Consider the following 72,089-nt stretch of genomic DNA (forward strand, 5'->3'; position numbering starts at 1 on the left):
TTCTCTAAATTATTTACAGAAATGAATTGAGGAAAATTACCCTTGAAATAAAAGTCGTGTTTTTAGAGATGCAAAGACATGATTCTTTATTTCAGAACACAGAACGTTGCATTTGAAGTTGTGTTTGATTATTAGGATGTTTATAAGCAGCAATTAGCAGAACCATGTTTAAAAAAGGGCAAAAACATTAGAGGTCATCATTAAGGCTGTTAAGTTGTCCCAATTTTAAAATAATGCACTTTTAAAACATTTATTCATGACCTCAACTGCTTTGGGACGGATTGCTTCTTAAGTCAGAGGGCAGTAAACATTTGAAAGGTTGCAGTTTATTACACTAGTGCTTCACGCACAAGAAGCAAAATGTCTCAAGAGAAGTTATAATGAAAAAGTGTTTTTTCTGGGGCCACATATGAAAAGGATACTGGGTTCTTGGCTGCAGGAGTCCTGAGAGACAATGTTTTATAGCATGGCGTTGAGCCCCGGGAAGGGTTTGGTCATAAAACCCTTCTTTGTGGAGACTCTCCAGGGGCTAGAGTTCTGAAGACACATGCTTTGGAAGTGTTCTGCTCAGATACTATAGGCTTCTAATGGCAGATGAAACCTGGCGTGAGGATATTATATTAGCATTCTGGGGCTGCCATAACAGAGCCCTACAAACTGAATATCTTTAACAACACAATTTAACAATTGTAGAGGACAGAAGTTTGAGATGGAGGTGTCAGCAGAGTCATGCTCCCTCTGAAGGCACCAGGGAAGGATCAGTTTCAGGCCTTCCTCCTAACTTTGAGAAGTTCCTTGGCTTACGGCCACGTAACTCCAGACTTTCTGAGGAGTTCTCCCTGTGTGCGTGCCTCTGTCCAAACTTCTCCCTTTTTATAAAAACACCACACTCAAGTATGACCTCAACTAATTACATCTGCAACAATCCTGTTTCCAAATAAGGTCACAGTCTGAGGCCCTGGGGGCTCCGACTTTAACATATGAATTTGGAGGGACATCATTCAACTTGTAATAGATGAGGTAAGGTCATGAAGGACTGTAAGGAAGACACAGCCGCTCTAAGCCTCAGAACGACAACACATGACGTGTGACAAAAGTCGGAAGGTGTGTCACAACTAACCTGTTCCTAAGAGTAGCTCGCAGGCCTGAGTTTGTATATAAGTGTTACCAGGGGCAAGAAGACTGGGATGAGGAAGTACATGCTTAGGTCAGCTTTGGTCAGCACTGGTGGCCATGAGTTCAGTGTTAATGAATCAATAATATATATTAAATTAGGTATCAGAACAGAAATACACATAAAACAGGGTTATGTATTGATGGGTTGGTGAAAATTTTGTGACCAGAATCCTCCAGGACCCTAAACCTGTACTTCCCCCAGGAACAATAGTTCATTGTTTGCTGATTTAGTGTTCACAGTGGCTTTACATAAAGAACTATCATGAGAATCAACTAATGCTTTAAATCCACTTTCACTCTCCACATTTCGCTCATCACTAGCAGTCCTACAGTTCGATCGTGCTTCAGTTTTCCACTTTCAAATTTTGAAATGGGAAAGCAATCACCATCACACAAAAGAAACTTTAGCGGTGGTGCTTTACGGAAACCCTAATATATTCTAGTCAACTGCACGTCAGACATTCCTGATGTGTATTTTTTCTGTCTCTATGTAACACTAGTACTTCCTTTTCCTGACTGACCTCAGAATTCTCTTGGTATATATTTTAACATTGGAAATACTCAGTTTAGCTCTTTTTTATGTACATTGACTTGTGCTGTGGTCCAATAATTTAAGAGACTCTACATCCCTAGAGATCTACTGTATGTTCCATGTCAATTTTACACCCTCAGGATTGCCTGACTCAGATCTCTGTATACAATACATGCTCACCAGAAATTTGTTGAAGGAAATAAATTATTCTCTACTCTCTAAAGAGAAATATCAAACAATCATAAGTAGCAAAGTTATCTGGAATTCTAAACAGAAAAAAATAAGACTGAATCTGCTCCCCAAGCCATCTCTGACTGTAATACAGGAGTAAAAGACACACCAATGTGATTGCTTTCTACCACTGAAACTTTTATCAGCCCTTGGCTTCTGCACCCGTCTGCTCTCTTCCCAGACCTTCTGATAACTTTTTCTAGGCTTCCTTGCCTCTTTCCTCCCCATAGACATTAGCAACCTCCAAGGGACTATGCTCGGTCTCATTTACTTTTTCTAAATTATCTCCCTGGACAACGTTCACACATTTCAGTGGACACTATAGAGTAGATTATAATTGAGTAGATATCCCCACTCTGGTTTCTTTTCTAAGCCCAGAGATCAATGTACAACTTTTGCTCAATTCATAGTTAAACCTGTTACCATCCCTAAACACAATACTTTCCTCGGTAATCCATATTTTAGAGAGAAGCATGATTATCTAACCCACTCAATTTTGTTTCATTTCTTTCCTTCATCCCCCAGATCCATGTCTTGCCTTGTCTTGATAACTCCATCTCTCCACACGTTTCCCCTTCCCTTCCCCTTTGTGGTTATTAATGCTGATCAAGTTCAGACCCTTTGTGTCTTTGTCTGGTCCATTATGACAGTCTCCTTCAATCACTGGATTTTCTGCCTCATTCTCTTGCCTTCTCAAATGACTTTCGAATTACAACTCTGTTGAATGTTCCCTCATGTGCTCCTTCAAATCTACTCTTTGCCCTTTCCCACACTGGTCTGTTTGTCCTGAAAGCTGGACTACGTGGAAGACATCAACAATACTACTTGTTCTATAGCTTCTAGTTGAACATGATCACTGGGAAATGTGGTCCCACTCAGGCTAGGCAGAGAGGGCATCGGACCAATGATACCAGCTGATGTTTTTGATTCTATCAGGTAATCTCTCCCCATTTTCTCATTTAGAGGTGGGGATGGTGAAACCCTGCCACTGCCTCCAATTTCAAGTCCTAAAGGCTGTATTTCTTTCAATTTCTACATGTTTTGTCAATATTTTTTGCAGAACCCCTTTATTAAACTTTTCTCAAATTACCTTATTTGAATGTGCTTCTGTTTTCTAATAATGCATTCACCAAAATTATTTACCAAAAGCAAAGCAAATCATGTTACTCCCCTTTCCTAGAATCTTAAAAATTTATTCATTGTCTAAGTTCCAAACTCTGTTGCTGGTATTCAATTGCTCACAATGTTGCTACCTTTTCTTGTCCATTATAACCACACCACTCCCTGCCACTGAGGGCTTACTGACTTTACCTAGTCTCCCCCAAAACCAAATATTGTTATGCTGTATGTCAGAAGTCCCTCTAGTCCTTCGCTTTTTGGTGAGATGTTATTTACTTTCCAATTCCCAGTTTAAAATACTGTCTTTCAAATGATGTCTTCTTAATTGAAATCATCCCTTGTTTTTTCATTCTTCTAAATTGAAGTTTTAATTATATTTTGTCTTAAACCAATATATCATTGATATTTAAGGTATCCATGTATAAATAAACTTATATTTTTGTGTGTTCATGAGAAAATGTTGCTATTTTTCTTTTCTTTCTGTCTACCTTTTCTCTTTCTTTTTTGACATGTGTGTGAATTGCATCAAAGAATAACCAAAGTTTCCAACAGTAAGAATGTTGTGTGCAACACACAATTACAAAAGTCACACTGTCTCCGATCAAACAACAACTTCTATGCTATCACGTATTATCGAAAAACAATATTGAGAGACAAATATGGATGACAGAACTAAAATAAAGGCAGAAAAATGTCTGAGACAAACATAAATTTTGGAATGACATCTCACTTTCAGTAGAGAACACTGAGGATATGGGCAAAGATCACAGATTAAAACAAGGCAGAATGTTCTTCTATGCTCTGATTCATAACCTTCTGAACTTAGAAAGGAAGTTGAGAAATTCCCCCAAGAGAACCAAGGAACTTATCCCTTGGTTATTTTGTGCTGAGAATGTTAAGTAAATATTACTCAAAGCTTTCCCCATTACTAACATGCAAATTTTTTCTCTCTGGGTCAAATTTGAGTTATAATTATCAATAATTACCAAAGATATTAGCTCTTGAGGATATAGTTTCTATATGAAGCACAAGTTAAACCCAGGTTAAGTTGAGCAAGTGCAATAAAGTTCAATACACTGTAATTATTTATTATCCATATTTACTATGCTTACATTTCTTGGATGCAAATGGTAAAATTTGAGAACTCTTCTATACCAAATAACAAAGCAAAGATTTAAGAGGCAATTGCTAGTGTGAAGATAGATATACCAGACTTGAAAATAAATAAATAAAAAATAAAAGGAAAGAGAAGAAAAACAACCCACAACCCGCCAAACAGGTATTTGGGCTATAAGATGAAAAATAATTGGACATTTCAGAACTGTAAGATCATTCACAAACTTTTCACTTTTTGTCAGACAGTTATGCCTCCATGCATCATGTTGAAAAACAGCACTATTTCAAGTCAGCCCCAAGAAACAGCACATGTAGCCACACACATCCGGTGCTTCGGTGGATAACCTGGCTCTTCAACCACACCCACATACAGAAGAAATCCTCAATGTGACATGAAGGACAGCGAAACAAAAGTGTTAGCAAAGTATTGTGAGCATCAAGGCTCATCTAGAATTTCCCTTGAATCAGGCCTTTTAAAATGGGGACTATGTATCCAAGACTCTGTGGGAAGAGTGAGCACATCAAGGCCAGACCAAAGCACAGTGGAAGAAAACACAGGCAAAATGGGTCTCCCTCATCCTACCAATCCAGGCCGTTGCCATCTCTAATTTAGTGGAACTCTTTCTTGCCTTTCTGTGCATTTCTCTTCCCACAATTTCCACAGTTTCCACAACCCACAGACCTTCCTTCTTCCCCACCCAAGCCACTGCTGACAGAACACATGATTAGATTTAAAGCAAACTCAGATGCTGAAATTAGAGGTGGCCTGTCCCAGAAGGGAACCCATTTACTACCATTGTCTGATAAACTTTTGAACTAGAGGGGAATGCTGCTTTAGAGAACAGCAAGCAGATTAACACCATGCTGGGGAATGTAGGTCATCTCTTTGTATGTAGAGGTAATTCAATTCATTGTCATTTGGTACTCATAATCACTTCTGAGTTGAATTTAAAGCACATTACTCAGAAGCCTGGATTATATTTTCTCCTTGTAAATACATAAAGCTTCACCTAAGAAGAGAATCATTTGTTTGTAGAAAGAAATAAGTGTATTTTAGTTGGAAAGTATAATAAAATTTATTTTGTAAACAGTTTTCAAATTGTTGCATTCAGTGTCAAATATTTTTCCTGAAAGCTATTTTTATGTTGCATTTTTAAATCCATACCTGATGGATTTCAATCCCCCTCGTGGTTTCTCTAGAGTGACTGACTCACTACGCAGTTAAGAGCAAGGATTTCTACACAGGCTTACAACTTTCATCAGAAAAGAAGTCACTTCCATGTTTAAGTTGAAAGGACATAACACAAACTGGTTACTTATTTTTCCCCTAATCCACAAAAGTGGCTTTGTTTTATCAGAAAGGAATTCTGCATTCAAGTTTGTGGTCAATTATCCTTGTTTCCCTTAAAATACCATTACTTAGAATTGTGGTTATAAACAAACTAAAACACATCCTTTTCTTCCCCAAAGTTACAACATAAAAATACTATAGCATCTTTAGAAGAAAATGCACTTTCTGTGAGCAGTAACTTGTGTTCATTGCCAAAACAAAATTAAACGTTTGATATATGGTATTAAAAATAGATAAAAATATCCTACATTTGCTATATTATTATTGAGAAAATTAAAATGGCCAGTTTGAATTTCTTCTACTAGCTTTAGCTCCATTATCTACAATGAGAAATTCTCACAGAGTATTTCCTGTTTTAGTCTAAATCAAGTACTATATTTTTCACATTGCTTGAACACAAGAAAGGAGGAAAACTCACCACCATCTAAAGTTAAGTTTACCCCACAGTCCCTTGGGAAATGAACTCCCCCGGGTCTAACTGCATTAAAAATATCAATTGTAGGCCTAGGATGTGTGGACATAGCACATCTTAAGTAAATTTAACCAAGTTTACTGTTCCAAAAAGCACAAAACAAAGATATTACTTTCAGGGCGGAGGACAGAGACACAAGTAACACTGCCTGAAACAGAAATATAAATTTCTGAAACTCCCAATTCACACCAGGATCATACAAAAGGGAACAAGTTTCAAAAAGAAGTCTTTTCTCTATCTGAAAGTGTAGCTTCATAAACAGATTTATCTTTTTTAAATACGGTGGTAAAATAATTCACCACATAGGCAATTGCAAACATTCAGGGTGACCACTTCTGATCTTAGTGAACTTCATAATATCAGAATTTTGCAATAAAGTTGGAACTGCAGGACACAATACAATACCACACCTTAGATATGAACACAGTTTTCATCCATGACACTCCACCCAGTCTAGCCTGGTCTTTGTTCCATGGCAGTAATTTCTGGTATAAACTGTCTAAATGTCATGCTAATCAGACAGAAAAAATGAGCAAGAAAAACACCAATGCCAAGTTGTTATGGTGAGAAGAAAGGAAGGTAAAGAGAGAAGGAAAACTCCTTGCTCCCTATTTACTTGGTGCTCACACACTGAACACGTGCTGCTCATTAATTTATCTTAAGGAATTCTTCTCACTTGCTTTATGCCAGTACTGTTCTGGGAACTGAAGAAAGAACAGCATGTAAACGAAAGACCCTGTTCACATGGAACTGAGATTCTCCTCTGATTGCCTCTGTGTTATCTCAAGGTTATGGGATGTGGAGGAAATGGATGGGAAAGCTGTCAAAGTCACAGGGAGTGAACATAGGGTGGATGGGAATATGTTCTGGTACAAATTTGAGTCTTTCCCAGGGGGCCCACTTGTTAGTTTGTGCTAAAGGCTTTATATACTTCAGAACAGAATTGACCCAAGATCCATAAAACATCATGGAGGAGGGGAGAGTTTAGCAAATCACTTGAGGCACAGAGAATATCATATTTCTTTCTGTAGGATGATACTATTCTTAAAATTATTTTTAGCTAATTATGATCTTCCTGAGGAATCCCTAGAGTCTCTCCTGACTATACTCAGAGGTCAAAAAACAATGTGAGTAACTGAAGCTGGTGGGGGTAAAAGACAACAAGAAGTGAACGGTGGGTAGGTCTCTCCAAAATCCCTTCGCACTTATTTTCAAGAACACTATGCAGGCTAAATTTTTCCCAAGCACTACCAAATTCAAACCTCTACCATAGTACTATAAAAATCTATACTTTTAAAACTATAAATCAGTAATAATCATCATTGTCATTGGCTATAAAGGTATTTTTACTGTATACTTCTTCTTTTTACTACCCAGAATCCAGTCATTCTTCCTGTCCTAATCATAACTCATTTTTCCTAAACGGGTAGCAACCAATCCACCTCTATTTTCTGATCACATGCATTGAAAGGATCTTCACACCGGGAAGAGATGGAGCATTTGGGCATACGCCACAGCATTGTAATTCCCCAGGAAAGTTGATGATTGGTTTTGTAATAAACACATAAACCAAGCAAATCTAATGAATCTAAGATGAAACAAATTCTTCCTGTTATTTGGGGCAAACAGTTTTTGCTTTTCCACAATTGATGTCAAAATGACACATTCTAAGGCTGAAGCTGTTCCCATCAACTTTGGGCCATGAAGTCTGTTTAAAGGAACAGTGTCAGAGTTTATTGATCTGGATGCCATGGTAACCTAACATGTCTGTGGCACCATGTACTACACACTAAAGGGACAGTCTAGATCAGTGACTCTTAAATTTTTCTACCTACAGAGAAGAATAAATGCTTAACCTCAGAAGGCAGAGCAGTATAACCCCAAATAGCTCATATCCGCAAAAATTTTTTTCAACTTGTCCAGTTTATTGCAAATGTAGGCACTTTCCAATTTTTATAATGTCTATTTTAATATAAAAATTATCTGCAAGTAAAAACTGATATTCTAGGAAGGCGAGTGATGGACATATTTTATTTTCCAGCTATATCAAACCCCTAGCACCTTGCTCTTGCCCTGGGATATTAAGAGACATGAGTCAAGACTGTTCATGGACAAATGCCCACCATTTAATATCTACTAATTTGCATTTCTGAATACTTGATTTTAAAGATGTTCACTTAAGGTTTTAAAAACAAAGAAGTAATTTTACTGAGCTTTCATATAATTCAAACTAATATAATATCACCCAGTAAAAGGGTCCCTTGAGAACACTACTGGGTTTCCTTCTTCTTCTTTCTACTTCTTCACACCACTGCCATTCACACACACTACCACTTACTTTCCTCTCTCTGTTTGGTCATTAAAATCATGAGATGAATTTACAGATTGCCACCTACGCAACATAAAAAAGCAAACTTACCTGTCCTCATCCAAGACAAATAAACATATTGAGTGTTTTTAAGGAGAATGTCTTAGGCCTTTACAAGTTAATACTGTTTTATCAACCTCATTCCAAGTAAGAGTTTTAAAAGTGGGAGGGGGTATAAAACAAGTTCTTAACTCCCCCAGGGTTTTTTTTTTTTTTTTTTTTTTTTGGGGGGGGGGTGGGATGCTGGGGATCCCAGGGCCTTGTGCTTGCAAGGCAAACACTCAATACTGAACTATCTCCCCAGCCTCTCCCCCAGGGTTTTATTTCAAAGTCTCCACCTCTGAGGATGCAGTGTGTCCTGCTGTTTCAGACAAAGTGTCATGCAAAAACCTGAGGACATTCTGCTAACTTGAGGAGTAATTGTGGAAACAACATGTTACAGAGGTACTGAAAACTAATCCTGGATTTTCCAGTGTAATTTACATTTGCTGAACAGTCAGCTCTCCCCAGACAGAAGTCAGAATGTTTATAACGTTCAGCCTTGCTGTTTGTAAATGGAACACTGAGCTCAGAATTCATAATCACTAATTAAGCTCCTGTTTTTTACCCAACATTGGGGGAAAAAATCCTAGTGGGTTCTCTCATACTGAACCATAAACACATGTTATGTTGTGTGTAATAAATTCCCTAACATTGCACTTCTTTTGAAGGGAAGGATGAGGGACATAACAGAATATTTTGAGCTAAAATCTAAAAGACTGTCTAGTTGGCACATCAAGTAAAAACTGAGAAGAAATCCACACGATTACAATACCATATGTATCCCCCATGTTAGCATGACAGTGTGATAAGCTAGAAGCTAGAAGTACTTTGGAGGTTACCTGATCGAATTCCTTTTTACAAAAAAAAAAAAAAAAAAAAAAAAAAAGAAAAAGAAAATGGAAACCAGCCAAGCAAAGTTACTTTTTCAAATGACAATTCTTCTGATTTCTAGAGCAGCATTACTTTACTGCATAAAATGCATAGAACATACACTGAAGTCAACTCATCAGTGTTACATAACACTCAGAATATGTCACATCATTTTGCACACAGAAGAGTTCTTTTTCTTGCTATCTTCGCCACTGTTATCCAAGGTGTTTGGCCCTTAACATTCATCCAGAACTTTGCTTGTTGGAATTCCCTTACCCACCTTCTTTTGCCCATGAATGAATGCCTTTGGCTAAGCCAGAAAGCTCTGAAAATAAGTAAGTCTGACTTTGCTGAGTCAGGAAGAGAGAGATCAGTTATGAGTTAGGAGGAATAGCAGTGAGTCAGAGTATGATAGCTATCAGGTGCCATCCATGGCCAGTAAATAAAAGCAGGCTTGGTCAAGCTATCAGACACAGAGATCTGACTCTCAGGAACTGACAATCATGAAACATTGTTCCAGATTGCCTGGAGTATGTGGTTTCCGTGAAGTGGCTCACTGCGGGGATTTGCATGCCCTGGAGGTGCCAATGACCTGCTAGAGCAAATGCCTTGCTTAGCTCCACCCATCCTGTTTCTCACAGAAGAAGCTCCTACCGGTCCCCCTTTGAACTGTATTGCTATAAATAAAGAAAACGTGGGCTCCTCCATTTTGTTAGAGCCAGACCCTTATGAATGGCTCAACCCATCAAGCCCCTATTCTAAAGATAATTCTGTCTCCGTTTTTCTTGATGATAAATAAATTTCTTAGCAATTAGTTCACAGCCAGCCCATCCCTCCCATAGGAACCCTTTTCCTGGCCCCTTCGGGACATGTGGCAATAAATAACCATATTCCCTGGTTTCTATGTTTGACACTGTGGCATCTTAAGGCCTTGCAGACCTGGGAGGAACCACTCCTCTGGGGGCTAGACAATTTGCATAGATAGTAAAGGACTGGCCTGCAAATATAGCTCTCATGTGAAAACCAACTTGTCCAAAACTCACTCTCAGACCACCTCCTATATCCCAGCTACTAGCCATCTGCCCTAGTCAGCTCAGAGACTGGTACCAGACAGGGAAGTGTTGCCGCCCACGGCAACAATTGCGCGGGTATTTATCAAAGGTGGACTGGAAACTCAGCTACTTCGATTTCTGAGCTGTTTCCTTGCTTGCTTGTTTATAGAGGATAGAGGAAATGAGGCTTACTTGCTTTGAGAGGAGAGAGAGAGAGGCTTTGCATAAAAGAGAAAGAGAGACTGCTTAAGAGAGAGAGACTACACTTTCAGAGACCTGTATCTTCTTAGTTCTGCTGCTTCTTCTTTAAAGTGCGTCCTGCATCCTGTGAACTAAGGGTGCGTCTATCTGAGGTGCTTCTTAGTGATGCCTCCCGCGTACTGCGATCTGCCTATCTATGATCTAGAGGTGTGTTCTCAATTCTCCGCTCTGTGATCTGCCTTCCCCCCACTGCCTGCTGCTTCTCTCTGCGAGCTGCTTCTATTTGCTTGCTGCCTTTTCTTCTTCCTTTCTGCTAGTAGCTTCTCTCCACTTCTTTCTGCTAGCTGCTGCTCTCTGCCTTCTACCTACTGCCCGCTTATATTCCCTCCAGGAGGTGGAGGGTAGGTCCACGCCTCTTATGCAAAGATTAGGCAAGAAGCTAGATGTCCGAGCAGGCACGATCAGGAGTGCTCGAGAACACATGTGCATGCATTGTGTGTGTGGTCGATAAATCACCTGGGTGTGCTTATGTCAATTAACCTCCTCGCTGCCGACAACCTCTGGCTGACTGCCAGGCGCCATCCTGGTGCCATCTGCAGGCACAGCCCCCAACAGGGAAGGACAAACCCAACATCTCAGGGCCTGCTGAAATTACTCACACCACCCAATCTTAAGCAAGTGTGCCCTGCTTGACTACCACTGCCTGCAGAAACTACAATAAAAGCCATTGCCAACATTTCCCCCTCGTTATTTCTTCTTCCTACCCAGCCCCAGTGCTTCCCTGTGTGGGGAATGATCCCCATTCTTGGGAACTCTGAATAACAAACTGTCCTTTCAATAATAATCATCTCCGGATCTGTTGACTTCATCATACCTGAGTAAATAATAAACCTACATTTTAAAATGCAGAAGTCAGAATTCAAGAAAACAAAGATTGCCAAAATAAGAGATGGATTTCAAGTAAGTCAGAAAAAGCAAGAGATAGGTCACCAGTAGGAATAATGTGGCAAACGTCTGGCTCAGGAAACCTGAGAACCCAGAATTCTGATAGTGGTATGCCTTCGGGGCCCTCCTGCTAATATGAGAGGATTGTCTTAAAGTGGCACATGAACAATTTCCTTCTGAACACACTGCTTAATAAATGGCATGTGAGAACTTCAACATTCCTAGACACAGACTCACTGTGTAGCATTCCGATGACCAGCGGCCTAGTCCTAGTCTGTAGTAGAATGTTAAAATAGCCTCTTAGTCATCCCCTGCTTTTTCTTTTTCCCTTTTTAAATCACTTTTCCAGCCTAAGTCACAGCTTGCATATTCATAAAAATATTCCGTAGTTCCTCATATTAAACATTGAATCCTCATCATTACTGGAACTCTCCAAAGTGTCTCCAGCCTAATCTTTACTTCTACTTTTCCAGTTTATTCTCTATGATCTGGCTAAATTAAAGTACCCACTGTTGCCTGTGTGTTTTTTCTCCTGCACTGAAGTACCATAAAGTGTGTGTTACACATACTTGATGTTAGTTAGGGCCACAAACATACATGGCTATGAAGTCTTAGCTCCCAAAAAGAATGGTGTGATCTTGGAACTCTGTATTCTTCCTTCTTCTCACAATGAAGTAGAATCAATAAAACACGTATGAAAGGATCACAAACAGGATAAATGAGATAATATGTACAAAGATCTCAATACAATTGTGGGTTGAATTAGCATTAGTTAATAGCTATTAGATCATTTCGTTAAAAGAGTGGGCTAGAATTTTTGAAATATGTCATGTGCTCTGTATTATTTGGGACTCATGGAACTCTGATATATAATTACTGCCATTTTTCAAATGAAAATAAAAACTTAGACTCAAGAGAAGTGACTTACAAGATCATAGAATCAGGTAAGAATTACAAAAGTCCTTGGCTCTGTCTTGCCTCCACTCTTCTGCACAGTATATGATCCCTTTTTTAATGAAAGAACAGTTACTCATTTACCTTTTATTCTTACAGTACCTAAGAATCAAATGGGAACTTTTAAAAAGTAACTTTTTGCATATTTGTATATATGTATATTAATTTTTATATAAACTATGTCATTGAAATATGACAACAGATCTGCAAGTTACATATTATTCTACCCATTTTCAGGTGAGGAGATGAAGAATCACAGAGACTGAGTTGCTTATATCAGATAGGTGGTGGTTGGCAGCACTATACACATCCATTCAAAACGAAGGCTGAAGTTACAACTTGAAATAGGCATGTTTTTCATTTCCATTGAATCCAATTTTAATTGACATCTGAAAAACATCTACTTCACTCTGTTATAAAGTGCAAAATAATGATATTTTCTGGAAAAACTCTGTGTGTGTGTGTGTGTGTGTGTGTGGTGTCTGTGTATATTTCAGCTAAAATAGAAATCTGTTTAAGCTGAGTACATGGTACTCCAGCAGTATAAAGATCTTTCCAGACTCTTGGCACCTAGTTTTGACCTGTTGGAAAGTTATGAGTAAGGGGATATTAGGAGATGTTATGGAAATAACTTATAAAATATACCTTACTGCAGGTGAAGATCATTTCTTCTCCCTTTCTTGACCCTTGCATAGAACACAGATATGATGACTAGAAGTACAATATAAAGCAGTAAAATAAAAATTATTCCCTAGGAATGGCATTGTAGAAATTTCAAAGCACCCTGAGTCCCAGACTACTACTGAGTGACCATATAAATCCTGAATATTCTAAATGCTAACTTTTACAGGAGAAAATAATGTCTATGTAAACTACCGTTATTTTGGTTCTGTACTACATATAGACAAATTATAATTATTATTATTTCTTAATTATTTCCTGATGAGTAAAGGAAGAAGGAAAGAAGGAAGAGAGAGAGGAATGAGGGAGGGAAAAGGGGAGGTAGAGAAAATGAAGAAAGAATTGAAATAAATTTTGAGGGACATATGGGTGAAGTATCAATTATGGAATCTCAGAGTTGAGAAGGATATTAATGGTAAACCCATCCATCCACAGAGGCAGTCCTCAGATCTTCTCTTCAAAATTAGCAAAATCAAGCCACAGGAAAACTATAAACAGATGTACTGATTTAGAAGTCTCTAAAATAAAGTGTGAAGTTTAATAATTGTCAGAGCCAGATCAATGTAGCTACATTCTCATTCTTTGGGTTGAATATGGGCAGGGCAGTGACATCTGTCTAAAATGTGCTAGGTCTATATGAAATGATACAGAAGGGACAGAACTGCTGAAGTCATTGTGGAGACCCAAAGGAGGATATTGATCGAAAGAGCTAACTCGGAATACTTTGCCGCAACTTTTAGAGCCTTCAAGAAGTGTTTCCGTTTTTTTTGTTTTTGTTTTTTGTTTGTTTTTCCCACATAGCCCTGACTGCAACATCTTCGGTGACTTGCTTCATGGGAAACAGGACCAAATCACATGTGGCTCATTATGGTTTTTAAAATACGTGTGTTATAAGAATTGCATTCACATGGTCACACAGACAACTCGAGAGTGAAGTCATTGCTGCTGTATGGAGCAAAGCTGTGGTTTATTCGCATGTTGGTGCCAAATGTTCAAAAGGAAAACAAGAAAATCAAAGATGCTGACATACTGATAATGCCTTGGGTAGTGAGAGGGTCAACACTGTGATCCTCAGCAACGTTATACAGCATCTGTCCAGAATTTTTATTATGAGAATGAGCAATACCCAGGAATTAGGAAGAGCTTCCAGGAACAATAAGATACATTACTTCCATCTGTTCCTTAAGGGGTGGAGTTGAGTATGAGGAAAATAAGCTTACCCTTGAGCAATCAGAGTCTTCCCAGTTCACTGCTGAATTAACATTTCTCCTCACCTGGACAACCTAAGCAAGGTCTGTTCTCCATCTTCCTGAAAATAGCTCTAAAAGCTGATCAGGAATGACCAGCTTTGGAGCTGGGGTTGTGGCTCAGTGCTAGAGCACTTGCCTGGCATGTGTGAGGCATAGGGTTTGATTCTTAGCACCACGTATAAATAAATTAATTAATTAAATAAAGGTCAACTAAAAAAAATTTGACAACTAAAAAAAATTAAAAAAAAAAAAAAAAGAATGACCAGCTTAAAATATTCTCCAAAACCTGTTGAGAATCCAGGACTCTTCATCTAACATAATTACTTTCACAAGCATTTGACATTTCTTTTTTCTTTTTTTCCTAAGGTATGATTATGATGCTCCACTGAGGTTGAAATAGACTGTTGCAAGTTGTATCATTGCAAGCAGAATCAGGACTAATTAGAAGTGTTTATATGATTTGTGTTCTTCATTGGTTATATACTTAGAAACAATGACGTTACTAAACACCCAAGCAATTAATATCAATCCTTCTTAACCTCCTCCAAATAATAGAAGAATAAGGAACACTTCCAGATTTTTTTAAAAAGCTCTCAACAAAATAGGTATAAATGAACATTTTCTCAACACAATAAAGTCCATACATGAAAAGCTAACATCATCATCATGGGGAGAAAACAAAAGTTCTTCCTCTAAGGTCTAATAAAGATAAGAATATTTACTCTCACCACTTTTCTACAACACAAGACTAGAAGTTCTAGCAGAGGAATTAGTCAAGAGGGAAAAAAAATCAGTCATCCAGATAAGAAAGGACCAAGCCAAATTGTCCCTATATGCAGATGATATGATCTTTTCTTTTGGGAGGGGAGAGGGTCCCAGGAATTGAATTCAGGGGCACTCAACCATTGAGCCACATCCCAGTCCTATTTTGTATTTTATTTAGAGACAGGGTCTCACTGAGTTGCTTAGCACCTCACTTTTGCTAAGGCTGGCTTTGAACTCAAAATCCTCCTGCCTCAGCCTTCCAAGCTGCTAGGATTACAGGCATGCACCATGGTGCCCAGCTGATACGATCTTATATATAGAAAATTCTAAAGATCCTACCAAAAGGTCTTGGAACTAACAAATAAATTTATTTGATTGCAGAACATAAAACCAACACACAAAAATTTGTAGCACTTCTGTATGTTAATAATAAATAATCCTAAAAATAAACAAAATCTCATTGACAATAGGAATGAAAAAATATTATGTCTAGGAAAATATTTAACCAGTTGTGAAGGATTTGCAAATAAAAATCATTAGTAATATGACTGCATGACCAATGTGATCCTACAATATGTATAATCAGAAAAATGTGAGCTTATACTCCATTTATGTATGATCTATTAAAATGTATAAATGTATTCTACTGTCATACAACTAATGAGAACAAAAAAAAATTTTTAAAGTTCTAAAAATCATTAATAAAAAATATTTAAAAGATACAGACAAATGGAAAGATACCCTGTGCTCATGGATTGGAAGAATTATCATTGATATAATGTCTATGTTACTGAAGTAATCTATAAATTCGATGAAATTTCTATCAAAATCCCAATGACATTATTCACAGAAATAGAAAAAAAAATCCTAAAATTTACTTGGAACCATAAAAGACTGCAAATAGTAAAAGCAATCTGGGAAAATGGATGTCCATAGATAAAAAAATGAAATTAAATACTGAAAATGAAATACAAGAACCAACTCAAAATTGATTAAAGACCTGAAGTCATAAAAAATAACAGCAGATACTCCTTCAGCTTCTCTAACCCCTGCACTGGTTTAACTCTGTGATGAAGGTCCCTGGTTTCTCCAAAGCACCTTTATCATCAAGATCAAAGGCATGAAATAACTGATTTAAGTTCAACCTAGTTGTTGCGGTCAGCTTTTTGGCTGCTGTGACCAGAAAACCTAACAAAGAGGAGGAAAAGCTTATTTCAGGGCTCAAGATTTCAGATGTCTCAGTCCATAGAACACAAACTCCGTTCCTTGGGGCTCAAGGTGAGGCAGAACATTGTGGCACAAGGGTATGGCAGAGAAAAAAGAATCATGGCATGGCAACAGGAAGCAGAAATAGAGACTCCACTTGCCAGATACAAAATATATACCGCAAAGGCACTCCCCCAGGGACCCACCTCCTCCATCCATACCTTACCCACTTTGGGTTACTACTCAGTTAATCTCTATCAGGGGATTAATTCATTGTTTGGGTTAAAGATCTCATAACCCAATCGTTCATCTCTAAACCTTCTTACACTCTCTTACACATGAGTTTTTGGGGGACACTTAATGTCCAAACCATGATTTATAGTATTTTCTCTAGCCAGGGTATTTCTGGAAGCATAAATATTTTTAATTTTTATTATGTCCAATTTATTATCATTTTTTCTTCTATGGTTTGCCTTTGTTGCCTCCTCTAAAACCTCTGTGCATAAGTAAAGTCAGGAAGATTTTCTCTTTTCTGCTTTCCCAGAAGATTTATCTCTCACATTTTTCAATACATTCCAAATTGAGTTAATTTTTGTTTACACTATAAGAGTGTACATTTATTTTATGCATAAAGATTTCCATTCATCCCAGAACTATGCTGAAAAATTTATTCTTTTCTCCATTGAATTGCCTTGACACATTTGTTCAAACCTGTTCTGGCTCTCTCTCACTTTATATCAATCTTTGCTTCTCAAATATCTGCCCTTTGGACATTAAGCTCCAGTATCAGATGAAACAGCAGCATTGTATACAGATATTTAAGTCGCTTCCAAAATTGCATAAGGTCATTATCCTTAATACAGATCAGTGGATTAAAGAGAGAACTATTTCTTAGTAGTCCTGCTTCTTAGAACTCTAATAAACTAAATTACTTTCCAAATCTTATTATGATGATCTGAGATTTTTTCAATGCAAAGTTTTTGGGTTCATTATTATTCAGTCATCAGAGACTTGATATTTGCATCAGTTATTAATATTCTTTAGCTATTAACAAAGTATAACTCTAAATTCAATTGGTTTCAATGTTCACATCAAAGTCCTTTAATTCTGTATTTTTCAATTCTTTTTTAAATATTTTTTAAATTGTAGATGGACACAAAACCTTTATTTTATTTTTTTACCTGTTGCTAAGGCTCAAACCCAGTACCTCACACATGTGAAGCAAATACTCTACCACTGAGCCACAACCACAGCCCATGTATTTCTCAATTCTTGAAATGTTAAATTTATTCATCTTTGATGAATAATATATGTTGATGATAAGCTGTTTTGTGTCATCCATGTCTGATAATATCTTTCTGCTGAATTTATGTATAAATGAAAACTTAGCTATTAAATCCTTGGCTCAAGGAAAATGTTTGCTTCCATGGAGAAACTTAAGCAAGGTATGTATTTTCCTCTCTTTCTCCTCAACTCTAGTGACACTCCACTTTCATGACTTCAGTCTAGCTAATATGAGAAAAGTTTATAACCTGACATAAACATCACTTTAATCCTAAAGTAATTTTTCTCAAAAATTTTCCATTTAATACCAAGTATTTGAATGAACACAGTGTTAATCAATATTATCTGTGCGTTTTATGGAAACAACAATTTAAATGTGGGACAATAGTTCATGATTTTAACTCTGTTAATAAACAGCTGCCTACATCTGCCTGAATCTTTGTGTTATTTGTAAATAAATAGTGAAATGATGCCAAAGGAACAAAATGTATAAAGTATCTATTCATCTTCTTCCAGTGTTTTAAATTGCTTTGTCTTCTTATAATTGAGTTGGAAGAGTTTTTATATACTTCAGATTGAAGTCCTTTATTACATATATGATTTGTACACTGATAGAAGAGTATGTATGTAATATCCTGCTGAATTAAAAATAAAATTACTTTTGGGGCTGCAATATATTAAATGAATTTCTTTTTATCACTTCTCTTTCCTATATAGCCTTCCTCTATATGAATAAAATTCTATTACTAAAATTTGACTGTCATATTTTTTTCATAAATTATTATACATGTGTTAGCTATGAGGCATAATCAACAGTTAAGTGAGTACTTGTGAACACATCACCCAACTCAAGATCTGGTACATTGTATCTGCTTGGGTACTTGTTCTTGTTTCCTCCTCCTGCCACCATCCCTTCTCTTATTCTGAATTTCATGTTTTCTATACCACTTTTTTTCTTTTTTATTAGCTTTAGCACAATAATTTTATATACAATATAACACATCAGATTGATCTAAGTTTTAACAAAAACTTCCATGATAAGGAACACTTCCATCATGCTTGGAGGGTCTCCCTTGCACTTTAGTCAATGTCTTCCCCTGACTCACAGGCACCTAGCAAATATTGATCTAATTTTCTGTCATATTGTTTAACCTTTTCTCAAACTACAATAGATAAGCGTTTAAATCTGATTTCTTTCACTCGATAAAGATCTTAAGATTCACCCATGTCATTCTATACCTTCTTATGACTGAGTAGTATTCCCTTATATGGGTTTATCATAATTTATCAATTCATAGGTTGATGGAGATTTGGTTTGGGGGGGAGCTATTATGAATAAAGTTGTTAAGAGGATTGAATGCTACTCTTTGTGCTGGATGTTTTCATTTCTTTTATGTACATGCCTAGAAGTAAATTACTGGGCAATATATAAATGCATATTTAAATTTATAATAAATTGTCAAACTCTTTTCCAAATATACTATGACGGTTTATCTGATTTTTTTTTAAAACACGTAATTTCATTAAATGTTTAAATCCCAAGGCAATATTCTTAGTTTTGCATATTTTAGAGCTTTATATAATTTTATCAATGTAATGCATAGAATTCTTTCTAACTTTTCTTCAGTTTTTGAGTTACAAAGACTATTTTGCTTTACGTATTCATTAGTACTATCACTTTCATTACTGTACTTTTGATTGTGTAAATGCACCATGATTGGTTTTTCCCTTCTCTATTTGCCTAGTCCATGGTTTTTAATTGTATTTGTCAGTTATTCTAAATGTTTGTGAAATTTTTATCAATATTCAGAGTTAATATATTGAAATTTTCCATCTAAGATTTTTTGCTTTTTCTTTTCACGTTTAATTTTTACATTTGAGGATATTTTTATAAAAGCATATAATTAAAATTATTTCAGATTTTTTCCTCACATTAATGTAATTATTCAGGCTTGTTTTAGTTAGTATTTCCCTGGAAAATCTTTTTCCATTTTTACATCAGACTTTCAATTAAAACTTTTATTTTAGCCATGTTTCTCAATAAAAGAATATGACAATGATTTGCACTTCACCTTATCTGATAGTTAACATCTTTTAACTTCTGCATTTAGACCACTTAGATATATTGTGATTAAATAAGTTCCACTATATTCTTTTTTGGTTTCTATTGTTTTCCTTTTTTAATTTCCTTTCTTCTCTGTCTTTACTGTTATAGAGTTAACACAGGTTTTTTTTTTTGTTTGTTTGTTTGTTTTCTTCTGATTTTATTTTGCCTTGAAATCATGTAATTTATTCTTCTTCTTTGTTTCTAAATTGTAACTCTTAAAAATTTTACCATGCACATTTACTATGCAATGATCTCTGAAGTTAACATCTTAACCCAACTCATGACAAACGTGAGCACCTTTGAACATTATTAGCTTTTGTTAAAGGAGGGATAACAAGATCAAATATGGACAGAAACAAAGTTCTAAAACACTCCCTCAAGGCACAACACAACTTATTCTCTGTGGAATATTTGCATATCTCCCCCAAGAACTGATCTCCTCTGTCCCCATTATATTTAACGCATATACGGTTTCATTGTGTGTCTTTCGAGTCATATCTGACATAGGACTTAGCATATAGAAACTTATATTTAGTCTAATGAATTAATTTTTAGGATACATAATTTTATTATCCTTTGTATTTATGACTTTTCATTTTCTCATATTTAATTATGATAACCAACTTTATTAAATGTTACTCAGTATGACTGCCAATAAAAGAGAAATTCTTGAGATGTTGCAAAGGACAATTTTTGTATGTTCTCACTCCCTCTCTCTTTCCCTTTCTGGTATTAACTAGTCTTCTGATCTTTGTCCCTAATTAATTCACTCGAATAGCCTTTGTACAATGAGTTCATCTTGAGAAAAGCAGGACTATTCTATCAAAGTAATCTGCATCATAAGAACTTCCATGTGCTCCAGAAGCAAAGGAGGGAAGATGGCCTAAGTAGGACTGAGCCAGATGAGCTGTGATAATTCTCATGTTTATTCAGATTATTTTGAAAGAAAAATGACAAATATCATATAATTTCTTAAGCATCTCAAACTGTTTTCTCAAAATGTTATTTAAATTTGGAAGTTTCCTGCTGTTTCCATGTTCAAAGACTTTCCTAGCTTCCTTAGGACAGGAATCATGAGCTACAGAATTCTGCCAACCAGGCAGCCACCAGAGCAAATAGTGGTCCCTGATAAATCTGTGATGGTTGTATCTATGAGCAAATGAGCACACACCTTGGTGAAGAAATAAAGTTACAAAAGAATAACTGAATGCAATGGTCTGTCATTTTCAGTTAGGCTTTCTGGTAATTTTCTCACTATTATTAGTTTTAAATTTTATTATTTACATTTATCTAAAATTACATAAAATATCATTTTGAACATCTCTTTCTTGCTTGGCTGTCAGTATTGAATTCAAACTTATAGAATTGGTCCACAAAAGCATAAGCCAACAAGTATTATTTTTTAGATGCTAGAAATGGAATGGATTACACAACCATATTTTGAAGAAAAATCCAGCAGGAATGGAGAAAGAAGAATAACTAGAAACAAAGAAACAGGGTTAGAAATGACCATAAGATCATCTGATCTATAAACTCAAGCCCAGGTAAAATTACACACAGCTCATTTCACACTGTCTAGAATGTATTTTGCTTTCAGGTGAACAAAAGAAACTCCACATCATCTTTCCTAACAAATCATAGCTTTAACAAAAATATCACTAGTTATGGCTTCCCAGTATTCAATCAAAACTCCTCGTTATGATAAAAGCTAAACTTAACCAATGTGATGAACAGTTCTTCATATTAATTATTTTATTTAGTTCTCATCAACCTATGACCTAAAAAGAGAAAACTAAGGTTTTGAGGGGGTTAAGAAATTGCCAAAACTAGGATTTGACCCTAGGAAATTTAGGGTTTACCAGTATTATGCTCTTTGTTTCTCTGTGCTGCAATATAAATAATTTTCTTCACAGGAAATTGTTAATCTATTTAAATGGCAACATACTTCTACTTCCACATGCCCTTAATTCAATAAACATTCATATATTTTAATTTTATTTTTATAGCTGATTCCTATTTCCAAAAGGGAATAAAAAAGGGATAAATTTTAGTCCCTACCTCCTCCTTTCTCTAATACCAGCCCTCCCTTCATGAAGAGGTAGAATATCTCTCTATTCATGTAAAAAAACATGTCTGAAATTAATATATCAAAATACCATCTCTGTCATCTCCACAGCTAAAATGAATCTCTAGTTTACACACTCTAGCTTCTTCATAGCAACTCCCATTTCAAATTGCCTTACTCAATTTCTGGAAATAGCTGACCCAAATATCTCATCATTGTAATGGCATGTATTTCTCTAAAATATTTTAGTATCCAAGTTTGATTCCTACACAAACCCAGATATCCATTAAGCCACAAAATTGGAATAAGCCACACTTGACCTCATACTATGTCTTTGGCTTTCACATAAGTTGTCTCCAATTGTTATAAAAATATTATCAAGTACATTGCTCATTTAGTCCCTTATGAAAACATCTACACGATAAATTTCTTTCTAATCTCAGGGCCAGATTAAAAACATAAATACACTTGACAAACTTCTAAACTTCCCATTATGGGATATTGAGAGATTTATAACACTCCAGTTACTAGAATAAATCATTTATTTAGTTCTCATCATTCTATGACCTAAGAAGAGAAAACTAAGGCATTTTGGATCTAAAGAATTGGCAGATCTAGTATTTGACCCTAGGAAATTTAGAGTTTACCTCTATTATTCACCTCTTTGTTTCTCTGTGGTGTAATATGAATAATTTTGAGTTCAGTTTCTTTAGCTCTCCTACCATTTTTACTTTATTTTAAATAATTTTATATTTGTTAAATAATTTTCATGCCACTCACTTGACAAACAGTCCCTGCAATCCCTTTCTGATGAGCACTAAATTGACTACTTGTGATCATGGATCTTGAGCAGCTGTTTAGCATCTCCGGATCATCTTGCTGTACCCATGCCAGCCTTGCTCAATAGCTTACATTACTCATCTGTTGTAGAAAGCGCAGCTAAATTACTAAGGCAAAAGATTTGTCCCCTGATGTCCTTTGCAAATCCAGTCACTTACTGGTCCTTTGCCTGTAGATAATGGCCCCATTTCTTCTTTCCTTTTGCATGAAAAACCCTTGGAGAATTGTCTGTCACCAATTCCTCACCAGTCATTCTCTTAGTCCCACTTGTGCTTACTGCTCCACTATGATTACTCTTTTCAAGGTGCCAGCAACTTCCCAGACATTAAAGATAAAGGTCAGTCCTCAAGCTTCACCTTTCTTCAGAAGCAGTCAGTATGGATCCTTGACCCCCTTCCTAAGGACACTGTCCTCCTCTGCCTCTCATGAATACCTGACCTACCCACTCAGTGCTCCTTCTGTCTCCTTGGTTAGCTCCTCTTCTTCCATGAGTAATGGCAGATTCTCCCAGCAATTAATTCTTAGGCTCTCTTCCATCTTCACTTCCTCTTTTGGTGATTGTGTTCAGGTTATAACCCTTAGTCATTTCTGTGTCCTCTCTCTTACTTTACATTCAATCTCTTAAATACTGTTGGCTCTAACTTCAAAATACATCTGGATTCATCACCTCTCACACCCACAGACTCCACCTGCATTTAAGCCACCATCATATCTTACTTGGAGTAGCACAATAGCTCCTGACTGGTCTGCTCTGCTCTTTTTCTACTACAGAATATCCACAACAAAGCAACCGGATGGATTCCTTTAACAGAGAAGTAAAATGATGTTACACTTCTGAAAAACTTCCAGAGGCTCCCAGTTCTACTAGAGAAATAGCCCAGTTACTTACAACGGTATACCATTACCTCTCTGATCTCAAGATCCTGCTTACTTCACATTGGACTCTGCTATTTCTCTAGCACTCCATGTATGTGTCTACTTCAGGGCCTTTGCACAGGTTCTTCTCTTTGCTGGAAACAGAGTAATCCCTGTTACCTTCAAGTTCTTTCCCAATCCCTCCTTTGTGATACAGGTCATTCTTACCACTCAATTTAAAATGATAAGGTGCTCCCTTACTCCTACCTCTCTGCATTTTCCTTTCTTCCTTCTCTGATCTACTTTAATTTTTTTTTCATGTAATTTAACACATTCTCGTTCACTATATAATGGGCTTAATGTGTTTATTGTCTGGTGCCCAACTGGCTGGCATATACTAAGAATTTAATAAATATCTATTCAATGAACATGGAAAGACTGTATCAATCAGTGTCCTCAGAGATGACTGAATTCATTCTAGTTAATTTGAGTATAACAATTAACGTCCCTTTATTTTTGTCAAAACTGAGCAAACATTGATAATAGAAGATTACATTAATAATTGCTAGTGCCACATGATAAGATTTTCCAGTTAAAAGAGCAGCTCCTGCAATGACCTGCCTTGTGATCAGAATGCAACCAAATGAGGAAGCTGCTGCCACTATCCCAACCCAAGGAAAACGAAATCCTTTTGCAGCCTTGCCAAACTCTTACCAAACTCTTCACTTATGACTCATCCTGAATGTGTCCATGAGGCCAAAACCTAGGTCATGAGCAGTCTCAGCTGAAGGGCAATCTGATAGATGTAGTCTGCATCTTTCTTGATGGACATGTTCCAAAGTCAACCACATTCTCAAATATACATTTACAATTTAAAATATCAACCCTTTCTATCATATTGGTTAAAATGTTTTGGGTTTGTTCTTTGTACTTTTGACCTGTTATTTCTAAGATTTAAATTATTTATATAATCATATCTGATATTCTACTTTGTACTGCTTTATACATCAATTTTTTTTATATCCAGCACATTTTATTACTATAATTTCTCTTAGAGATGCCACTTTAAAATATTTCAACCTATTTAGATTGCATTTGGGGATCTGGTAATACTTTAACCTTATATAACTCCAGTTCTATTCTCATTCTGTCTACTATGTCTATTGGGGCAATATGGCTGCTTTCATAGGTCTAGAATTTTGTGTATCAATTTATTAATTTAGTTTAAAATATTATGTGTCTTAGTTGCAGTGCTAGGTGATAAGGATGAGAAAATAAAATATTCTATTACTATATTTTAGTAATGCTTAAGCAAACAAAGTAACTTTGGAAGGTGAAACAAAGTTTCAGAGGAAGTAAATAGGCTGCAATGATATTTCAGGGGAAAAGTCTTTGAAATTGTGACATTTATGCTCATGACCACAAAATAAGAAGATAGGCATGATGAAGCAGCCAGGCAGAGGACAGCCTGTTCTACACACCCTTGGAGGGCAAGGCTGGACAGAAGTTCCTTGTGACAAGATCACCAGGAAGGAAACAGATAGCCTTAGAGATCAGACCAGGAAGATGAACAGTAGCCAAACCCAACATAGAAATTTTGCATCTTATTCTACCTGCAATAACAAGACACTTAAAGTTATCCTTTGGCTATTATTCAGAAATTTGATTCTAAGTGGGCAAGGTGGAAAGTAGAGAATCTGGCTAGAAACTGTGGCATTATTTATTACATACACTTTAATGGTTTAGAGAGGCCATGAAACTAATTCTAGTCACAAGGTTATGAGAAGATACAGCCTTTGTGAATCCCAGGATGAAGTATTTATTTGCCATTGTGAGACGATTCTTTTTCTCCCTTCTACCACAACAACTGACAATGCTTAAAAGGATGACAACCCCATGTTCCCATGACCTGAAGTCAAGAGTATGTCTCAGTCTATTCATGATGGAAAAGAAGCATGTTCCCCCAAAATCTTTATTGTCATAGTCCACCAAGCCATTGGGGCATGGTTATAACATAACCTAAGGCTTCTTGGAAGATACAGAATCCATTCCACTATCTGGTTGAGAGATCATTGCCCCTGGAACAAGACGTTGGCAGTGAAGTCAAAAGAACTTGACAGAATCAGCATAGAAAACATGATAGAGTATCACATGCTTCTGACTGTCAGGTGACACTTAAGATTTAAATGTGATACTATTGAGAACATAAAAAGAGAAACAAGTTCAGTCATTCACAACAACATGAATGAACAGGGAAAATACTGTGTTAAATAAAAGAAGCCAGACACCTAACACAAATACCACATGATTCACTCATGTGGAATCTAAAAAAGCTGAACCCATAAAATTAGAGAGTAGAATGTGGATGCTGGTAAGAGGCCGGGGTAGTTATGGGGAGAAGTCAGTGGAAGTGGACGTTGGTCACGGCACGTGTAGGCAGGAGAATTGATCTACTGTACCATAGTGACTATAGTTAATGACCCTTGCTAAGAGAGGAGATGTTAAGAATTCTCACCACGAAAACAATAACTATCTAAGGAAAAAGGTTTTAGTCAGCTTTTTCACTATGACTAAAAGACCTGACAAGAACAATTTTAGAGGAGCAAAAGTTTATTTGAAGGCTCAGGTTTCGGAGGTCTCAGTCCATAGAAGGCCAACTCCTTTCCTCAGCTCCTTTCTTCAGGGTTGGAGGTGAGGCAGAACATCATGTAGGAAACGTGTGTAGAGGGAAGTGGTTAACACAATGATCAGGAGGCAGAGAGAGACAGAGACTCCACATGCCTTATACAAAAATATGCCCCCAAAGCTCACCCCTAATGACCCAACTCTTCCAGCCACACCCTACCACCTACAATTACCACTAGTTAATCCCTATCAAGGGATTAATTCATTGATTGGGTTAAGGCTCTCATAACCCAATCATTTCTCCTCTAAACCTTCCTGCATTGTCTCACACGTGAGCTTTTGGGGGACACCTCAAATCATAATAAAATACAAATTTGTTAATTAGCTAGATTGAATTATTCCACAATATATATATAAGCATCAAAGCATTATGTTCAACATGATAAATCCATACAATTTTATATGTCAATTTTAAAAATAAATACATTTGAACAAAAATTTAAAGGTGGGAAGTGAGAAAATAAGAAAAATGTCCAAAGCAAAAATCTCAAGCCTTGGAATTAAATAAATGTAAACATTTACTGAGACAGGAAAGACTAGATTTAGGCCAGGTATAAGGGTGAGTGAACTCAGTCAAAGATTCTATTTGGAACAAGATTCTATTTTGAATCTTGAAACTCCCACATGGACCTGTTAAAAAATCACCTGAATTTATCAATTTGAACTTCAAAATCAGAAGTGTTAGTTGCATTTATAAAATTTGGAAGATGTCAAAATATAGTGATAATCAAAGTTAGAGGAATGAATAAGACCCCCAAAAGAGGCTAGGAAGACACCCAGAGACAAACCCCTGGGAACCCCAGCATGTAGCATTTGGTAGAAGAGGAGATTCTGGCAAAAGAGATTATGAAGGAAATGCTCACAACTAGAAAATAAATACCACAAATTTATTGTCCCTGAAGGCAAGAGAGAAGATTTTCAATAAGAAAAGGAATAATCAGCTGTGGTGAATGATGTCGAAGTCAGGAAAGAAAAGAACTAAGAAGAGTTCATTGGGCAACTCACACTTAACCTTGACCAGGACACTTTGGGTGCAGTGGTGGGTTTAGAAGCCAGATTGGAGTGGGTAAAGAGTTAGTGGGATGTAGAGACAGCAGGAGTGGAGAAACCTAGAGAAAGCAAACCTAGAGAAAGCAAAGAAGGGCGAGGTCCTGGTCAGTCTGTGAAGAGAGCAAAGGTTTTTATCGTAGCTACTTTGGTAACTTTAACGTAAAATAAAAGATACCTTATTATGATGCTGGAAATGATCCAATTAAAAGAAACTAATATTCTTTTTTAAATTTTTTTTTAATTTTTTTTATAGTTAGTCATGTAAGTATCCTCTCAATACTTTTTCAGAAATAATTTCATCCGGATTTTTCTTTTTTTTTTTTTTTTGGCAGTTTTCACATTCCTTTGTAGGTTTGTTTTTACCTTGGGTTAATTGATTGTTGGCATATCATAGCTAAGTCCAGAACTTTTCTTTAGAATCTTTAAATATACAAACTTTTTCTGGACTATTTGAGAGTTTTGGACATACTGATTTGTATGCATGAATCAAAATATCTCATTATCCTTCCCCCCCAAAATATATATATATATACATATATATACATATATATGTATAATTACTATGAGTCAATTAAAAATTTTAGAGAAAGACTTTGGGGGGGAGAAACACTTTCTGAATAAATTATTCTTTTACTTTGCTGTTTGTCAGATCCAACAGTACATTTATGGCACTTTTATTTCTAAGACTATACTTATATTTTCCAAATAGGAATAAGAATATTTTAAGAATTAGCCTAGTAGAGTTTGTTTTAGTAAACCATAAGAAAACAGAGGAATTGAATTTTGACTTGCTTTAACATTTTAATATGGAAAATCTCAGGAATATACATGAAAGAAATTGATTGCAAGCATTCTATGTATAAGCAAATGTTCTACCACTGAACTACACACCCAGACCATTTGCAAATATTCTATATATAAAAAGAAATTACTTTTACTGTACTAAACTTCTCATATGTTGGTTCCAAAAAATTTTATTTCCTGATCCAATTCTTCATTTATTGATGCATTTTTTATTTCTTTGGATTCTGTACCTTAGTGTTACTTTTCTGTTATGGTACAGATTTAGGTTTTTGATGTCCCTTGTCCTAATTCACTAATACTAAATGTCTGAGTAAGGTGGTCAAATACTAGAAAGTTAGACACTTTAAACACTAAAGCGAGGGATGCCATCTCTACTTCTGATTATAAATTTAATTTCCACTAGAGAATTAGGTCCAAGACTAATAACCTAGGGAGTGTTCTTCTACCAAATATTTACATTTAAGTGAGAAAATACATTCAGAAAATTAAATACCACTCACATAATTCTCAAGGAAACATAGAGCCCCTACATAAGGGGCCAGATGGACACTAAGAGGAAAATGTTCCCTGCCCCTAATCCTGCCAACTTCTCCATGGCCTGGAATTCAAAGAACACAAGCCTCAAGTCCTGGATCTTTTCCCAGATCTTCTAACAGCTTGCTTTGTACCTTTCAAATACTTGACCTGTCTGGACTTTAGATTTCCTGTATATATTAGCCAGGAAATGGTTGAATGCAAATAACTTAAATCTACATAAAAATACATTCATTGGAAGACTTATATGAGTACTTCACAGAATCCAAAGAAGTAAACTGCAGCAAGAACTAAGGAATTGGAACCAGGAAATAAAGACTGTTGGGAACCAAGGCATTTACTTTTCCTCTCTGGAGCCAAATATTTCATTATCACCTCTTTGAATGAATATTCCTTTTTTTTTTTTTTTTTTTTTTGGTCGCTCTCCTTCTCTCTCTCCATCTTTTTTTTTTTTTTTTTCCTTCAAATGTTTCCAGATGACTCATATATAGCCAGGGCTAGAAACCACTGATCAAGAATAATCACAACATAAAGGAAGTGCTTTGATGTGCAAAGGTGCAAAATGCTTTTGGTAACACAAGTGAGATGATACTTGGTGCTTTCTCCCAGTCTGCTCTTGGTATATGATGCAGGTATAGACATTCTGCAGATGGCTGTGGTCTCTCTCCATCTTGGATCTACAGGTTTGTCCATCAGCTCATGGTCCCAGATTATGCCCATCCCCACTCAGGTATCCATTATAAGTCCTGTCCCCACAACAAAACAACAAAATCTCTCCAAACTCCAATTCAGTTTCAAGGAGAGAAGATATAATGGACTTACTTCTTAACTTAGGTTATGCTTCATAATTCACTCCAACCAGCTATAACTAAAGAACAGGCCAGGATGCAGTCCGGTAAAATAGAATACACTCAGCAGGAAGCACAAAGAAGTGTCTCTGAGAAAAGTGTCTCTAAGAAAAGAATACAGGTAGAAAAGTAGTAAAGAGTTGGAGGTTAAGGTTTGCTTTTCTAGTATTCTTCTCTAAAACCCTTTAAAATCATAAGATAAATGGAGATCATAGCTGCAAGAGTGATTGGAAAATACAGTGTAGTTAGTTCTTTTAAAATGCTGGGGGTAAGTATCAATATTATTTCTTTTGTGGCTTGTATGAATTGCTTTCTGCATTTAATCAAACATTTTGGTTTATTTAACATAAACTTCCTAATAAACAGACATGCTCTTAATAATTGTTTGGTTTGTTTCTCTTGCCAAAATAATATTTGGGAAGTTATACTACTAGTTTTAGTCAATGACTTTTACTTTTCAGTATGTAATAACCTTTTACCCAAAAGCACATTAAATAGACATGGCATAAGAAGTGACAGTTACAATGAGAACAATGATACAACATATCAAAATCTTTTGACACTATGAAAGTGGTACTAAGAGGAAAATTCATTGCATGGAGTGCATTCAAAGAAAGAATGAAAAGTCAACAACTAAATGACCTAACATTACAGCTCAAAGCCCTAGAAAAAGAAGAACAGAATAACAGCAAAAGTAGTAGAAGAGGAAATAATTAAAATCAGAGCTGAAATCAATGAAATTGAAACACACGAAACAATTCAAAAAATTGACAAAACAAAAAGTTGGTTCTTTGAAAAAGTAAACAAAATAGACAAACCCTTAGCCACACTAACAAAGAGAAGGAGAGAGAAAACTCAAATTACTAAAATTCGTGATGAAAAAGGAAATATCACGACAGACACCACTGAGATACAGAACATAATGAGAAGCTACTTTGAAAATCTGTATTCCAACAAAATAGAAACTACCAAAGACATTGACAAATTTCTAGAGACATATGCTCCTCCCAAGATGAACCAGGAGGACACACACAATTTAAACAAATCAATATCAAGCAATGAAATAGAAGAAGCAATTAAAAATCAACCATCCAAGAAAAGCCCAGGACCAGACAGATTCTCAGCTGAGTTCTACAAAACCTTTAAAGAACTCATTCCAATGCTTCTCAAAGTATTCCAGGAAATAGAAAAGGAGGGTATCCTACCAACCCCATTCTATGAAGCTAATATCACCCTCATACCCAAACCAGGAAAAGACACATCAAGGAAAGAAAATTTTAGACCAATATCCTTGATGAATATAGATGTGAAGATCAATAACAAAATACTGGCAAACCGTATCCAAAAACATATTAAGAAAATTGTGCACCACGATCAAGTGGGATTCATCCCTGGAATGCAAGGATGGTTCAACATTCGTAAATCAATAAACGTAATCCATCATGTCAATAAACTTAAGGATAAGAATCATATGGTTATTTCAATTGATGCAGAAAAAGGGTTCAACAAAATACAACACCCCTTCATGCTCAAAACACTAGAAAAAATAGGGATAGTAGGATCATACCTGAACATTGTAAAGGCTATTTAGGCTAAGCCCATGGCCAACATCATTCTTAATGGAGAAAAACTGTAAGTATTCCCTTTAAAAACGGGAACAGGACAGGGATGTCCTCTTTTACCACTTCTATTCAACATTGTCCTCGAAACTCTAGCCAGAGCAATTAGACAGACTAAAGATATTAAAGGGATATGAATAGGAAAAGAGGAACTTAAGCCATCGCTATTTGCTGATGACATGATTCTCTATTTAGGGGATCCAAAAAACTCCTCCAGAAAACTTCTAGACCTCATCAATGAATTCAGCAAAATAGCAGGCTATAAAATAAATACACATAAATCTAAAGCACTTTTATACACAAGCAATGAAACACCTGAAAGGGAGATGAGGAAAACAGCTCCATTTGCAATAGCCTCAAAAAAAAAAAAAAATAGTTGTGAATCAATCTAACCAAAGAGGTAAAAGATCTCTACAATGAAAACTACAAAACATTGAAGAAAGAAATTGAGGAAGACCTTAGAAGATGGAAAGATCTCCCATGTTCTTGGATAGGCAGAATTAATATTGTCAAAATAGCCATACTACCAAAAGTGCTATACAGATTCAATGCAATTCCAACTAAAATCCCAATGATGTACCTTACAGAAATAGAGCAAGCAATTATGAAATTCATCTGGAAAAATAAGAAACCCAGAATAGCTAAAGCAATCCTTAGCAGGAAGAGTGAAATGGGGTATCACAATATCAGATTTTCAACTATACTACAAAGCAATAGTAACAAAAACGGCATGGTATTGATACCAAAATAGACAGGAAGATCAATGGTACAGAGGTACAATGGAATAAAAGACAGAGACACAAACCCAAATAAATACAATTTTCTCATACTAGACAAAGGTGCCAAAAATACACAATGGAGAAAAGATAGCCTCTTCAACAAATGGTGCTGGGAAAACTGGAAATCCATATGCAACAGAATGAAATTAAACCCCTATCTCTCACCCTGCACAAAACTCAACTCGAAATGGATCAAGGACCTTGGAATCCAACAAGAGACCCTTCATCTTATAGAAGAAAAAGTAGGTCCAAGTCTTCAACGTGTTGGCTTAGGATCAGACTTCCTTAACAGGACTCCCATAGCATGAGAAATAAAAGCAAGAATCAATAACTGGGATAGATTCAAACTAAAAATCTTTCTCTCAGCAAAGGAAACTATCAGCAATATGAAGAGAGAGCTTACAGAGTGGGAGAAAATCTTTGCCACTCATACTTCAGATAGAGCACATATTTCCAGAATCTATAAAGAACTCAAAAAACTCTACACCAAGAATACAAATAATTCAATCAACAAATGGGCTAAGGATATGAACAGACACTTCACAGAAGAAGATGTACAAGCAATCAACAGATATATGAAAAAATGTTCAACATCTCTAGGAATAAGAGAAATGCAAATCAAAACCACCCTAAGATTTCATCTCACCCCAATTAGAATGGCAATTATCAAGAAAACAAGCAACAATAGGTGCTGCAGAGGATGTGGGGAAAAAGGTACACTCATACATTGCTGGTGGGGTTGCAAATTAGTGCAGCCACTCTGGAAAGCAGTATGGAGATTCCTCAGAAAGCTTGGAATGGAACCACCATTTGACCCAGCTATCCCACTCCTTGGCCTATACCCAAAGGACTTAAAATCAGCATACTACAGAGAAACAGCCACATCAATGTTCATTGCTGCTCAATTCACCATAGCCAGATTGTGGAACCAACCTAGATGTCCTTCAATTGATGAATGGATAAAGAAACTGTGGCATATATATACAATGGAATATTACTCAGCCATAAAGAATGATAAAATTATGGCATTTGCAGGCAAATGGATGAAATTGGAGGATATCATGCTAAGTGAGATAAGCCAATCTCAAAAAACCAAAGGACTAATTATCTTGCTGATAAACAGATAATGACACATAATGGGGGGTGGGAGGGGGGCAAGAATGGAGGAAGGAGGGACTGTATAGAAGGATAAGAGGGGTGGAGGGGTGGGGGGGGAGGAAAAAATAAGAGAATGAATCAAACACCATTACCCTATGTAGATGTATGATTACACAAATGGTATGCCTCTACTTCATGTACAAACAGAAACAACATGTATCCCATTTGTTTACAATAAAAATAAAATAAATTAAATAAATAAATAAATAAATAAAATAAAAAAATATTTATGCTAAAAAAAGAAGTGACAGTTCAACATTACAGTTTTGGGTGAAGACTAATTAATTTACTCATTATAAGAGTATCTAATTAGTGGGTACCTCCTAGGGAAAAGTTGAATCACATATTATGTTGCAATGGAACCTAAATATTTGCCTTGAATACATGCATGTGTACCAAGTGAGAGGGCAGACAAGGTGGCAGCTTCTTTGACTCTTTGGTCTATCGCAACATTACATGTTACAAAAGTGCTCATATTTAGCCTTTATTTTTGCTTTAAAAGGGAAGGGAGAGGGAATGGGAATAGGAAGGATAGTAGAATGAATCATACTTTCTTATATTCATATATGAAACCTTGAGCTGGGGAAATCGCCCTGGATCCCATTGCCAGAAAGGTCTTTATGAAAGGGCGATAGAGGAAATTTTCACTACCAAGAAAAATGAAGCAGTGATATTAAGACTTGACAAGACACCCCTGGCTTTGAAGATGGAGTGTGGGTCATGCGATACAACCAGTCTCTAAAAGCTGGAAAGCTCAGGAAATAGATGTTCCTTTTGAAGACTCCAGAGGGAATTCAGACCTGCTGACTCCTTGATTTTAAATTTCGGGACAGGAAGAGAATAAATTTGCCTTGTCCTAAACTACTCAGTATGATCATTTGTTATAGTAGCGAAAGTAAACTGGGTCCCCCAAAAAAAAGACCATTTAATGAAGATAATGGTACATCTGTGCACCTTCAAAGGAACAATCCCCTCTCAGCCCACGCCCAACAATGCCTCATTATGTTAGTTTTCTTCTCTTCCTTGGGGAAAACAATTAGTTTTGATTACATTATGTTTTATGTACAGTCTTTATTTACTTTCAAATGATTGTTTGTGTCTTTTATACACTTGTCTTCATTGTTCCCTAGTTTTGTTTAGTCTGGGGTTGAAATGGAATGCAGCATCACTTTTCACATTCAAATAAATGGAACTTTTTTCATTTTACGTTTTTTTCACTCAGCTATAGGGTTTTTACAAAGGGGACAAAACAAATAAGTGAAAGTTGGATATATAAAATCTATTCACTTGAGTAGTCCAAATTTTCATAGCCTATTTACTTATTAAGGTATACTCTGGCATATCTACTAAAGAACACTTTACTTAGAGGAGTGGCTTAAATGGGGTGCAGATAATGCCCAGGATCCTATGTGTGAACAATCGTAAAGAAAATTAAGCAGTCAGCGCCGGCAAGAATATCAGAAAGGACAACCTACCCCTCCCTGTTTTTCAGGTACCATATTTTTAAAATGAATTAAAATTACAAGCTTTTTTTTCCCCCCGCCAACTAATAACTTCTCATTTTACAAGAACTTCTCAGTTCCTTCTTTTCTGCAGTCTCATGTGCATCTGAGGGGAACCCTTTCCTTTCACTAGGTGTACAAAACCCCATTTCTAAAAACCATGTTTGCATGGTTCACAGAATCCAAGTAAACTGCAGCAAGAACTAAGGAATTGGAATCAGGAAATAAAGACTGTTGGGAATCAAGGCATTTACTTTTCCTCTCTGGAGCCAAATATTTCATTATCACCTCTTTGAATATTCTTTTTTTTTTTTTAATTCTGTCAGTTCACTCTTAAACTTTCTATTTCTGAAGATGACTCTCTTTTGTTCTTCTTTTTTTCCTTCCCTCCGTTCCCCTCTCTTTGTACAGGATTTTTCTCCAGATTCTGAAGAACATCGACACAGATTTTCTCTAGAATCTCATGCTTCAGCAACCTGTTCACCATCTCTACATAGGAAAAAAAAAAAAAAAAAAAAAAACACAAAAAGATGCACAATTGGGCCTCTGCTTGGAATTCCAAGATATCCCTGTGGCCAAAGTGACAGAATTTCTCAATTTGGCAACCTGCATAAAGCCCAGTCTCAATACTTGGGAATGAGGCTGTGCTTGGCATTACTCAAAAAAGCCACATTGGTTGGGTCGAGAGGCACAGTTTGCTCAAGAGTGTAGGTTAGGAAGAAGGTGGAGTCATTTCTGATTTAGACAGACAACATTATTTGTTTCTTCTGTAAATTAGTGTTAGGATTGTTCCATTTTACTAGCAAACTCAGGTAAAGTTCTGCAAAATTGAATAACTTGTTCAAGATTATACAACGAGGAGGGGAATAAGTCAAGATTTAAACTGAGAACAAGATCCAAGAAATTAACCATTAGCTAGATAATATTAAGAATTCCTCTATGGTATTAGAGTTACATTTAGACTCATACTGAGAGTAGGAAATTCACTGTTTACAGAGGATTCGAGATGGCAAATTGGAGGAAGGCTACATTTCCTGGTGCTTTCTGGTTAGGGATTTAAGCAGTGGGAGTACCTCTACTCAGCAAGGTGAGTAAAGAGGGAACTCACTGAAATTCAATATCAGGTGGTCAGAGTCCCTCAAAGACTCAGATATTCAGGTGCATTGAACAAAGAACAAGAAAGAATACATTGTAGCCAAACCATTTGTGGCAGCAGCCTAGGTTCCAATTCATTTCAGAGGGGAGGAATAACACACAGAGAGACAGACATCATTACCCTACGTATATGTATGATTACACCAATGGTGTGAAGCTACATCGTGCACAACCATAGAAACGAAAAGATGTACCCCATTTGTGTACAGTAAATCAAAATGTAGTCTGTAAAAATAAAAAAAAAGAAACACAATGAACAAGTATAAATGACCTTTCTTTTTTATTTTTTTATCATTCTACTATCTTCCCTTCCCCCACCCACGCCTGTCCCATTTTCCTCTACACCATCCAAATTTCCTTCATTCTTCTCTCCCCCAATGCCCGCCAACCAACTCTTTATGTATCATCATCCACCTATCGGAGAAAACATTTGGCCTTTGGATTTTTGGGCTTGACCTATTTCACTTAGCAAGATATTTTCCAGCCTCATTCATTTACCAGCAAATGCCAAAATTTTATTCTTCTTTACAGCTGAATACTATTCCATTGTGTATATATAACACAGTTTCTTTGTCCATTCATCAATTGCAGGGCATCTAGGTTGGTTCCACAATCTAGCTATTGTGAATTGGGCTGCTATGAACTGTAGGTGCTGATTTTATGTCCTTTGGTTATAAACCGGGGAGTGGGATAGCTGGGTCAAATGGTGGGTCCATTCCAAGTTTTCTGAGGAATCTTCATACTGCTTTCCAGAGTGGCTGTACCAATTTGCAACTCTACCAGCAATGTATGAGTGTGCCTTTTCCCCACATCCACGCCAACACTTATTATTGCTTGTGTTCTTCATAATAGCCATTTTAATTGGAGTTAGATGAAATCGTAGGGTGATTTTAATTTGCATTTCTCTAATTAGTAGGAATGATGGGCACTTTTTCATGTATTTGTTGATCACCTGTATATCTTCTATTAAGTATTTGTCCAGTTCCTTATCCCATCTATTGATTGGGTTCTTTGTATTTTTGGTGTAAAGTTTTTTTTTCCATAGTAATTTTTCTACACATTTATTTTTATTCAAAATATTAAGAAGTGTTTTACATTTGAAACTGTATTGTAGCTGTTCCAAAAATATGCAAATATATTTATTAACTTTGAAAATCTCAGAAAAAATTGAAGACTATAAAATGAATAGTTAAATAACTAAGTAAATAACTTTTAAAACTTGGGAACTTATAAAATGACACAAGAGTTTGAATAATTTTAGACCCTACCATACAAAACTTATGAATGTAACATCATATGGTGATTGAGAGTCTCTGGTTCTAGATATGGTTATTACTTTACATAAGAAATCCTTTTTTTTATTATTTAAACAAATGGGATACATGTTGTTTCTCTATTTGTACATGGAGTCAAGGCATACTATTTGTGTAATCATAAATTTACATAGGGCAATGTTGTTTGATTCATTCTGTTATTTTCTTCCCTTCCCCCACCACTCCCACCCCTCTTTTCCCTCAATACAGTCCTTCCTTCCTCCATTCTTACCACCCCCCTTATTCCTAACCCTAAACCTAACCCTAACACTAACACCTCCTACCCCCCACTATATGTCCTCATGCGCTTATCAGTGAGATCATTCGTCCTTTAGTTTTTGAGATTGGCTTATCTCACTTAGCATGATATTCTCCAATTTCATGCATTTGCCTGCAAATGCCATAATTTTATCATTCTTCATGGTGGAGCAATATTCCATTGTATATATATGCCACAGTTTCTTTATCCATTCATCAACTGAAGAGCATCTAGGTTGGTTCCACAATCTGGCTATTGTGAATTGAGCAGCTATGAACATTGATGTGGCTGTTTCTCTGTAGTACGCTGATTTTAAACCCTTTGGGTATAGGCCAAAGAGTGGGATAGCTGGGTCAAATGGTGGTTCCATTCCAAGTTTTCTGAGGAATCTCTACACTGCTTTCCAGAGTGGCTGCACTAATTTGCAACCCCATCAGCAATGTATGAGTGTACCTTTCTCCCCACATCCTCGCCAACAACTATTGTTGCTTGTATTCTTGATAATCACCATTCTAATTGGGGTGAGATGGAATCATCAGGTAGTTTTGATTTGCATTTCTCTTATTACTAGAGATGTTGAACATTTTTTCATATATCTGTTGATTGCTTGTACATCTTCTTCTGTGAAGTGTCTGTTCATTTCCTTAGCCCATTTGTTGATTGGATTATTTGTATTCCTCGTGTACAGTTCTTTGAGTTCTTTATAGATTCTGGAAATTAGCGCTCTATCTGAAGTATGAGTGGCAAAGATATTCTTCCACACTGTAGGCTCTCTCTTCACATTACTGATAGTTTCCTTTGCTGAGATAAAGCTTTTTAGTTTGAATCTATCCCAGTTATTGATTCTTGCTTTTATTTCTCATGCTATGGGAGTACTGTTAAGGAAGTCTGATCCTAAGCCAACACGTTGAAGACTTGGACCTACTTTTTTCTATAAGATGAAGGGTCTCTTGTCGGATTCCGAGGTCCTTGATCCATTTTGAGTTGAGTTTTGTGCAGGGTGAGAGATAGGAGTTTAATTTCATTCTGTTGCATATGGATTTCCAGTTTTCCCAGCACCATGTGTTCAAGAGGCTACCTTTTCTTCATTGCGTATTTTTGGCACCTTTGTCTAGTATGAGAAAATTGTATTTATTTGGGTTTGTGTCCATGTCCTCTATTCTGTACCATTGATCTACCTGTCTATTTTGGTACCAACACCATGCCATTTTGTTACTATTGCTTTGTAGTAGAGTTGAAGATCTGGTATTGCAATACCCGCTGCTTCGCTCTTTCTACTGAGAATTGCTTTAGCTATTCTGGGTTTTTTATTCTTCCAGATGAATTTCATAATTGCTTGCTCTATTTCTGTAAGGTACATTATTGGGATTTTAATTGGAATTGCATTGAATCTGTATAGCACTTTAGGTAGTATGGCCATTTTGACAATATTAATTCTGCGTATCCAAGAACATGGGAGATCTTTCCATCTTCTAAGGTGTTCTTTAATTTCTTTCTTTAGTGTTCTGTAGTTCTCATTGTAGAGGTCTTTCACCTCTTTTGTGAGATTGATTCCCAAGTATTTTATTTTTTTCGATGCTATTGTGAATGGGGTAGTTTTCCTAATTTCTCTTTCTGAAGATTCATCACTTTTGTATAAAAATGCATTGGATTTATGAGCATTGATCCTGTAACCTGCTACTTTACTGAAATCACTTATGAGTTCTAAGAGTTTTCTGGTGGAATTTCCAGGTTCCTCTAAATATATAATCATTTCATCAGCAAACAGGGATAATTTGAGTTCTTCTTTTCCAATTCATATCCCTTTAATTTCTTTGGTTTGTCTAATTGCTCTGGCTAGAGTCTCAAGGATGATGTTGAATAGAAGTGGTGAAAGAGGGCATCCCTGCCTTGTTCCAGTTTTTAGGGGGAATGCTTTCAGTTTTTCACCATTTAGAATGATATTGGCCATGGGCTTAGCATAGATGGCCTTCACAACGTTAAGGAATGTTCCCACTACCCCAATTTTTTCTAGTGTTTTGAGCATGAATGGATGCTTTTTCTGCATCTATTGAAATAATCATGTGATTCTTAACTTTTAGTCTGTTGATATGGTGAATGACATCTATTGATTTCCGGATGTTGAACCAACCTTGCATCCCTGGGATAAAACCCACTTGATCGTGGTGCACTATCTTTTTAATATTTTTTTATGCGATTTGCTAAAATTTTGTTGAGAATTTTTGCGTTGATGTTCACTAAGGATATTGGTCTGAAATTTTCTTTCCTCGATGTGTCTCTGTCTGGTTTAGGTATCAGGGTGATATCGGCTTCATAGAATGAGTTTGGGAGGGTTCCCTCCTCTTCTATTTCATGGAATACTTTGAGGAGTATTGGAATGAGCTCTTCTTTAAAGGTTTTGTAGAACTCGTCTGAGAACCCATCTGGTCCCGGACTTTTCTTTGTTGGTAGGCTTTTGATGACCTCTTCTATTTCATTGCTTGAAATTGATTTATTTAAGTTGTATATGTCCTCCTCATTCAGTTTAGGTAATTCATATGTCTCTAGAAACTTGTTGATGTCTTCGAGGTTTTCTGTTCTGTTTGAGTATAGACTTTCAAAATAGCTTCTAATTATGTTTTGTATTTCACTCGTGTCTGTTGTGATATTTCCTTGTTCATTCCAAATTTTAGTAATTTGAGTTTTCTCCCTCTTTCTTTTTGTTAGTGTGGCTAAGGGTTTATCAATTTTGTTTATTTTTTCAAAGAACCAACTATTTATTTTGTTAATTTTCTGATTGTTTCTTTTGTTCCAATTTCGTTGATTTTGGCTCTGATTTTAACTATTTCCTGTCCTCTACTACTTTTGGTGTTGGTCTGCTCTTCTTTTTCTAGGGCTTTGAGCTGTAGTGTTAGGTCGTTTATTTGTTGATTTCTACTTCTTTTGTTGAATGCACCCCATGAAATAAATCTTCCTCTAAATACTGATTTCATAGTGTCCCAGAGATTTTGATATGATGTGTCTTTGTTCTCGTTTACTTCTACGAATTTTTTTATTTCCCTCCTGATGTCTTCTGTTATCCATTCATCATATAATAGTGTATTATTTAATCTCCAGGTATTGGAGAAGTTTCTGTTTTTTATTCTGTCATTTATTTCTAATTTCAATCCATTATGATCTGATAGAGTACAAGGTAGTATCTCTATCTTCTTGTATTTGCTAACAGTAGCTTTGTGGCATAAAACATGGTCTATTTTAGAGAAGGATCCATGTGCTGCTGAGAAGAAAGTGTATTCCTTCTTTGTTGGATGGTATATTCTATATAAGTCGGTTAAGTCTAAATTGTTGATTGTGTTATTGAGATCTATGGTTTCTTTATTCAATTTGTGTTTGGAAGATCTACCCAGCGGTGAGAGAGGTGTGTTAAAATCACCTAGTATTATTGTGTTGTGGTCTATTTGATTTCTGGAATTGAGAAGGACTTGTTTGACATACATGGATGAGCCAATATTCAGGGCATAGATATTTATGATTGTTATGTCTTGCTGATTTATGCTTCCCTTAAGCAGTATATAATGTCCTTCTTTATCCCTTCTGACTAGTTTTGTCTTGAAGTCCACATTATCTGAAATGAGGATGGATACTCCAGCTTTTTTGCTGTGTCCATGTGCATGGTATGTTTTTTCCCATCTTTTCACCTTTAGTATATGGGTATCTCTTTCTATGAGATGAATCTCTTGCAGGCAGCAAATTGTTGGATTTTTCTTTTTAATCCATTCTGCCAGTCTATGTCTTTTGATTGATGAGTTCAGGCCATTAACATTCAGGGTTATTATTGTGATATGATTTGTATTCCCAGTCATTTGACTCATTTTTGTTTTTTGACATGATTTGGTTTCTCCTTTATTTGGCTATTCCTTTAGGTTAGTTCCTCCCTTTGCTGATTTGCATCATTGTTTATCATCTCTTCCTCATGGAATATTTTGCTGAGCATATTCTGTAATGCTGGCTTTCTTTTTGTAAATTCCTTTAGCTTTTGTTTATCATGGAAGGATCTTATTTCGTCATCAAATCTGAAAGAAAGTTTTGCTGGGTATAAGATTCTTGGTTGGCATCCATTTTCTTTCAGGGCTTGAAAAATGTTGTACCAGGCCCTTCTAGCTTTTAGGGTCTGGATTGAAAAATCTGCTGATATTCTTATTGGTTTCCCCCTGAATGTAATTTGATTCTTTTCTCTCATGACCTTTAAAATTCTGTCTTTATTTTGTATGTTAGGTATTTTCATAGTAATGTGCCTTGGTGTGGGTCTGTTGTAATTTTGTATATTTGGAGTCCTATAAGCCTCTTGAACTTGGTTTTCCATTTCATTCTTCAGATTTGGGAAATTTTCTGATATTATTTCATTGAATAGATTGTTCATTCCTTTGTTTGTTTCTCTAAGCCTTCCTCAATCCCAATAATTCTTAAATTTGGCCTTTTCATGATATCCCATAATTCTTGTAGATTCTGTTCATGATTTCTTACCATCTTCTCTGTTTGGTCAACTTTGTTTTCAAGATTAAATATTTTGTCTTCAATGTCTGAGGTTCTATCTTCCAGGTGTTCTATCCTATTGGTTATGCTTTCTATGGAGTTTTTGACTTGTTTTATTGTTTCCTTCATTTCACGGATTTCTGTTTGTTTGGTTTTTTTTTTCAGTATCTCTAAATCTTTATTGAAATGATCTCTTGCTTCCCGTATTTGGTCTTTTAACTGTTGATTGGTGCGATCATTTAATGCCTGCATTTGCTCTTTCATCTCCTTGTTTGCTTCCCTGATTGTTTTAATTATGTACTTTCTGAACTCCCTTTCTGACATTTCTTCTGCTGTGCTGTCATTGGATTTTATTGATATAGTATCTAGGTTCGTTTGGGACATTTTCTTCCCTTGTTTTCTCATATTGGTCAGATGTCAGTGGGACTCTGTGATATTGCAGATTTCCTCTATTGGCTTATAGTGTCCCTGTAGATTTCGGGTGTATCACCTCCCAGCCTTCAGTAGCCTGAAGTCTTGGAGTAACTTGATAATGCAGTGCTTCCGAAGAAAGCTGCTCCTAGCCTCCTACTGGTTCCAGGGCTTGGAGCTGGCTCTGTGTGGAAAGGCTCTCACTGGGGGGCCTGCTCCGAGAAGCAGCCGTGTGGGAGAAGCCCACCACCGGAGTGCGCAGGGCTGCCTGGGAAGACTCTAGCTGCCCTGGCCTACTCTGATAAGCCTCCCGAATCTGGGCCTGCTGCCCAGGCCAAGCTTCACCTGGTGGGGAGACTCACCCCCTGGCTCTCTTTTAGTCCAAGTCTCTCAATGCCTCCCCTTCTTGAATCCTGGGTTCTGGAGTGACTAGAGATGCAGTCACCCTCTAGTCTGCCATCGTGGATGACCCCATGGAAAGAGCCTGTGGCCGGAGGGGGCAGGGCTGCCTGGAGAAGTCTCTGGCTGCCCTGCCCTGGTCCCAGGCTGCTTGCGGGTCGGAGTTCTCCGCTGGCTAGGGGACTTGTGGCTGGCTCTGTGTAGAAAGGCCCTCAATGGGTGGTCTGCTCTGAGAAGCTAGCCTTGAAAGGCACCTCCCACCTGAGGGAGTCAGCCTGCTTGGGGGAGTCCCTGGCTGCCCTGTCCTGGTCCCTGAAGCTGCCTGCAGGCCGAAGCTCACTGCCCTGGCTCAGGGACTTGGAGCTGGTTCTGTGCTCTCACTGGGGGGCCTGCTCCGAGAAGCTGGAGAAGCTGGCCGTATGGGAGGAGCCCACCACTGGAGTGCCTGGTGTAAAGTTTTTAAAGTTCTTTATAAACTTTGGAGATGAGTGGTCTGTCTGAAGTGCATGTGGCAAAGATTTTTCTCCCACTGTAGGCTCTCTTTTCACATTATTGATTGTTTCCTTTGCTGAGAAAAAGGTTTTTAGTTTGAATCTATCCCATTTATTGATTCTTGCTTTTATTTCTTGCACTATGGGGGTCTTGTTAAAGAAGTCTGGTCCTAAGCCAAGGTGATGGAGATTTGGGCCCACATACGTATGGTTTTCATACCCACATACGTATGGTTATCTCATACTAGACAAAGGTACCAAAAACTTGCAATGGAGAAAAGATAGCCTCTTCAACAAATTCTGCTGGCAAAACTGGAAATCCATATGCAGTAAGATGAATTAAACCCCTGTCTCTTACTCTTCACAAAACTCAACTCATAATGGATCAAGGATCTAGGAATTAGACCTGAGACCCTTCACTAAACAACCATTCTTAATGTTGATTCCTCTATATAAGATACTCCTTTCTGTTCCTAAACTTTAAATGCTTTATGAAGAACCTCTTTCAGCACCAAATGCAGGAGACCCCTGATGCCCAGGCACATACTATTTATCAGTTGACTAATTTTTCCTGGAAGTAGGGTCTGTACAATGCTAAGGTGGAAGCATCCGGCCATCTTACAACAAGACTCCTCATTATGGTTCATATATGAGATATTCCCACAATGTTCCTCTTAATGCAGGAATACTCAGAAGTAAAATGATTATTTTATGAGAGCTATAACCTAAGCAGTGCACCCTAGTTTGAATATGATTGCATTGTAACTGTAGGCCGCTAGGGAGTGGCTGGAGGAGATGGGTCATTGGGGGCATGCCCTGGAAGGGTACATCTTCCCTGTGCCCCACAACCTCTGCTTCCTGACCCCACCATGAACTTAGCAGCTTTCTGCCACTGGGCCCTTCCACCATGATGTGCTGCCTCACCTTGGGCCCAGAGTAATGGAGTCAGCTATTTGTGGACTGAGATCTCCAAAATTGTGAGCCCCAAATAAAAATTACCTCCTCCAAGTTGTTCTTGTCAGGTATTTAGGTTCCAGCAATGCAAAAGCTAACTAAAACCCTTTTCTTCCTGGCAGAAGTAAGACAAAAATAAATCATTTACTGTGTTTACTCATTAATTTTTAAAGTTCAGTCTTTGGATACTTTGTTTCTAATTTAAGTTGTTTGTACTTCCATTGGAGTCAAATATTATACTTCTTACTGGACTGTACCAAAGGGAGAGAGGCAGACAAAAACAGAGACAGAGGAGTGTGAAAATCCCACACACTACTAATAAATATGTCTTGGTCTCTGACTTGAGAAGATTTAAAGATTCTCTAGGACTTGAACTGCATCCATGCTGAATTGGTGAATGAATTCCATGTGCCTTTTAAAAAGCAACTTGTAGAACTGTTGCTTTTTATGCCTCAGAATTTACATAAATTCATATTATAACATAAATCACGGGGCCTAGAGAAAGGGAAATGTGTGTTATGTTTCTCCACTCCTGTTGGGAATAACCACATATGGTTCTTATTTTAAGTATTAACTGCATTAATTGACTTGATAGACAGTAACTGTTGGAATGGTTTACTAGAAATATTAATTTGGCACATTGGCTAAGATCATTACACTGTTTCAAAATGGGTGTTGATTAACAAACACTTAGTGATTCTGTGTATGTGTATTTGACTTCCTGAGTTTTGTGCTACTTTCCCCCAAGGACTTGAAAACATTTAAAGTGCCTTTTATTTTTCTTAAAAAGAGAATTATACACTCTATCTAGCATATGATTTATTTCACTGTCAACAAAGATCGTAAGTAAAAGAATTATCTTTAGTCAGGTCCTAATACCTATCAAGTAAAAAATTAATATCTGTAGATATTTATGGACCACATAACACATGTAGAAAATCCAACTATATAGGATATGAAAGACAAAAGTGTCACATGTTACACAATAGAGGAAGAATTATAAATGTGATTTTAATGCCTTTACTCTTGTGTTTCCAGAAACCATATATTAGAAATAACAAGATTGGCAAATAGGGACATACCAAGGAGGCTGAGGCAGGAGGATCACAAGGTTGGAGGCCAGTCTTGTTAATTTATTGAGATCCTGTCTTAAAATTTTAACAAAATGAAAAGGACTGGGGATGAAGCTCAGGGGTAGAGTGCTTCCATAGCCTATGTGAGATCCTAAGTTCAATTCCCAGTACCAAAAAAATAAACAAAATAATAAAAAATTAAAATCTTAGAATAAGCTCAGCCTTCTTCTATTTCCACAAGTCAATCTGAACAGACAAACTCATTGAAAAATAATTCTGGAAATATTTCTAAAAACATAATTGAAAGAAACATTAATTATCGATTGTTCCTCAGATTTAGAATGAAAATTAAAAACTGAGTTTTAACCCACTCATAAATGATATGTTACATGGGAATTTATTTTTTCCATATATTTGTTGGTGCATTACAATCATGCATAATGATGGATTTTTGTTATATATTTGTTACATGATATAATAACATAATTTGGTCAATATCATTTCCTAGTATTTCCCCTTTCCTTCCTTCCTTCCCCTGGTACCTTTTCTTTACTCTACTGATCTTTCTTTGATTTTCATGAGAATCCGCCCCCACATACATACCTTTCTTTTCCTTTTTCTTCTCTACCTTCCACATATGAAAGAAAACATACAACTCTTGACTTTCTGACTTGGGGTTATTTTGCTTAACACAATTTTCTCAAGTTCCATCAATTTTCCTGAAAATGACATAATTAGAGTCTTCTTTATGGCTGAATAAAATTCAGTTGTGTGCATCTACATATCACATTTTCTTTGTCCATTCTTCTTCTGATGAACTCCTGGACCGGGCCCGTAGATTGGCTATTGTGAATTATGCGGCTATAAACATGTGCATGCATGTGTCACTATAGCATGCTGTCATTTGGAGGGGCTCTGGCCCAGGAAACAGACTTGGGGTTTGGCAGGTGGAAGCAGATGCAAGACCTGTTAGTACAGTAGACATGCTTTATTCAGTGGTGGCCACAGCCATTAGCCAGCCCCCAGCTTCAGCTTCAGTCCCTAGCCAGTTCCATTTTAGCTGGTCCCTAGCCCATTTCCATAGGCCCTTTTCATATGCTGGTCAAACAAAGAAGGCACACTGCCCACAGTTACCTAAGGAGGCACATGCTCACATGTTAATGTTTATGACCTTGAGTCTATAATTGAAAATCATAAGTGTTTCTGGCCTTGTCTAACCATAACATAGCCAGTTTCCAGCCCTGGCTACATATTAAAAACATAACATAGCCCACCAGAAGCCACATCAAGGAAGCCTAACAATAGCCATTTTGGTCCTGCTCCAACATATGTTGATTGTAATTCTTTAGGATAAATACCAAGGATTACATAGCTGGGTCATATGGGTGTTCCATGCCTAGTCTTTTGAGGACCCTCCATACTGATTTTCACAGTGGTTGTACTAATTTACAATTCTACCAACAGTATAAAACCATTCCTTTTTCTTTATATCCTTTCCAGCATTTAATATCGTTTCTATTCTTATGGTTTCCATTCTAATTGGAGGGGGTCTCAGTGCAGTTTCATTTGCATTTCACTAATTGCTAATGATGTTAAACGTTTTTTCCTATATTTGTTAGTCAATTATGTTTCTTCTTTTTAAAAGTGACTATTTAGTTCATTTTCCCATTTATTAATTGGGATATTTGTTTTATAGTGTTGTTTTTTTTTTTTTTTTTTGAGTTCTTTATATGTTCTGGATATTACTCCTTTGTCAGAGAAGTAGCTAGCAAAGATTTTCCTCCTGTTCAATAGGTTCTCTCTTTACATTATTAATTATTTCCTTTGTTGTGCAAATGCTTTTGAATTTGATGTCATTTGATTTATTAATGTTGGTATTATTTCCTGAGCTTTAAGAGTCCCAATGAGAAAAGTGTTGCCTGAACCTATATGTTGGGTAGTTGACCCTAAATTTTCTTCTAGGACTTCCATAGTTTCTGATCCAATTCGTAGGTTTGATCCAATTGGATTTGACCTTTGTGCAGGGGGACAGATAAGGATCTAATCTTATTCTATATATAGATAACTAGTTTTCCCAGCACCATTTATTCAAAAGGCTGTCTTTTCTCCAATGTATGTTTTTGGCACCATTGCCATGGATTAGATGACTATATCTCTGTGGGTTTGTTCTGTGTCTTCTATACTGTTCCATTGGTCTATGTGTCTGTTTTTATACCAATACCATACAGTTTTTACTGTATCTTTGTAGTATAATATGAAGTCAGGTATTGTAATGCTTCCAGCATTACTTTTTTGGCTTGGAGTTTCTTTGACTAGTCTAGATCTTTTACTTTTATAACAGAAATTTAGGACTATTTTTCCTTCTTCTGTGAAGACTGTCAATGGTATTTTGATGGGACTTGCATTGAAGCTGCATATTGCTTTTGGTAATATGGACATTTTAACAATAATAATTTAGCTTATCCATGAACATAGAAGGTCTTTCCATCTTCCATCTTCTTATGTCTTCTTCAATTTCTTTCTTCAATGTTCTGTAGTTTTCATTATAGAGGTTTTCACCTCCATGATTAGATTTATTCCTAGGGTTTTTGTTTTTTGTTTGTGTTGTTGCTTGAGGTTACTGTGAATGGAATTCTTTTTCTGATTTCTTTTTCAGGAGATTCATCACTGGTGTATAGGAAAGCTATTGATTTTTGTATATTAATGTTAGAACCTGCTACTTTGCTTAATTTGTTTATTAGCTCCAGCAGTCTTCTGGTGGATATTTTTTATTCTACTAAGTATAGGATCATATCATCTGCAAAAAATGGTAATTTGACTTCTTCCTTCATCCCTTTTATTTTCCTTTCTTGCCTAATTGCCCAGGCTAGAATTTCTAATACTCTGTTGAATAGGACTGGTCAGAGTAGACATCTTATCTTGTTCTGGATTTGAGAAGTTTTCAGGTTTTCCCCATTCACTATGATGTTAGATTTCAGTTTTTTGTACATAAGCTTTATGACTTTGAACTACATTACTTCCACCCCTAGTATCCTATGTGCTTTTATTATGAATGTGGTGCTGAATTTTCTTGAAAACTCTCTCTGCGTTGATGTAGATGACTCTGCCTTTGGACTCTATTTATTAAAATTTAATTCTATTTATTGAAATTTATTGAGTTGTCTGTATTAAACTTTCCTTACAACCCTTAGATAAAATCAACATGGCCATTATGTACAATCTCTTTAATAGTTCTTGAATATGACTTGCTAATATTTTATTAAGAATGTTTTCAGGGCCCCAGCGGCCCTGCAGGTCTCAGGTGGGGTCACCCGTCACGCCGACGGCCGCTTCTCCTCCGCGCAGAGGCAGCTTTTGACGTTTTGTCAGTAAGGACGCGCTCGAGCTCGCCTGGGCCGGCGGCTGCAGCCACGTCGCCGGAGCCAGAGTTGGTGAACCAGCTCACCTAGAACACCTACCGGAATGTTATGGAACAATTTAATCCGGGGCTACGAAATTTAATAAACCTAGGAAAAAATCATGAAAAAGCTGTGAATGCTATGATCCTGGCAGGAAAAGCCTACCGTGATGGAGGGGCCAAGATCGGGGAAAGTGCCCCCGGGTCTCCAGTGTCACCCGAGCTGGGCCACGTCCTCAGAGATTTCAAGCACCCACCAGAAGCTCAGTGAGACTCTGGATGAGAATTTCAAAAAATTCCATAAGGAGATTATCCACGAGCTGGAGAAGAAGACAGAACTGGATGTAAAATATATGAACGCTACTCTAAAAAGATACCACGCAGAACACAGAAGTAAATTAGATTCTTTGGAGAAATCTCACACTGAGTTGAAGAAGATCAGAAGGAAAAGTCAAGGAGGACGAAACGCCCGAAAGTACAAACACAAAGAAATCGAGTATCAGAACTACTTAATTCCAAACTGCCCAGGTGGCAGGAAACCTGTTGTGATGCCACCAAAGTGCCAGAGAAAATCATGAACGTGGTAGAAGAAATAAAGACTCCAATCTCTACCCCTGTGTCTGGGACCCCCCAGCCATCACCCATGATTGAAAGAAGCAACACGATTGGGAAAGATTACGCCACCCTTTCTTCAAAGACGTCCCCAGCTCCTTCGGCCAGAGCGCGTACCCGTCCTCTGACATGTTCAATAACCCAGCAAGAGTTGCATGGAATTCAAAAAGGATAATTAATTCAACAGGCACCTCAGAAGATGCCAGTTTACAGCGTTCCATTTCGGTCCCATCTGGCCTGAACCTGATGAAAAAACACAAAAGACCATCTTCCCTCACACTGCTGGCACCAACAAGACCCTGCTCGGCTTGGCACAGGGAAATGTCACCACGCTGCTCATCCCTAAGGAGAAGGACGGCGGCTCTATGGGGAGCACGATGACACCAAAGCGAGGGGTTGGCTCCCGTCATCATATGCAATGTCGTTGGAAGAAAATGCAAAGGAATCAGTGACAATGCCTACACCGAGCCCTGCGCCGGTGAGAAGTGACAGCACTGTGGACCTGTCTGAGAAGGGCAGCATGGCCATCCCCCTCCTGACTCCCTGGAGTGCTTGTCCGCTGGAGCAGCTGCTAAAAAGAGAGTCGATGTTGCCAAAAACACTCCACCTTTAAAGCACTGGCATCCAAATCAGAAACCGCATCTCCTAGTGATGCAAACTGGACCCCAAAGCCACCCTTTCTCAGTGGAGAAAATCCCTTTGCTGCTGTGGAACTTCGACCATAGTGACAAATGATCCATCTGCACTGATCATTCGATGAAGAGGCCCAGGACCCTCCTGGTTCCTCTGGTGTTAAGTTCTCACTGCACACTGATAGGTATATTGTCTGACAAGTGCTGGGACTCACATGCTTCACCCAAGGGTGCCTGATTTCCAATGTATCCCACTCGAGCAAATCGATGCATTTTCTCAATTTAGTTTTAGCATAGTTGGGTTTACACATTTGTGTCTTTAAGATAAGTGAATAATAGTTTAGTGAGCAGCTCAATCATTTGAAGTATTTTCTTCCTATTCTGTTAAAAAAAAAAAAAAAAGTAAATGAGGTTCCGACCCTTACTACATCTTTAATATTCTATGATTTTTTAAAACAATAACTGCCAGAATAAAGGATAGTCTATGCTTTCATGGTTGGCTTTCTGCACCTGAATGCGAATGAGACCATGGTTTTATTTTATGAATCATGTGCTCTTAAGTAGCATTATGAAGTTTATCTGAAGAAAATATTGTGTAAAGTTTGCATCTTGGCATGCAAATCATAATTTTAAGCAATATAAATTATGAAAACATTAAAAAATGAATGTTTTCATCTAAGTTCATCAGGAATATCTGATCTGTAGTTTTCTCTCCTTAATGTGTCCTTACATGGTCTTGGTATGAGGATGACACTGGCTTCATACAATGAATTTGGAAGTGTTCAATCCCATTCTATTTCATGGAACAATTTGTGGTGCATTGGCATTACTTCTTCTTTAAAGATCTAATGGATTTCAGCTGAGAATCTATCTAGACCTGAACTTTTCTTAGTTGGAGGACTTTTTTTTTACGACGGCTATCTCATTGCTAGTTACTCATCTGTTTAGGTTTTCTATGTTCTCTTGATCAAATTTTGGCAGGTCATATGTGTATAGAAATGTATTTGTTTTTCAATTTATGGGTGTATAAGTTTTCAAAATAGTCCTAATGATACCCTGGATTTCTGTGACATCTGTGGTAAATTCTCCTTTTTCATCTTTAATTTTAATTTGGGTCTTCTATTATTTTTTTTATTCTCTAATTCATTGATTTTGGCTCTGATCTTTATTATTTCCTTCTTTCTACTGCTTTTGAAATGGGTTTCTTTTTGTTTCCCAAGGGCCTTGAGATGAATTGTTAGGTTTTTAAATTTGGGGTGTTTCTGCTCTTATTTCTTATGTCATCACTCATAGCTATAAACTTTCCTCTGAAAACCACCTTCAGAGAATCCCAGAGGTTTTGGTATGTCATGTCACTATTTTTATTTGATTCTAATAATTTTTAAATTTCTCCCCTGATTTATTCTATCATCCATTAATTATTCAAAAGTGTATTATTTAATCTCCATATGTTTATAGAATTTCTGTAGTTTGTTGGGGTTGGGGGGATTAATTTCTAATTCCTAATTTCATTCCATTATGGTTAGGTAGTATGTAAGGAATTAAATCACTTTTCAAAAAAATACTTAGAGTTACTTTGTGGCCTAAAATATAATCTACTTTGGAGATGATTCTAAAAGCAGCTGAGAAGAAAATGAATTCAGTTGTTCTTGGATGAAATATTCTATAGATGTCTGTTGAGCCCACTTGATTTATAATACTTTTAGGTCTAAAGAGTCCTTACTGAGTTTGATGTCTGAATGACCTTCAGTTGCTTAGAGAGGGGTCTTGAAATCATGTAGTATTATTATACTGGGGTCTATCTGAGTGTTTAAGTACTGCCTGTCTTATGTACTTAGGTATACCAATGATTGGGGCATGAATATTTACTATCATTACATCTTTTTGTTGAAATGCTTCCTTTACCAATTAAGGTAACCTTCTTTGTCTCTTCTAATTAATTTTAGCTTGAAGTTTGCATTGTTGAATATGAGAGTAGCTACTCCTGCTTGTTTTGGAAGTCCATTTGAATGTATATCAATTTTCATTCTTTCTCTTTCAGCCTGTGATTGTCTTTGCCTGTAAGGTGAGTTTCTTGCAAGAAATTTATACTTGGGGCTTGTTTTTCCATTCACTCTGCCAGATTATGTACTTTAATTATAAAGTTGAGATGATTAATTTTAGTGTTATTATAGAGATGTTTATTAATTCCTGCCACTTAGATTTATTTCTAATGTTTAACTTTGTCCTGTTTCTCATTTGCTTAAATAATCTTGTCCATTTGTGAGCTCTGGGGTTTATTTTCTATTTTTTTCTATAAAGCATATTTTATGTTGTGTTGGCTTAAGAGTAATGAATTATTTCAGTTTATGTTTATCTTTGAAGGTTTTTATTTCTTCTTCAATTTTGAAGGACTACTTTGCCCATTTATAGCAATCTTGTTTGAGAGGAATTTTTCTTTCAAGGCTTGGACCACATCATTCCAAGCTCTCCTGAATTTTAGAGTTCGTACCTCAAAATCAGAAGTAATTCTGGTTGGCTTGCCTCTAAATGTGACCTGATATCTTTCTCTTGAGGCTTTTAAAATTCTATCCTTTCTGTCCGTGTTAGGCATTTTAATTATGTGTCATGAAGAAGTTCTTTTTGAATCTTGTCTATTTGGTGTTCTGAATTCCTCATGTATCTGGATGTTTATCTCATACTCAAGGTTCAGAAAATTTTCTGTTGTTATTTCTCTTAGTGGTTATCTATGCCATCAGCCTGCATCTCATAACCCTCCTCAATTCCAGTGAGTCTTAAATTTTGTCTTTTCATGTGGCACCAGAGTTCTTGTATATTCTGGTCAAAGTTACAATTTTTTAAAATATTGTCTGAATGTTCAAGACTGGCCACTTTGTGTTCCTGCACTTGTCAGTACAGTATGGCAATATTTGCTATGACCTCTCAGGTTCCCACAGCAAACAAGCTAAAACTGGCCCCCTCAAAATAGCTCCATGTCTCAGCTCTCCACTTGTAAGTTGAGAAACACAGAGCAATTTTCAAACACAGGTTTGCTGTGCAGTCTTTGGATCAACTAATTTCAGGCTGCCTTTCTGATGTACAGGCTTTTCTGTGCCAAACTTATTCATGTTGTTTCTCTCTGTGTTTGTTCTCTCTCTCTTCTGCAGTAAACTGGTGCTTTTACCACAACTGGTTTAGCTCCAATGTATTCTTTCTCATCCTTCATTCAATGCACTCATATTTCTGAGTCTCAGAGAATTTGACTGATATTGAATTTCAGTGAATTCTTTCTGTCATTCATCTTATTGAGAAGCAATAATCTGATGGTTAAACTTTGAGCCTGGAAGCAATGGGAAGTACAAACTTCTTCTAATATGACAGCTTTAATTACCTGGGAATTTTAAATGTCTGTTTTATTCCTCGTCATTGACAAGGGCAAAAAAGCAATTAAGATTGAACTATGTTACTGAAACTAGCTTTTTTTTCATTATCTTTTGTTTTTACTCTGGTAGATGTTGACATAAATTTTGAAAAGATATTTTTGGTGAAAAACTTCCAATAGGAGTGTCTACAGAGACAATTAAAAAAATAGAAGTTATTATTATGATCAATTTTTTTAGCTCTGTGATCGGAAAAAGTTCAGAAGACAGCATACCAGTCATGTGATTCCACAACTGTTTTTTTAAAGCTGGTTTCAGATAAAGTAGACTATGTATATTCTGTTGAATGTACATACTGGCTCTTCAATAACTCAGTATGCTCATTTTTTAATTCAGAAAGGAATATTATTCCCACCAAACCAATAATCCATTTCCTTCCATGATCCATCCCTCTGCTTCAGAGTAACTTAAGCTAACACAAAGCCTTCTGGGAATGTGAGATGTTCCATAAACATATTCAGAATATCACCTCTTATAAGGCATAAAATCACTGGTGCAATCCTCAATAGCAAACCTCAAATTGTATGTACCCAAGTGCAGGATACCTAAGAGTCTGACAAAGGTAAAATTAGTATTCCTAAACTATTAGTATTTTAGTATAAGTAGATAAAACAATGCTTCAACTAAACCCTGGACTTGTCATCCACTTGGGAAGGGAGAGGTCAGGCTATTCTACTATCCCTTTGGTAGTAAATCATAAGGTCCAAGCTGCCCCAGGAAAGGAATCTTGGGTCAGAATGCTCTTTCCAGCTATCAACCACCCTTGCAAGGAGTCATCTGAGAGCTATTATCCTATTGTGGGACACAACACACATTGCCCTGGGATAGGGACCTCACTGGTACCTCACAGCCTTCAGTGCACTTAACTCAGTTTCATCCACTCATCAGAAAGCATGAATAAAATCATGGCATGTCCAGGTGTAAATCAAGCTTTTGAAAAGAAAGATTTTGTGCAACTGGTTTTCCTTTGTAGCAGTCATTTTTGACAGTGGTGAAATCTGTCTGCCTTCTTGGAATAATCGTTTAAATACTTAGAATTAAAAAGAAAAGCATTATGGTGAAAGAAAGGTATCAAAATATTGAACAATTAAACTTAGAATAAAATGTAGGCTCTTTATTACTACTATCATGATGCACAACATGTTTTAGTTAAGGATGAGCTGAGCCTTATGCATGATGGTGGTCTCATAAGATTTTACCACCTAGTAATATTATAGCCACCTTAATTTGTGTAAGTACACTCTGTGATGTCCACACAACAGTGAAATAGACAGTGTACTTCTCAGAATGTGTTCCCATCATTTAACAATGCCATTAAACAGAAGGTCTAGTGGTTGGCCTATTAAATACAATAATTTCAAAGTACTGATTAGTATAAATAATATTCAAGCATAATTTAAAGAGCAGTGATATTAAATGATATTCTAATTATTTATACTGGTAACAAGTCACAGGTTCTACTAACCCTGTGGTTTAGTTGTTTATATTTGTAATCAAAAGAAATGCCAAATCTTGGTTAGAGATAAGTGAAACTAAAGACTTCATTTATCCCTATTTCAGTCTCTGGGTCCCAACTTGATATAGCAATAGTTTACCAAAGATAGAATCCCTCCTGAGAATAGGAAATAAAAAGGAAAAGAAAAATTAGAACTCAAAATTATCAAGAAATTCCAATAAATTCAAATAAAAGTAAGTATAGAAAATTGCTTCTAAAAATAATATAAATATTACCAGGTAATAAGACACATATTCAGAACTGGTTTGAATCCTCTGGTAGAAAGAAGCTAAATCACAATATTTTTATTCAGATCTGCCTGTTGTTTATTCCAGACATCAGTTTCCCCATCTATAAGATGAAGAAAACCAAACCTACCTGCCTCATTTTGTGACTGGGATTATAAAATTGAAATGAATCACTATGAACTTGACACATATTACTGGGTACTAAACATATGATAATATTTATTGCCCTACAAATGGAAGATGAAATGTCACTTTTTGCCCTCAGGATGATCACCAGTTTAGAGGAACATAGAAATACACAAATAGATATCAACAAAACAATGTGATTAGTGTAACTTTGGAGCAACCAGCAGGCCAACTGATACTGCCTGAGTGAGACCAAGTAGACTCTACAGAGAAAGCAGAGTAGTATTCAAATACATTGTATACATGTATGAAAATGTCATACAGAAACCTGTTATTTTCTACAATTAACATGAGCTGATGATTATAATAAAAAAATTTAAATATATAGGTACTCAATAAAAATAGAAGAATAAATGAAGATTTAATGAGGAATGGTAGAGGGTGAAATAAGCTCTTCTAGTCAGACTCCTGCAATATTTTTCCCCAGCAACATTGTGCTCTGGTTCAATTTTTCTAATTTATGTGATTCTACTTCTCCTCCTCAAAAAAAATAAAAATTCATAAGCAATGTGTAGCTGACATACAGACACAACACAGTATACCTTCTCAAGTGCAAGAAAAATATTTACTATAATACAACCAAGAGTGAGAAATAAAAAAAAGTAGAAATAGAGTAAAAATTTTAAAATGGTATCATTTAGGTACAGTATCTACATATAGTTCTTTAGAAAAAATATTTATATGATTTGATCTAATCTGACTATATGCAGATATTTTAATGTAGAGAGGGCATCAAGAAAAATCATTGTTTATATTGCTTAAATGTAAAAGTTTAAAAATATCTTTAGTAAAACAAAATATCTATAGCAACAATTATGTGTACTGACATAAGACATTACAGAATCTTGTGGAAAATACTTTCTTCTTTTGAAAAAATTTTATGGCAATACTCATAATTAGGCACATATGTTAACATGAAATACAGTAACACATGTTTTCCATATTGCCTAATATCTCCATGGGGTTTTTAATTTGCCAGGTCAAATGCAAAAGTTCAGATAAGTTCAGTGCTGTTTTCTCCGACGCAATAAACTATGTATCTGGAAATTTATCATTAGATGATATATTTGCTTCCCATAGTTGATGTAACCAATTAAATAATCCAATTTTTTAATAATTATTCACATTTTCATTATTCCTGAATCATAATCATGCAATGTCTATTTCTACTTGAAGTAATCACAGATATAAATTTCTCTCTCTCTCTCTCTCTCTCTCTCTCTCTCTCTCTCTCTCTCTCTCATCCTGATGTTCTCAGGGCTGCTTAAAATTCCATGGACAATTCTTAGTCCTTCCATGACTTGAACTCTGTGGCATTTGACCTGCTGCTGATCATTGTTCCTTTTTGAAATATTGTACTGCCGGCTTCTGCAACAACACTCCAATCCGATTTCCTCCTTCCCCTCCCATCCTCTCTTTCCAGTCTCATTTGTGGATTCTTGATCTTCTGCATGCTTCTTAAATCTCAGTGTTTACATTTCTGTCTTCAGTCCTCTTAACACCTTGCTCTCCACACTCTTCTGAGAAGGCTCATTTATTCCAAAAGCTCCAACTACTCTCTTCCTGTGAAACCCACTTTCCACTGAGCTGAACATCACTATCAAGCTTCTCACTTCATGGACTCTTTTCCTACCAAGGTCAATGACACCACCAGTTTTTAGAAATTCAAGCCAGAAATCCAGAAACCATGGAGTCACTTTGAATCTTCATTCTTTTTACTCCCCCACCCCCACCCCCCAACCTCCCATTAGCCACCAAACTCTAAGCCCCACTTCTCCTTAACACTGATCTCCAACACTGGTTTTCTAGATTGTGTCAACAGGATCTGTGCCTCCATTCTTGCTTTCTTCAATTCATTCTCCACACTGTAATCAGTCAATTTCCTAAAACAAAAAGGAAGACATGTCCCTCCCTTACCTATAGTCTTTGCTGATAATCAAACCCCAATGTCTCAACATATCCTAGGAGCTAACATCATCTTCTCCAACCTCGCCTCCTATAGGGGGTTCAGAGTTGTGGGAGCTGATCAAGGAAAAAGGTATAATGCAAGGCGATTGCACATACAAGCTTTACTGGGTGATGTCTGAACAGATTCACAGGCTGGGGACGTCCCTCACAGTAGCTGTCTGTTGGTGTGCTATTAGCTAGGCACGCCTACAGAGAAGCAAAGAAGCACCAGGGAACTCTTAGGGGAGAGGAACTCTGTAGGGACTTAAGCATTTAGGTCACATCTGCTCAGCAGCTTGGGGCAAGTCTGAATCACAGTTCCAAAGGGCAGTAACAGCATGGGATCTTCATGGCCTGGGGCTTGTCTATGGTTAACAAACGTGGAGTGAGGTCTTGCAGGGAAGCAAAGCTGGCAGTCCTTACAAGGTTAAACTCTGATAGCATGAGCTATTTTTGAAATAACTGAATGTGGAAAAAGTTTGAGTTAGGCACTGGTGGGCTATTGAGCTCACAGCCTGCAGTGAAGAAATTAACAACCTAGAAGTCAACACACAGAGGCTATCTTCCCCTCATTGTTGATAAGTATGACATACTTATCATATTCCTGACAGAGAATCTCCTTGATCCCATTACTGAACCATCCAGGTCTTCTTTAAGTAAGTAGTTCACTTTCATATATCCGCATTATTGTCCAAAAGCCTCTTAAAAGACCTGTTACTCGGCAGAAGGAAAAAAAGGTTGAATAACAGAGTCAGGGAACAATTGGGGAAAAAAAATGAATTTTTTGCTTATACATCCAGAGTGTACAGTTAGCTCTTTATATCCATGGGGTCTGCATTCCTAGATTCAACCAACAACAGATTTTAAAAAATCAGAAAAAATCCGTGTGTACTAAAATATGTAGAGACTTTCTTTCTTATCATAATTCTGTAAACAATACAATATAAAATCATTTATATTACATTTTAGATTTTACTAGGTATTATAAATAACCCGGAGATTATTTAAAGTATACAAGAGAGAGTGAATTGGTTATATGCAAATATTACCTCATTTGGTATAAATGACTTATTTGCACAACTATGAATTTTGGCATTTGAATGGAGTCCTAGAAACAATCTCCCACAGATACTGAGGGACAACTATATAATGAAAACCTTCAACAAACCAACATTAAATATATTAATATATTATTAATTCACTTTCATATTACCACTCTACCTCTCTACCCCTCTATTCCTTCAAAATTTTATGTAATTATCTCAGTCTCACTTTGTTAGCCATATTCTTTCTATTTCTATGTTACCTAAATATTTGAAAAGCATGTATTAATTTAAACCATTGGTAAAAATATTGATCAGGTTACAATCAAAGTCTAAGTCACCACCAGAGAAAGCTAAATAGATTAATCAGGATAAATATCGATTGGACACCTCACACATGACAAAGTGCTCAGAGCTTGTGGCATAGTTATTAATTATCACCATAGTTAGGTGACTGGTTGTTATAAGCCTCCAGATGAGGAAATTGGAACTCAGCATAGCAAAATAAGTTGGTAAAAGTTCAAAGTGAGAAATTGGCAGTGTCGAAGAAAATTCAAACGAGATCTGTCTGATAGCAAAGATTTTGCTCTTTTATCAAAACACACTGACCATCAAACACCTACAAATTCATTTACCAGTACTTTTTAAACCCCATTTATTCTTCTGGTCATTTATCTCTTTCCTTCTTACATCTGCCAAATCCTTAGAAGTGCCAGGTATGGTATGATAGCAATCACGTCTCCAGCGTCTTCTTTAATTTCCAGAATTCAGAAAATGTCTTCTGGACCCTCAGAAATATGGAAAGAGAATAAAGGAAGAGAGTATAAAGCAGATTCTCCAGCTGTTTTGGACTATTTGCATTCATATATGGTTTGCAAATTATTCATATCAGTAGGATCTAATCCACCCAAGGGGTCCTAGAGATTTTGGAAGCAAGCCCTAGTGGAGGAATCTGGGAGGATCTTGGTTCCAAGTAGTCAGTAAGTTTTCAAGGGACCCAGTCCAGTAACAGAGGTAATGGAAAGTAATAGACTCACTGGAAAAGCTGTGCAGGATTTCAAGGCCTTGATAAACAAGTGCCTACCCCACTACTATACAAAAGCAGGAGCAGGAGGGAAAAATGCAATGGAACAATGAGGTGCCAGGACTCATCCCTGGAACTCTGGGTTCTGGATTCAGGCTCCATCACCAGGATAGAGACAGGGGTCACTGAAGAGAGAAAGGCTAGAAAAACAAAACTAAGCTTCACAGCAACAGTGAATTCACCTTGTTTTCCCCCACAAGTCAGACAAATGGAATTTATTGTTTGCATAAACATGGCTACAAATAATTCTTAAAGCATCAAAATATGAAGTTTTCCAGTTCAATTCATGCTTGTGAACACTGGGAAGCATAATTTTCTGACTCCAGAATTTACACACTTTCTTTAGATTACAACTGGTTTTGGAAGTTTTAAGACTTAGGAATATTTTTTCTAAAATATGTAATTACATCATTGGCGTTTGGAAACGCCAATGAAAAAATATCATATCTTAGGAAACGTATATGCAAAAAGGTAGAAAGATTAATTTCTTCATTCATCTGGAATGCAGGGTACTGGTTAAATACTATAGAATGTGGAACAATTTGCTCCACGAAAATACTTTCCAGGTCCATTTCTTCAAAAGCCTCTCCATAAACATTAACCTCTTCAGGTAGACTAATTAAAAAATGTTGACAGCTTATTAGAAACTAATTTTATATTTTTAAATACCATTTTTTGTCTTGAATTCAACGATTAAGTAAGAATAACATGAGCCCTCATGGAGAAGCTATTTCTGGATGGATCCCTTTGTTGGAAAATTATGAGGCCAGCTGCAATCTCCTTATGAACTCATCAGCTTTGTTCATGTATTTCTTATTCTGTGACAACACACTATATCCTTAACCATAGCCAAGCATCATAAAGATGAAAAGGCTAATAGATGAGAAAGAATTGATCTAACAAGAGAACCACTTGCTATTGTGCTTTGGCATGCCTGTGAGTTTTATAGCCTTGTATTCCATAGAGCTGTTTTGATGAGGCTTTAGAGGAAAGATCAGGGTAGAAAAGCACTGAAATAACCCAGAATGGGAAACATGGCTGATAGGGTTCACTGAAGAAGAAGCAAATCCACGGAAAAAACATCAAAACTTGGGAGACTGACTAAATGGGCAGAAGAGGGGCCACCTATCCCTTCTAGAACCTCCCCTGACTTTACATCAGACTTTATGAAGCCTAGACCCATGTTAAAACACCTCTGGATAATGTAACAAGATATTAAATGTGACCTTTTCTGTTTTCTCAGAATTTCAACTGAGTGCTCAGAAGTAGAGAAATTACAAAATAAATCATAAAACATACCATTTACTCTTGCCACTTAAAGCAAAGGATTGAGTCACCTATACAAGACAGGCTAACAGATTTTAAAGCACATTCTGGTAACTTCAGCTCATTAACCACCTTCAGGATAAATGAATAAAGAGGCAAACTTATTTGAGAGGTTTTAAAGAGTTTTAATATGGCAGTAATAAGGATTACTTTGGAGAAATTTGTCAGGGTCCTGTATATTTCTTTCCTATTTTCTTAAAGGAGAAAAAAGACAGGAAACTTCCCTCTCATCTCAAACCAAAGAACCACTTTATATAATTTGAGAGGTGTTTGCTGAAATTTAAGGAATGAGAAAACTAATATTAGTCTCTTTAAAAAAAAAAAAAAAAAAAAAAAAAAAAAAAGGCATTGGCCAGCCAACAATCCAGGGCATCAGAACAAGAAAAGGGAAACTTCATGGAAGAAAGCTGGACTGAGTGGGAGGAATTCCTGGAAGTATGGAAGAATCCAACAGAAAACCAAGGGATCTTGGGGGAAGATAGTTTAGCAACTAATACTACCATGAGAAAGGGACAGTGATAGATTCTTCCAAATAATCACAAAAGGTTTCATAACACAACAAACAACAAAACCCGTATTTTGAGAGGTCCTCCACAACAGGGCTGCCTCATTAAGTAAGACCTTTGTACACCTGCCCCTGCCCTGAACCCAGAAGAGCCACATGTCCTCCAGAATGATGTAGAATAGGTGCAGCAAAAGAAGATGGAAAGACAAAAATGACACTGGCCTCAGCCCGTTCAATGGCAGTTTTCCAAGCTTGAAATGAAACTGAGCTGAGAGAAGAAATAAATTTGAAATGGCATGAAAGTGTGATAATGTGATTATATGAATACAGGCCTTTTATTGTTTAAGAACAACCAGAAACGTTATGGCACTTGGCCAAGATGCAGGCATAGTGAAAGAGCTATTTGACCAAGAGTTTAACAGAGAGTGGTGAGAAAGAACAATGCTATTATCTTCTTGTACCTGGTATTCAATCCATTCAATAAATTGGTCTCATTAAGAGTCACAGGCTTCCTGTGCCCCAGAGTCAGGCACCTAACTGAGAAAAGATCATCAAACTACAAGCAAACTACAAGTCATGCCCTGTAAATCATTTTCTCTAGGTATGTAGTACTGTCTGTCATTTCTCTTGTGCTTGCATTTAGCATTTAATAATGTCTGAATGGTCTAGCCTGCTTTTATCTGGGTTATTTGGTTAGTATAGCATTAGTTCAGCACCTTAAAGGGATAGGGATGCATTGCCTCTAAGGTCAGTGATGCCATTGATTGAGATGAAATCCCCAGGAGAAGGTTCTTCACAGTAGAATAAAAGTAGAAACTAAGAGGTCCAACTGGGCCCCTGTAGACATACTGATTCTCTGTTCATTGCCAAACTCAAGGGATTATACTGATGACTACAATTTTTCTCAAGAATATAAAAGCACGTGAAAAGTTTATAACTGGTCAGTTGTTGTGAACTGAATGTTTATGTCCCCCGCCCCACTCGAATTCATCTATTGGAATCAGAACCCCAGTGTGATGACAAACTGGGATGTGAGGCCTTTGGGAAGTAATTGGGTCATGAGAGAAGAGCCCTAGAGAATGAGATTAGTGCCCTAAGGGCTCTCTTGTTCTCCTTGAGCCACAAGATGATGTAGTGGAAAGTTCTCATTCTGCACACTGGAAGAGAGCCCTCACCAGAACAGCACCTTGCTCTTCTGTGGCCTTCAGACCTGTTCTTCCAAGCCACCTATCTATGGTTCTTTGTCATAGTGATTTAAAATGACTTAGATACCAGTTGTATTAGAGTAACTCAAGAGTATTCCTTACTTATGATATATTATATTTAGAGAATGAACATCCAAGCAAGTGAGAACAAAGGAAGATGCTAGAGATCAAATGTCCCAGGAGCTGGAGATTGCTTGAGGTATTAGAGTCCTACCCCTTAACAGCTTGAACAGAAGGATTTAAGATTTTATTTTTGTTCTGTGTGGTAACCATTTTGTCAATATTTTAACCATGACCATGAAGCCCACATTACAGCAAAAGCTAATGTAAAGAAATAACCAGAATGAAGCCATACATCAGCCAGGTGCTAGTCTAGTCTTACTCTGAAAGCCCATGTGTTTCCTAGATTTACCTCTTATATTCCTGAAACTAGTCTTCCACTTTTGAGACAACACTCTTCAAAGACTGAAGTTAGTGACCTGATTGCCAAAGCTAAGGGGCCTTTCCATTTTCTTTGCACGTTCTTGTTTTCGTGTTGTAATGAATCATTTGTGACTGATGAATGCCTGTGATCTCACACGTGAGCATAAAGCTTCATGAGTGCCTGTCACTGTAGTTCCATGCACTACACCCAAAACAAGCACAAATAAATAAAAAGGCTCTTAGGAGTACTTTGTAAACAGTTTAGAATGCCAAGCTTAAAAGTATATAACTTTTCTATGAAGACAATGGAGAGACAATAAAGATTTCTTAGACTATGGCCTCTTAGGTTTGACAGTCTGCTGGGATCATTATTCTGGCAGACTGTGCAGAATAATTTGTGTGGGAGAAAGACCAGAACACTATTCCCCACCAGGAGCATCCACAGCAGCAGACATCTGACCCCTTATCTACTTCACAGCACATGTGTGAACTTAAATAAATGTCCAAGCAAATAAATGGAAAACTATTCTTGACAACTTTTATTTTGTGAATTTTCGAGTGAGCTGTTTCTCTCCTCCTGGCTGAATTGACTGGTTGGCTGCTTAAACTGATGAAAATAACCAAACAAAATCAAATGGAGGTGGTTTCCCACCTATTCAACAGGACTGACTGCTGAAGAAGCATCGCTGGACTTTTGTAGATGTCTGAAAAGGACCAGAGCATTGTCCAATTCTTCTTTCCAGTAATGTTATAACTCATCAAACGAAAAGTCATTAATGTTTCACTTTTTGGACTGGAATAGATGGAAACCTCTCCAAGCCAGGAAAAAAAAAAAAATAAAGTCTGGCTGGGCAGACTCCGGCCTCAATCCTGGCCACCCCCCCGGGGACCAGCAGGGTAACACGAGAAAAAGATCAGGCTCTTGGTCACTCCCAACCCCACCCCAGCAGGTTTTTACACTAAAAATAGACATCATCATTAACCTTCCTTCACGACATCTCCTGCCCCATCTCAGTAAATCCTTCTCTTTTAGAAGCTTAGGCTTATTCGACCCGGTGGGTTTACTAAAACTTGTCTCCTCTCATGAGTCATGAAACCATATGGAAAAATGCAGTAAATTTACACTCAGTCATTCCTCCCCTGTATGACAATGAATTGTTCCACTTCCCCTCTAATTTTATTTCAACAAATATGGCTAGTAGAGGACTCCAAAATCAGCATTCCATATCTGAGAGACCAAAAGAAATATATTCTATTTTTAATATTTGAAAGTACCAGGATTATTTCTTTAAAAACCACACTCCACTTAGCCTTAAAATATACATTTTTCAAAATCTGATTTCCATTCAAGTTATTAGGACTACATCTAATAGAAAACACGTGCTAAGCACATAGAGCCACACATCCCGTAACAAATGAAATGCTATTTATGATTATTCTTCAGGTTAATAAGAAGAAATAGGAATTATAGGTGGTCATTTGTATCATAATGATCTTGGTACTTTGGAGTACTATACATGAGCTTTACAGTAGAGAACTGGACAACAAAGTTGTCACTGTTGTTCCTCACTTTCTTCTTCTTTGAGGTATAACATCCATACAACTTTATAGAGTCCATTATGGTAATTCAGTGAATACATACCGGGTGTAACAATCAAATCAGTGTAGTAAGCATTTTCACCTCTTCAAACATTAATCATTTTATGTATTGAGAATTACATACTCTTCTAGTCATTTTGAAATAAATAATACACTGTTTTAACCTTTGGTTATCCTACTGTGCTAAATAAGAGCCAAAACCAATTCCTCTCTGTATTTTTGTGCCTTGTTGAACTTCTTTCTGTCCCATCACCTCACCCTTCCTAGACTCTAGTGATCACTATTCCATTTTATTCCGCTATAAGAAAGGCTTGTTTCCACAAATGAGTGAAAAAGTATGGTATTTGTCCTTCTGTGTCAGACTGACTTCGTTTAATGCGATGACCTCCAGTTCCATTCACGTTGCTGCAAATGACAAGATTTCATCCTTTTTACAGCTGAATAGTATTCCATGGTATACACATATCATGTTTTCTTTACCCTTTCATCTACTGAAGGTCATCTGGGTTGACTTCCTGCTTTAGCTATTGTGAAGAATGCTGTCATAAATGTGGGAGTGCAAGTATCTTTTTAGTACAAGGATTTCATGCCCATTGGATATATACCTAGGAGTGGAATTGCTGGACCATATGGCAGTTCTTAGTGTTTTGAGGAAGCTCCACATTCTTTTCTGCAATGACTGTACTATTTTACATTCCCACCAACAATATATAAGAGTTCCTCCCTTTTTTTATTTTATTTTATTTTATTTTATTTTTTTGCATCCTTACCAGTAGTTGTCATTTTTTTTATCTTTTTGATAATAGACATTTTACCTGGTAGGAGATAATATTTCATTATGATTTTGATTTGCATTTTCCTAGTGATTAGTGAGATTAAGCATTTTTTTCATGTACTTGTTGGCCATCTGTATATCTTCTTTTGAAAAGTATCTGTTTAGTTCTCTAACCCATTTTTTAATTGGACTATTTGGTTTTTTTGGTGGTTAACATTTTGTGTTATTAATCCCTTGTCAAATGAGTTGGAAAATATTTTCTCCCATTCTGTAGGCTGTTCCTGAAGTCTGTCGATTAAGCTCTTTGTCTATTTTTTCTTTCATTGCCTGTACCATGAAATCATTTCTTTAAAAAAATAAAAATCAATGTCTACACCACTCTCAAACTGTTTGCCCTATATTTTCTTGTAGTAATTTCATACCTTCAGGTTTTACATTTAGGTCTTTGACCCTTTTGAGTTTATTTTTGTGTGTATACATCCAATACTGCCAGCAACATGTGTTGGAGAGGCTGCTTATCTTCACTTTATATTCTTGGCATCTTTGCAAAACTCAGTTGGCTATTTAAAGACAGAGTGATTTCTGGAATCTCTATTATGTTCCATTGGTCTTGTGTCTGCTTTTAGGCTCCTACCATGCTGTTTTGGTTACTACAGCTTTGTAGTTTGTTTTGAAGTCAGGTATTGTGATGTCTCCAGCATTGCTCCTACCTCCTGAGCCCCAACCTTGGAATTGCTCTGATTATCCTATGTCTTCTGTAGTCCCAAATGAATTTTTAAAATTTTTTTTCTTTTTCTGTGAAGAAAGTCACTGGTATTTTGATAAAAATTTCATTGAATCTATAGGGCACTTTGGGACATATGGCCACTTTAACAATATTAAGTCTCCTCATTCATGAATTCAGGATCTCTGTCCAATTTTGTGTGTGTGTGTGTGTGTGTGTGTGTCCTCTATAATTTCTCTCATCAATGTCAATAATTTCATTGCAAAGACCGTTTACTTCCTTGGTTCAATTTGTTTCAAAATAACATTTTGTAGCTACTGTGAAAGGGATCACTTTATTAACTTCTTTAGCAAGTTCATTATTGTATAAAATGCTACTGTGTTGTATATTGACTTTATATCCTGCAACTTTTATGAATCCACTCATTGATGGAGAATTTAAGAAGTGCCATGTAGAAATTTTGTCATCTGCAAACATGGATAAACTTCTTTCTTTCTAATTTTGATATACTTTATTTCTTTCTCTTGCCCGATTGTTCTAGATTTCCAGTAATATATTAAATAGGAGCAGCAAAAGTGACTATGCCTATCTTTTCTCAATCTTGAAAGAAACTCTTCCAACTTTTTACCCTACTCAGTATGATAATATGTTGGTAATATACAGCCATTAGTATTGTTTATTTGGTTTGTTTTTGGTACTAGGAACTGAACCCAGGAGTGCTTACCCTCTGAGCCACATTCCCATTCCTTTTTATTTTTTATTTTGAAACAGGGTCTCACTATGTTTTTGTGGCTCGCCTTGAACTTGCCTTGATCCTGCTGCCTCAGCCTCCCATGTCTCTGGGATTACAGGTGTGTGAAACCATGCCCAACTAGCCTTTAGTATTTTGGGATATATTCCTTCTATTCCCAATTTCCTGAGAGTTTTATCATGTTGAATCATATCAAATAGTTTTTCTGCATCTACTGAAATGATAGTATTGTTTTTAGCCTTCATTTCATTGCTGCATTGTATCAGTTTATTGATTTGCTTATGTTGGACCATCTTGCATCCCTAAAACTAATACCACTTGATCATGGTGTATGACCATTTTATGTACTGATGAATTTGATTTACAAGGATTTTGTTGACAATTTTTGCCCTGTCCATCAGATATTTGGTCTGTAGTTTTCTTTTGTTGTTATTGTATCTTTGGTTTTGGGATTGGGGCATATACTGGCCTAATAAAAAGAGTTTGGGAGAGTTCCTTCTATTTCAATCTTTTTAAAGAGTTTAAGAAGAATCACAATTAGTTCTCCTTTATGTTTTGTAGAATTCAGGAATAAAGCCATCAAGTCCTAGCTTTTATTAGTCGAGAGACTTCATTGTTGTCAATCTCATTACTTGTTATTGGTATGTTTAGATTTTCTATTTCTTCTTGATTCAGTTTTGGGAGATTGTATGCATTCAGGAATTTAGCCATTTCTTCTAGGGTTGTCAGGTTTTTAGCGTATAGTAATTTCTTATGATGCTTTGTATTTCTGTGGTATCTTATGCAATATTTCCTTTTTGATCTCCAAATATATCTGTTTGGATCTTCTCTATTTTTTTTTTTTTCTTTGTTAGTCTAGGTAAATAGTTGCTAATTTTGTTTAGGCTTTTAAAAACAATTCTTTGTTTCTTTGATCTTTTCTATTTTTAGCTTTGATTTTATTTATCTGTGCTCTGATTTTTATTATATCTTATCTTTTAATTTTGCATACAGCTTGTTCTTGCTTTTCTAGGTCTTTGAGGTGCGCTGTTAGGTTGTTTATTAGAAATCATTCTATTTTTCTTTGATATATGCATTCATTGATATATACTTCCATACGGTAGCCCATAGACTTACATGTTGTATTTTCATTTTAATCTGTTTTTAGATTTTTTTCCCTTTTAATTTCTTCAGTTAACCACTTGCCATTTAGGAGCATATTGTTCAATTTCCATGTATTTGTATACTTTCCATTCTTCTTATTATTGATGTGTAGCTTTATTATATTGTGGCTGAGAAGACACACTATATGCTTTCATTTTTTTTTCTAATTTATTAAGAGTTATTTGTGGCTTAACCTATGATCTATCCTGAACAATGTTTCATGTTTCATGTACTGATGAGAAGAATGTGTATTCTGCTGCTATCTGTAGAAATGTTCTGTAAATGTCTATTGGGTTTGCTTTCTTTCTATACTGGTTCAGCTGAGATGCTTCTTTGCTGATTTTCTGACCAGATGATCTATCCATTGAGGAAAGTAGGACACCAAAGTCCCACACTGTTATCATATTGGAGTCTATCTCTTTCCTTAGATCTAATCATATCTGCTTTATGTATTTGAGAGGTTCAATATTAGGTGCATATATATTTAAAATTGTTATCTTTTTTATGGTTTAGCTACGTGTTATCCCCAAAAGCTCATGTGTGAAACAATGCAAGAGAGTTCAGAGGTGAAATGACTGGGTTATGAGAGGTTTAACCTAATCTGTGCATCAATCTCCTGATAGGGATTAACTGAGTGGTATAGACAGGCAGGGTGTGACTAGAAGTGAGTCCATGGGGACATGCCTTTGGGGTTTAAATTTTGTTCTGGTAAGTAAAGCTCTCTCTCTTTCTCTTTGCTTCTTGGTGTGATGTTCTGAGCTTCTTTCCTCCACCTCACTGTTCCACCATGATTTGGCTATCCCATCTTGAGCCCATGAGAATGGAACCAGTTATCTATGGACTGGGATTTCTGAAACACTGAGTCCCAAAATAAACTCTTCCTTCTCTAAATTTGCAGGATCACATGGGTCAGGCAGTCATATATGTACAAGAGATAGTAATGTCTGTTTCACTCTACTGTTCTCCTTACCCCCCTGCCCCCTCCCCTTCCTTCACTCCCCTCTACCTAATGTAAAATAAATCTATTCTTCCCTAAATGGTGCCCCATTATGAATTAGCATCTGCATATCAGAGAAAACATTCAACCTGTGGCTTTTGGGGATTGCCTTATTTCACTTAGCATGACTTGTCCATTTACATTCAAGATCATAATTGATGGGTATAAACTTCCTGCTGTCATTTTGCTAATTGTATTCTGCTTGTTTTGTATATTTTTTATTTATTTCTACCTCTTATTGTTTTGTGATTTGGTAGTCTTCTGTTATGCTAAGGTTTGATTCTCCCCTCTTTCTTGTATCTGTTCTTCTAGTGAGTAGTGTTTATTTATGCAATTTCATGATGTGGTTACCATCCTTTCATTTCTAGTGCAGGACTTCCTTAAGTATTTCTTATAAGATTGGTTTTGGGGTGATGAATTCCCTCAGTTTCTGCTTCTTTGGGAAAGACTTTATTTCATCTTCATTTTTGAAGAAGTTTTCTGGGCATAGAATTCTTAGCAACTTTCTCTTTTCTTTCAGTACATGAAAGAATATTTCATCCCCTTTTCCTCCAGCCTGTAAGGTTTCTACTGAGAAAGCTACAAATCAATGAACAGTCCCTTGTACAGGACTTTATGCTCTTCTCTTGCTGTTGTTCGGATTCTCTCTTTTTCTTGTACTTTTGAAATTTGAATATAATATATTTTGGTGAAGGTCTTTTCGAATTGAATCTACTTGGAGTCCTTTGTGCTTCTTCTATAGGATGTCTGTATTCCTTTGAAGATCAGGGAAGCTTTTGTCTATTATAAAATAAAATGATAATATAATAATAATCAATTACTTTCCCCCTTTCTTCATCTTCTGGACTTCCCACAATGCAATTTTTTTCTGAATGGTTTCCCACAGGTCTTGAAAGCTTCCTTAATTCCTTTGACGTCTTCTTTCTCTTGCTCTCATCTTCTCTTTCCCTCTCTCATGCTCTTGTAAGCCTATCCTCAAGTTCAGAAACTTTCCTTCTGCTTGTTCTACTCTGTTGTAGATATTCTGTATTATATTTTTCATGTCAGTGACTGAAATTTTTAGTCCCAAGATCTGTAGATCCTTTTTATGATTTCTACATCTTCAGTGAATTTCTCAATTATAACCTGCATTGTTTTTCTTATTTTTATTGTTTGTATTTTCTTGCATCTCACTTAGTTTCCTCAGGATTATTATTTTAAATACTCTCTCAGGCTTTTCATAGATTTTCTTCAAAATGAAATATATTTCTGGAGAATTATTGGTTTTTTTTCTCCTTTGGAAATCATTCTTTTCATGATTCTTTTGTCTTAATTGGATTTCTGTTCATCTGGTGTAACATTATTTCTTCCAATTTTATGAAATCGGTGTTTTAGGGAAATTTTTTTAATTGTATGGGATATAATAAGTCTCTTAGATGGGTGCTTTGGTTTTGGTTGTAGGGAACTCAAAAGCATAATCTATGTGATTTCTTTATCTTTGGTTGTCAGCAGTGTCTACGAGGGCCTCAGTATTCTAGACTGAAGCAGATCATAAAGGTAGGTGTATAACTTTGCAATGGGCATAGGTTTCCAAAAGTGTGTGTCCTCAGGCTTCACAGAATTGAGCCCGAACGGCACTGAAATTTGTGAAGGCAGCTTCCACAGTTTGGGTGGGGTAGCAAGTGGAAAGGACTGTCCTCAAGTCCTTTAGGTCAAGCATAGGAATATCAAGGGCAATGACACAAGAAGTCATGGTTCCAGAGTCACGGGTTGTGGAGGAGATTTTCTTCAAAACTTTCAGGACAAATGGTGTTCATACTTGGGCTTGTGGTACCAGGAGTCAAAATTTTGGAGTCACAGGATGGGAAATGGCCTTTCCCAGATCCTGTTGCATGAGCACAGGTGGTTGTAGGGACCATGGCATCAATAACCATGGACTTGAGATTTTAGAACACAAAAAGGGACCTTTCTTAGGTCCTACAGGGCAATTGCAATTGATCATAAATATAGCAACATTAGCCACTTTTGTGTAGCTGTGGAATCCATATACCTTGCCCAGTCAGTTCTCAGGGGACATATACAAGTGGTATCATGGGGTTTGGTATCAGTGCTGTGGTGCAAAGTCCACAGTCTATGAAGATACGCCCGAGGTCTTCCAGGGCATATGCAGGTATCATTTGGGGTTTGGGGGCTGTTATCCATTCTCTTGGAGGTATAGAAGACGGGGGAGACTTTCATGTCTCATGGATGAAGCACATGTCTTTGGTTTCTGCACTCCTGAAGATGCAGGGCATGGGTGGAAATGTCCCCAGGTCATGCCACACAAGCTCTGGTAGAGACACAGCTTGTGCCATTAGTTGTTACAGTCCTAGAGCTGAAGACAAGTTTGAGGAAACTGAGGCTTTCTGCACCTGCAGCTGCAATCCTAGGGCTGTGGCCTGAGAAGAAGACTTTCCCTAGTTCCCATCAGGTAAGCACAGGTATGACAGGGGTTGAGGGTCATTGGTAGCTGCATTCCCAGCCCCCAATGAACAGGTGATAGTGAAGCTGGGACTTTCCAGCAGTGACTGGTACCAAGTTTGTGAGCTAGGAAGACCTTCCCTAGATCCCACAGGGCAAACACGTTTGGTACTCAGGCTTGGGACCATGGCAACCTCTAGTCCTGCACACTGGCTACTGCTCAGAGGACCCTTCTGCCTTTTTACACCATATTCATTCTGCTACACAATCAGTCTGGCCTCCTCGCTACTTTTCAAATCCACCAAGAAATGGCCTTGCCTCATCACAACGGCCCTTGCTCTCTCCTCTGACTGGCACGTTCTCCACCCAGATATAAATGTGTCTCTTTTCACTAAATCGATTCCTCACCTCATCAAATCTCTCTCTATAAAACATCTCTACTTCAAGTCCCTCTCATCTCTTTGTACTGCTGGATTTTGATTCTCATCACTGAATACCACTTAAGATATCACATTTGTATACGTATCGTTTGTTTTTTTCTGCTGTTTCACACTGGAACAGAAACTCTATGATCATAGGTGCTTTTTCTAAAACAATGCCTGGCAGGATTCTGGGAATTGAACAAGAGTTGTGGCAATCTTTCTCAGTCATCTTGAATTTCCTGCTTAAATTTGGCACAAATAGTTACTCAAGGAAGATCTGTGAAATGAATCAATACATTTATTTTTGAAACAAGCCCATTAAGGTGGTGGTTGAAGCATTGGGACCAGATGAGTTTCCACAGACCTAAATCAAAATAGTCAGTCTTGCTTGTGCAGGTAGATGGCTCAGAATCCAAGTCTACTAAATCTTAACTTCAGAAGAGCAATTCTCTTCCTTGCCAATATATGTCAGACAGCCTGGATATATGCTTTCCACAAAGTAATGCTCCCCATTTGTCTTGCAACAGTGGCTTAATGATTTCCCCAGCATAGTCTGAATTTTCAGAATCTGCTTTGCTAGCATCCTTCTGACAATGGATGAAGAGTCATATTTTCATGGAAAATATGCTGCCTTGACAAAAAGCAATAGAAAATTTTACTTTTATACATGATCTGCTACTTTTTGGTCT

At 36.7% G+C, this 72,089-nt stretch overlaps 1 pseudogene across 1 annotated transcript; it reads left to right on the plus strand.

The window, feature by feature from the left end:
• Positions 1 to 1,080: 1,080 nt before the first annotated feature.
• Positions 1,081 to 50,131, plus strand: LOC306660299 (BAR/IMD domain-containing adapter protein 2-like 1; annotated as a pseudogene). Its single transcript has 3 exons — positions 1,081 to 1,104; positions 48,304 to 48,396; positions 48,478 to 50,131. The product of its transcript is annotated as a BAR/IMD domain-containing adapter protein 2-like 1 (transcript).
• The last annotated feature ends 21,958 nt before the right edge of the window (positions 50,132 to 72,089 follow it).

Source organism: Sciurus vulgaris (genome assembly GCF_902686455.1).
Source record: "Sciurus vulgaris genome assembly, chromosome: 4".
In the NCBI taxonomy this organism is placed as follows: Eukaryota; Metazoa; Chordata; class Mammalia; order Rodentia; family Sciuridae; genus Sciurus; species Sciurus vulgaris.